Source organism: Miscanthus floridulus, chromosome 19, assembly GCF_019320115.1.
Source record: "Miscanthus floridulus cultivar M001 chromosome 19, ASM1932011v1, whole genome shotgun sequence".
NCBI lineage: Eukaryota > Viridiplantae > Streptophyta > Magnoliopsida > Poales > Poaceae > Miscanthus > Miscanthus floridulus.
In genome coordinates this window covers 50,592,021-50,664,109 of record NC_089598.1, presented here as the reverse complement: position 1 = coordinate 50,664,109, position 72,089 = coordinate 50,592,021, and the positions used below count along the sequence as shown (strand labels likewise).

Here is a 72,089-nt window from a genome sequence, read left to right as displayed (position 1 = left end):
CTTAAGAAGTTTGGCATGAGTGATAGCAAAGCCATTAGCACACCAATAGGGACAAATGGCAACTTAGATAGTGATGCAAGTGGCAATATGGTGGATCAAAAATTATATCGGTCTATGATTGGAAGCCTACTCTATGTGACCGCATCAAGGCTGGATGTCATGTTTAGTATAGGCATATGTGCAAGATTTCAAGCCGCACCACGAGAAAGTAATTTGAAGGCTACAAAGATAATATTGAGGTACTTGAAGCATACACAAAATGTTGATTTGTGGTATCCCAAAGGAGCAAAGTTTGAGCTAGTTGGTTACTCTGATTCGGATTATGCGGGATGCAAGGTTAAAAGGAAGAGCACTTCGGGCACATGTCAATTGTTGGGAAGATCATTAGTCTCATGGTCATCAAAGAAGCAAAATAGTGTTGCATTATCAACCGCCGAAGCTGAATACATATCTGCTGGTAGTTGTTGTGCATAAATACTTTGGATGAAGGCCACCTTGAATGACTTTGGAATCAAGTTCGAGAAAGTGCCATTGCTATGTGACAATGAGAGTGCAATCAAGTTAACCAACAATCTAGTTTAATTAACATGTAAGAACAAAGCACATTGATGTTCGCCACCATTTCATAAAAGATCACCAACAAAAAGGGAACATTTGCATTGAGAGTATAGGCACCGAAGATCAACTTGCTGATATATTCACCAAGCCATTGGATGAGAAAAGTTTCGCAAGCTAAGGAATGAGTTGAACATATTGGATTTCTCAAATATGTGTTGATGCACCCCCCACTTATATGACATGCCTCTCTTTCTAGCAATCCAAGGTAAAAGTTGATTGACATGGCATACATCCTTGCTTAGGACATGTTTAGTGCATCTAGTCATCTTTCACATTTAATAGGCTCATTCATGAAAATCAAATAAATTTGATGTTTGTATGGTACCACTATTGCTTCTATGCTTGACTTGATCTAGTGGTAGCATATGACACGTTTATGGGCTTGTAAACCTAGTGTTTGATCTAGAAAATAATCTCTAAGTGATTAACTCAACATGGTACAAGATAACCCTTATTTGGAGGTGTGAAGAAGCTTATCCTTGGATCAAACCGAGTTAAATATCTTTGGCAAATGATCTAGATTGGACCAAATTTGGGAAAATGGTCCTCACCCCATTGATTGCATTGATAATCTCAACCTATCTACATTTTAAACCTTTATGATCATTGATGACAAAGGGGGAGAAATAGTGTACAAAGATAGTGAAAAGATAACAAAGGGGGAGAAATTGACATAGGGGGAGAGATATGACAAAGTAAGGGATCAATTAAAATTTTGAGCACACAAGTAGGGGGAGCAAGCTCATAAACTTGGTGAATGCATTTAAATGTGCATTTTATTTGTTGGCTTGCATGGCACAAGTTTTAAATTTCAATATCCATGCTTGCGTGGTGTATGCTAGTTGTAGGTTTGAATGATGAAATGAAAAACTAGCATGCATAGGTTAAGAAACTAGACTTATGTTCATTTTATGAAAAGTAGACCCTTGCTTCTAATGTTGATCTCATGGGGTATTCTAGTTTTTGTGTATGTCTAGTTACTCATGGTGCTAAGGATGGTATATTGGTGCACTCCGATTGGTATCACGCTTCAAAGGTCCATCATTTATACCTTAGCATCATTTGATAGACATTGTCTCCTATATTTCCTATTTAAGCATATGTGCAAGCTACAATCCAAACTCTTAGCACATATGTAGGGGGAGTAATTGCTACCATTAGGGGTTCATGAAACTTGTCCATATCCTTTTACACATGGTAAATATGCTTGGGCAAGAAACATGGATTCAATTAAATTTCAATTCATATCTTTGTGTAAGGTTTGTCATCAATTACCAAAAAGGGGGAGATTGAAAGCTCTAGTTTGGTTTTGGTGAATTGATGAAACCCTAAGTGCTAACCTAGTTTATCAAAGTGATTATGAGATAGGTAGCACTACTCCATGTGGTGAAGAAAATGAAGATCATGACATGATGATGGTGATGCCATGGTGATGATCAAGTGCTTGGACTTGAAAAAGAAGAAAGAGAAAAACAAAAAGCTCAAGGCAAAGGTGAAATTGATAAGAGCTTTTTTATTTAAGTGATCGAGACACTTAGTGAGTGTGATCACATTTAGGATCGATAGCCGTACTATTAAGAGGAGTGAAACTCGTATCGAAAAGCGATTATCAAAGTGCCACTAGATGCTCTAACTCATTGCATATACATTTAGGATCTAGTGGAGTGCTGACACCCTTGAAAACATTTTTGAAAATATGATAACACATGTGCACAAGGTGATACAATTGGTGGTTGGCACATTTGATCAAGGGTGGTGAAGTTTAGGGCCAAAAGGAGAAGTTTTGTATTGACCAGACTCTGCCTTGGGCAGTGACCGGACTCTGACCCCATGTCCAGTCAGTGGCGCGCAGTGAAGGCCACCCTCGGTCCCTTGACCGGACGCTGAAGAGAAAGAGGGACCGGACACGAAGGGGTGCATCCAGTCACCTAGTGACGTACGCTGACGTAAGCTACAGAGAGAGGCTAAGTTGACCGGACACTGGCCTGGGTCCGGTCTTGAGCCGCCGGATGCGTCCGGTCGTGAAAAACCATCTCGGGAACCTTACTAGAAATGACCGGACTTCAGTGATGGAGCGTCTGGTCACTTTGAGCAGTGCGTCCGTTCACAACTTATCATGTGGTGCGAAGCAGACTAGCCATTAAGATCGGGCGTTCAACATTTGAAGCTAATGACACATAGCGAGCATCGGGCGACTGGACACAGGGGTCCAGCGTCCAGTCAACCTGACTGGTGCGTTCGGTCAGCTCGTGTTTCGCTGGACAGAGGAGCCAATGACTCTATTTCATTGGGGACTCTATTTAAAGGCATGTGGCTGGCTCTAACTCACTCTCTTGGCTATTTGCATTGACATAGCAACCTTGTGAGCTTAGCCAAAGCCCTCCCACTCATCTCCATCATCGATTCATCATCTTTGTGAGATGGGGAGTGAATCCAAGTGCATTGCTTGAGTGTTCGCATCTAGAGACACTTGGTGTTTGTGTTTTGCTGTGGGATTCTCTTGTTACTCTTGGTGGTTGCTTCCACCTAGATGGCTTGGAGCAGCGAGGATCATCGAGCGGAGGTTGGTGATTGTCTCCAGCTTCGATCGTGGTGATTGTGAGGGGTTCTTGACTTTTCCCCGACGGAGAGTAAAAAGGTACTCTAGTAAATTGCCCGTAGCTTGTGTGATCCTCATCTTATGTTGGTTGTACGGCACCCTATTGAGGGTTTGCCATGTGATGCCAATTAGCACGTGAACCTCCAAGTGAGTTAATCGCCACAATGAGGACTAGCTTGTCGGCAAGCAAGTGAACCTCGGTAAAAAATCATTGTGTCATCATTTGATTCTGAGGTGATTGGTCTTCATTGGTATTCATTCTTATGATTGATTGGTTCATTCCTCGACTCAGCGATATAACCATCTTGCTCTCTCTCTTTACATTACCGCAAACTAGTTGTCAAGCTCTTTAGTGTAGCTATTCATGAGAGCTTGTTAGTTTGGTTAGTGTGGCTCTTTAGTTAGCCTTTGAGAGCACACTAACTTAGTGTAGTGACATAGCCATTGTGTGAATGGAGACTATAAAAACTAAAATCATGGTAGGTGGCTTGTATTTTTAGTAGGCTAGCGCAACACTCGCTTCGCCTCATATTTGTCTAACAGGTTTGCTAAGTGTTGTTATAGAAAATTTTAATTGGCTATTCACCCCCCCCTCTAGTCATTAGGATCTTTCAGAGGTTCCTCGAGTTGTCTAACTGCAGCTAGGTGCTTCTCCTTAGCCTTCATTGATGGGAGGGTTGGGGGTGGAACCCACCTCTCGAAGTGCTCACGTGGATGACTCCCTCTACATTAATCATTGAAAAGGAGGTACCTTGAGTCAAACTTGTCTGCACCGTCGATCCACTGAAAGAAAAACACCTCTCATGGGCCTACACAACAAGATTCCAATAAAATATTAGTAGCCTACTTACATAAATGAAGAAAAAAAGATAGTGAAAATAATTACTTACATTAAAACGACTGCATGTGTAGAAGCAACGTGTCGCTGTGTCTGGATGTCTCAATTGAAACACATCGGCCAGTAAACCACAGTCATAGTAGGGGGACAGGGAGGTCAGGAGGGACGGGGGCATCGTTGCTAGATGCGTCGGAGTATAATTCTCTAGGATGACTCCGTTTTTGCCAAAACTCTTCCCAATACATGTCTTGCATCTAACAAAATAGTTGTAATTTAACAAACAAAAATCAAAACATCACAAATTAATGTCAATGAGAACCATTTGCATTACAACAAATAAAATATAACCTACACTTTGGTGCAAACTCTATCTTAGATGTAAACATGCAAACTATATAAAAACTATACTTTGGTCACTAAAAAAATTTGGTACATCAATAGTATGTCCATATATTTATTCACATATAAAAGTTGAGATGCAAACTCAAACAAGCAAAATTCATATAAAAATTGAACTTAGAATACATGATAATCATAATTCTAACTAACCAATTAACCTTAACATTGGCAATCCTAATCCTAATCCTTCAATCTAACGTTCTAACGAACTCATATTTTCCTCCATACCCTAACTACTCATTCAAATCCTTCGATCCACCGTGGAGGCCGAGGAGGAGCTTCATTACCTTGACAAGACCGAGGAGGAGCTTCGGGGAAGGTAGGGAGGGAGCCGGCAAGGGAGGGAAAGTCGGCAGTCGACCGTGGGGGAGCCAGGAGGCAATAGCGCGGGCGCCGTGAGCGGCCTCACCTTGAGTCGGGCAGACAGACAGAGGGAGGGAGGCAGCGCCGCAATGGGAAGTAAAGCCTCGCCGCGCCATGATGCACGGCGCGTCGGCCCCGCCATGTCAGCGATCGTCGCGGCCGTTGATCGCCCCATGCCGCACCGCCATGCATGGCGCGACAGCGTGAACTTGCTGCGCCATGCAAACAGACGCGTCTAAAAGTGTTACTTTTGAAAAAAACAGTGTTAGAATTAAAAATGGTTTTAAAAAGTGTTAAAAATAAAAAAATTTGATGAGCTTTACAATTTCTAGAATTTAGTTTTTATTTGCCATTCTCATCACTGAGTTAGTCAATGCTTTAACTCTAACTTGAACTAAACAACTTAGGCATTGTTTAGTTTTTCTCCTTCAAGTTTACTCCCTATCTCATTGAATGTTTGGACACATGTATGGAGTATTGAATATAAACTAAAAAATAACTAATTACACAATTTGCGACTAATTTGCGAGACGAATCTTTTAAGCATAATTAGTCCATGGTTTGACAATGTGGTGCTACAGTACATATGTGCTAATGATATATTAATTAGGCTTAATAAATTTGTCTCGCGGATTACTGACGGATTCTATAATTTGTTTTTTATTAGTATTCGAACACACTATGCGACACCCTCATATGACACCCGATATGACACTCTAAAACTTTACACCCTGAATTTAAACAAAGCCTTAGTTTTCAAATGTAAGAAATTCAAACTTAGTTTTCTTTGACAAGATGATTTTAAATCAAAAAGTTGTCAACTATAAAGTTGTACCACTTTTTGAGCTCTACAACTTTCATTTTGGTTGCTCCTCCATCCGAGGTCATTTGAAAAATTCAAAATTCAAAATTGATAAATTCAAACGTTGTTTTCCTTGACAAAATAATTTCAAATGAAAAAGTTATCAATTACAAAGTTCTATAACTTTTGCAGATCTACAACTTTTATTTTGGTTGTTTCTCCATCTGAGGTCGTTTAAAAATTTCAAATTTCAAATTTGAGAAATTCAAACATAGTTTGACTTGATAAAATGATCTCAAATGAAAAAGTTGTCAACTACAAACTTCTATAGCATTTCTAGATCTACACCTTTTATTTTGGTCATCTTTTCATGTAATTTTGTTTGAACAATTCAAAATTTAAATTTTAAAAATGACTACTTCAAACAAAATTTTGAAAAAGTAAATGATTTCATCTGAAAAAGTAATCAACAACAGAGTTGTAGAAGTCATCAAGATCTATAACTTTTATTTTGGTCATTTGTTCATCTGGCAAAGTTACAGTAATATTGTTCATAAATTTTACATATCTCTCATATGGTTTCATAAACGATAAGAGAGATATGTAAATTTTGTGAACAATGTTACTATCACTTTGCTAGATGAACAAATGACCAAAACAAAAGTTATAGATCTTGATCACTTCTACATCTTTTATGTTCATTACTTTTTTAGCTAAATCATTTATTACTTGAAAATATTGTTTGAAGTTACCATTTTTTAAAATTTAAAATTTCAATTAATAAAACAAAGTCACATGAAAGTTTAACGAAAATAATAGCTGCAAGAACACAATAAATTGATAGAGCATGATTTTAGAAAAAAGAATCATCTCATTTAGAGTTAGCATTAGAGAGAAAAACTTGTTATAAATTTTGACTACAGATTAAAAAGAGAAAAGCTTGTGTTCATGTTCTTGATTTTCTAGTATTTATGCAATTTATTTTTCTACGGAAAACTCATATGAAAAGGTCATGTCCGAATGACATGTAGGGTCCAAGCATCAGTATATAGGTATGTATTGGTGTTTTTTTTTTTAAGTTTACGCTTATGATGTCATCCTGACTTTGTTTCTACGTGACTGAACTCTACGTGAGGAACATGTACGTTTATATATATACTAAAGGAGTCAGGAAACTAGTTTGGACATGAAGCCCAGCAGCTGCAGTTGAAAGTTTTGTTTTTCTCCATTGCAAGGTCTAGAGTTCGAACCCGAACTGAAGCATAACTCTTGCTATTTTCATATTTCATATTAATTTAGAGAAACCATGAATAAAAAAATTAAATAACCAAGGATAGCACAATAGCAGGGCTGGTGCAGCGTTAAGACGTGTTCCTTTTTTGTGAGGTTCTAGGTTCAATCCTGTTTATTTCATATTTTTCCTTTTTCAATTTACTTTTAATTTTATTTAGAGAAACCAGGAATAAAATGTTGAAATAGCTAAACGTAAATGAAGACACAGGTGGCGCTATTCTCAGTTCAATTCCAACCAACAACATTTTTTGTATTTTCTATTTAGACACACCAGCAATCAAAACGGTAAAAAGTTAGTTCTCAAATTTGGCGCTCTTCTCAGATGCGTAGTTCAGTTCATGTTTGTATGAGCTAATGGTTTTAATTCCTATTTCGTTCAATATTTTTGGAACTTTTATTTAATTTTTCCATTCACATTTGTTTAAATTTTCCTTCAAACGAACTGTTTTGGATTTTTTGGTTCGATCTAGGAAAACTTACTCGTACATATACACAAGAAAAGGAACACAGAATCCTACAAAACACAACTGAATAACTAGCGCATTGTTAAGTCTATGTATTTGGCGCAATTTTTTCTGTTTATTTACAACGTGGATTAATAGTAGCTCCCGCACACATTAGTCACAAAAAAAAAGCACACGTGAGCAGAAAACAAATAAAAGTATTCAATTGCACATTTAGTCATATAGAACAAATAGCTCAGTGGTAAGACATGTCCATGGTCTGCAGTAGGTGCCAGGTTTACATCCTGTGTGCTGTGGATTTTTTATGTTCCCAAGTATTTTCCCCTTCCGCACCATATATGCAGAGTATTTTTAGTTTTGCCATATGCACCATATACATACAACAAAGTATCAAAATTATAGTTCAAATAATTTAACAAATCATCGTTAAGGTTTGATTCTTTTTGTAATCACATTTTTTTATTTTTCTTTGCACTAAATATTAATAGTGGGCCTATTGTTTTGGGCTAACTAGAGTATGACGAATTTAAAATCATACATTGTGACGATCCGGATAAAACCATCATGAGTTAGTAGGCCGGGAATATCCATTGGTGTACATCCATGAAGGAAAAAAAATTATCGTCATGGATTGCATTTGTCAGTGACGTTTTGTAAATCCGTCACGGATTAGCAAGTTTCTTGTAGTGTAGGCCAAAGCAATTTGTGCTCAGGAGGGCAGCATGCTCCCCATCTCCTCCATGCAAAGCTTAGCAACACAAAAGTCTCTCTCGAGGAGATTACTTCAGACAAGCTCCAACAAACCAATGCCAAAGATGATGACCAAAATGCCTTCTGATCCACTACGGTACCTGCCAGGTAGGTTTATGTTTTTGTGTCTATCTTTTGCCAGCACATGGTTTCTGCTGTTATCACGAGACTCTATTTCCTTTTATTTTCCTAAACTGGCTCGAGTGAAAGTTGTACAACCTCTGAACTTTGGTATAATAAGATTTTCATAAGAGATCGGCAAAATGGCTTAAACAACCTCTGAACTTGATTGAACTTTTCTGACGATCAAAACAGGACAACAAACTCATAAAATTCATAACTGGAGATACACTCATTGAAAAATTGTGTTCTTACCAATGTGGAAATCTTAAGAAAAAACCTACAACTTTTGTTCATATCAAATGTTCAAATTCTTCCAATATGATAGCCAAAAATTGATTAGATCTAAAACTGTTCAAATTCTCATCACTAAAAAAAGTGCCTTTTAAAATGATCATATCTCCCAAAATACAAGGGATATAAGGGTGATCTTGGTATCAAAAGAAAGGTAATGAAGTCCTCTTCAACTTTGTGAACACTGGAAAGATTTATTGACACCATTAACATGCCCTAAAATGACGATCAAAAGGAACTGTATAGTCTAACGGGATTTTAGAATGTTCCTGAGATTAAATTTGGGAATTACTCCAACTAAACTCATTATAAACAAATGATTTATCAAAAAAACTTCATCTAAAGAAGTGGATTAGGATTTGTCATCACACATAGGGCAACCACACCAAGCATAACGACAAACCTCCGGCGATCAACTCCTTCCTCTTCTCCACCTCACAGTGATCCTCGTACCTACAATCAGGTTGATAGTATTTTCAAAGTGTAAAACTATGGCATTTTCACCGTCAACACCAACCATGTGGACTAATGGCTTCAATGAGTTTGTTTAGCTAGGATCCACTTGATGGTGATGAGCAAGTCTTAGGAGATGGTGCAGATGGAATTCATGACCATATCAAGCTAAGTGCTCAACCATCGAGAGAAGATAGTGTGGAAAGCAAGCCCAAAGGCAAAGGTAAATTGATAAGGGTTTTTCTTTTGCCGACCAAGGTGCAATAGAGTGCACTAGCAAATTAAGGATAGATAGTCATACTAAAGAGGGGATCTCTATGAGATTGTGGTTGTTTAAGTGCCACTAGGTTAGTATTAACAATGCATGTGCATTAGGACTAGTGATGTGGTGAGAAGCAAGTGAAAATGCTTTGAAAATGTTTTTGAAAAGCTAACTAAGTGCCTAAGGTGGTAGTGTTCCTTGTTGAACACATTTGAAGTTAGCATGAGTTGAAAAAGCATTTGAAACTTAGCTATATGCAGGGTTTTTCTAGTCACCAGAAATACCGGGGCTAGGCCCATAGGGTTAGGCTCCAGCGCTGTTAAACTAATTGTGTAGCTATTAGTTAGTCACCGAGTAAGTCCGGTGCTGGCATGACCGTAGCACCAGAGAAAGAAGTCGCGGTGTGCGGGGAAGTTGAAGCAGTTACCGAAAAACAAGGTGCTAGGCACCAGACTTTGCCGGTGCGAAGAAAACCTCTCCGGTCATGGACCAGAAAGCTATCAGACCACTGGATTTCTCCATTGATGTCCCTAGTTGTGGGGCTAAGGCCCCTGATATCCTCAAGACAAGACATGGGCCGCACCATCAGAGGTGACCCGGCCCACAAGATCAAGGCGTGCACGGCGCTGCTCGGCGTGCACCGCAAGACATTGTATAGTATCAAATAGGCTACTTTACTTGTAACTCTGTCCCTCCATACTATATAAGGAGAGGCAGGGGTCCCCTAGCGGACAAGATACAAATATCTATCTACTCATACTCAATACAATACACCAAAGACACAGGACATAGGGTATTACGTCGATCAGACGGCCCGAACCTGTCTAAATCGTTGTCTCTGCGCCTTGTGTCACCATCCGGTTCCTAATTACGCGCACCCCCACCGACAAATCTACCATCGCGGGATACCCCTCGGTGGACTGCCGATGATATTCTGTCGACAGTTGGCGCGCCAGGTAGGGGTGTGTGCTTGATCCATGGCAAACCAGATGGACCTCAAATCAACAGCGCGTTCTCATCATCAATCTCGTGGAGATCCATGCCGGTCCACGACGACGATTCATCACTGGCTACATCAACCCACACGACAGCAGATCCGATCTCGGAACCACCTCCGAGGTCGTCTTCACCAACAACTCACCGCCTGTCAGGTCCTCGACGTCAACGCCGACCAGATAACGTCATACATCGCCAACCAGACGCTCCGTCTAAAGCTAAGTCACGCTTTAATATTCTTCTAAATATTCTTCAATCTCCGTATATCGCCATAATGTTTCTCCGAACTGTTTTCTCCATGTTTGCTCTCCAAACGATTTTTTGAACCTCCGAACAGTCGCGTTGATGCTCGGACGCCTCCAGAGACGGCCCTGTCTCTGGCTCCTCCCTACACGTGCTACGGGCTCCGCGCTCTGCGTTATGGGTGGTCGGCAGCGGCTCCTTGGTCACGCCTGTTCCTCCTACACGTGCACGAGCTCCGCGCTCTGCGTTATGGTTAACAGGCTAGCTAGGGCTAGAGACTCAGCTACACACTAACTATTCGGGCGGTTTATATTAAATATAAATATATCTTCACACCAACTGATTGCTGAACTGCATACGTCGTTTTATCACCATTGCTTATTTTTCTCTAGAGTTCATTTATTTTTACATCATGTACTATCCGTTCTACATGTTTGTATTGCAGGATCATCGTCCAGGTGATCGGACCACCTGGTGCTCGGACTTCTCCACCGATCAACTGGTCGGACCGCTTGGTTCATAGACTCCCTCGCCGACCAGTTGATCGGACTGTTCGCCGGTCGCTTCTACTCAATGCTCACTTCGCCGCCGACCAGTTGACCAGACTGTTCGTCGCTCATGCTTCATCGCCAGCTACGCCGGTTACTCCTCGGCGCACGAATACTTCGTGCTCGAGGACTAAGTGGGCCAACTTCACCACATGGGCGTCGTCAGCTACATCGGTGCTCGGACCTCGCCGCCTATGCCGAGGACTCCTCGGAGCTCGGACATTGCCAGCTTCGCCGGGAACTCCTCGGTGCTCGGACATCGCCGCCTATGCCGGGGACTCCTCGATGCTCGGTCATCGCCGGTGACGCCGGGGACTCCTCACTCCTCGGTGCTTGGTCATCGCCGACGACGCCGGGGACTCCTCGCTCCTCGGTGCTCGGTCCTCGCCAGCGACACCGGAGACTCCTCGCTCCTCGGTGCTCGGACATCGCCAGCGACGCCGGGGACTCCTCGCTCCTCGGTGCTCGGTCATCGCCGGCGGCGCCAGGGACTCCTCGCTCCTCGGCGCTCGGACATCGCTAGCTTGGCCGGGGACTCCTCGGTGCTCGGGCATCGCCGCCTACGTCCGGGACTCCTCGGTGCTCGGTCATCGCCAGCGACGTCAGGGACTCCTCGCTCCTCGGTGCTCGGTCATTGCCAGCGGCGCCAGGGACTCCTCGCTCCTCGGCACTCGGACATCGCCAGCTTCGTCGGGGATTCCTCGGTGCTCGGACATCGCCGCTTACATCGAGGACTCCTCGGTGCTCGGTCATCGCCAGCGATGTCGGGGACTCCTCGCTCCTCGGTGCTTGGACATCGCCAGCGACGCCGAGGACTCCTCACTCCTCGGTGCTCGGACATCGCCACCTACGCTGAGGACTCCTCGCTCCTCGGTGCTCGAACATCACCAGCGACGCCGGGGACTCCTCGCTCCTCGGTGCTCGGTCATCGCCAGCGACGCCAGGGACTCCTCGCTCCTTGGAGCTCGGTCATCGCCAGCAACGCCGGGGACTCCTCGCTCCTCGGTGCTCGGCCATCGCCAGCGACGCCGAGGACTCCTCGCTCCTCGGTGCTCGGACATCACCGCCTACTCTGGGGACTCCTCGCTCCTTGGTGCTCGGTCATCGCCAGCGACGTTGGGGACTTCTCGCTTCTCGGTGCTCGGTCATCGCCAGCGACGCTGGGGACTCCTCGGTGCTCTCTTGGTGGTCGGATCTTGCTACGTTTCGTCGGTGCGCTATCAAGCTGCTCCATGCTGTTCGGATCAGGGTGCTGATTTTGGGCAGCACGTCTAGCGTCTTGATACGCGCATATCAGATGACGTCAGCAAGCTTTCAGACTTCTTTTTCTTTGGCCTTGCTATAAGATTCATTCTTCATCTTCCAGTAGGCTTGGGGACTAAGTGGGCACACTTCACCTTGCGGTGAATGTGCTTGTTCTCATCTCGAGGCTACGTCCGAGGACTGGCTGCCTGCTCGGCTAGTCTTCTACTTTCTGACCCTGGTACCACGTGACTACGTCACCTACTGTCAGGCTCGGGGACTAGCTATGGGGGTACGGCCCCCGGTATCCTCAAGACAAGACATGGTCCGCACCATCAGAGGTGACCCGGCCCACAAGATCAAAGCGTGCACGGCGCTGCTCGGCGTGCACCGCAAGACATTGTATAGTACCAAATAGGCTACTTTACTTGTAACCCTGTCCCTCCAGACTATATAAGGAGAGGCAGGGGTCCCCTAGCGAACAAGATACAAAGATCTATCTACTCATACTCAATACAATACACCAAAGACACAGGACGCAGGGTATTACGTCGATCAGATGGCCCGAACCTGTCTAAATCGCTGTCTCTGCGCCTTGTGTCACCATCCGGTTTCTGATTACGCGCACCCCCACTGACAAATCTACCATCGCGAGATACCCCTCGATGGACTGCCGATAATATTCTGTCGACACTGGTAGAGGCACCGGAAGAATCATTTTTAACCCTCCAACGAGAGGTCGATCCTTCAACAAATTTATCCGGTGCAGTGCACCGGAAAGGCAACAAAGAAAAGCGTGATCCAACAACTACTTTGATTGTTTGAAATTGACCTATATATACAGTGTCTGATTGGTTGGTTGTATTAACTTGTATTGAGGTTTGTGTAGTACAGTTTGCTCGTGTTTAGTCTGCATAGGCTCTTTACGTAGGCTTGCACAGTTATCAAAGTAGGTCTAATGTTGTATTGGCTATAGTGCACTACATTTGGTCATTTTTTAGACAATATAGATCCAGACAAGTCCGTGTGCATACAAAAAGGAAATGTTCTCATCCCCATACCTCTTCTAAAAATTGGAGTCTTCAACTAGAACATGGAGAAAACCTGAGTTCTCAACGAGGACATGGAGATGACTACATGTAATAAAATGTAAACCAAACATAATTTTATTAAATGCGGTTTTTCTGTGCGCAATAACCAAACACAAAAACACTGCATATATTTATAATGGCTTGGATTATACTACATAATAAGGTCTGTCTAATGCAGGCTAAGCCTAATGCAAACAAGCAATGAGACTCATGCATGCTCAAGATAATAGGATGTCTAGCACACGAATTTTATGTATCCTGATTAAGAAGGAATCTACGTGAGATTCATTCATGCCACCACAATTAGGTGAAGGATAAAACATATAATTACAGCATTAACGAGGTCCACCCAACATCTTAACTCTAAATCTTGTCTGAACTACACCGAAAAAACTTAAAAGTACTAGTAGTAACAAAGAGACCATGCGATGCGACACATATCGATTTGGAACCATTTTATTAGAAGCAGCAGGACAAGAAGACGACGGCAGCACCAAGCAAGACCGGAAGCAGGCTGCCAACGGCGGAAGACATCGATGCGGACGTGGCGGCGTTAATCTCCGAGGAGCCGACGGCCACAGGCAGCTCATCGTCGGCGGGGAGCGAGCAGGTGGCCGGGTGGCCCGCGCCGGCCTCGTCGGCCGCCATGAGCGCCTGGATGACCGTCGTGGCCGCCTCGCGGTGCCGTGTGGCGTTCCGATTCAGCAGCCACGTCAGGCCCATGAGCTGGCAGTCCTCGCGCTGCGCCTGCTTGGCCTTCGCCGACGCCGACGACGTGGCGTTACTCCTCCCACCCAGCTGCAGCCCAGGAAGCCAAGTACAACGAATCAGTAAGAAATTCACAGCGACTTTTTTTTTCCTTTAAATTTACATTACGAAAGGACAGAGATTCCTGTGGAGGTAAAAGGACACGAGAGTGGACGGGCCACAGCAATGGCGGTCTTCGTGCCCTCGCTCTCGGAACAGTTGGCGCACGCGGCATGATGTCACTGGCATCACACACTGCTTCTTTCTTGGGAACTCTGAAACCTCATGTGACCACGCATGCTGATGGTGCGTCCATGCCGCAACAACACAGTTAAAAAACAAGGCAGCAGATCATTTCGCATGAGATGGGCTTGACATCTTTGCCGTCCTTCACGGTCGTAAAGCTCACGGTCAGATTAGTAGCAAAGCAGATGATTCGGTCCAGTCCCGAGGGGTTAATGGAGGCTCCGTGACCGTGATGCTTTTTAGGTGAAAAAAAAGCAGTCGAAAGGAAAGGAGCATATCTCGAGTCCAGACGCTGAATGGTAAAGGCAACGGCCAAAGTGAAACTGAGAATAAAGGTCCCGGCATGGTGTTCTGGAGCAGATTATGCTCCAGGCCCTACACATCCTTGGGCCCCGGATTTCTCGCTACAAATCTCATCATTCGAGGGCACTTCAGTTAGGCAATTCACGTGCAACTGCTACTGTGATCTACTCTGTGAACATACTCTAGTAACTACTACCATGCAGTTAATCTTTATCTATTCCGTTTCACACAGTGCAAGTCTGCCGATTATATACTAGTAGTATAAAGTAACAGGCATCTGTCGTGGGTAAAGCTTATTCTTTGATGCCAAAACCCCTCTATTCCAAATTATAAGAGAGATATATATATGTTTTTGTTATGTACTTAGATATACACTATATCCAAATAAATAGTAGAAATAATATATATAGAAAAGTCAAATCGTCATGTAATTCAGAATGACAGAGTATATAAGATTTTGCTTGAAGCTTTCATCGCTAAAACTTTTCCTTTCTTTCTTATAGAGGCTCTACTGCAATGGGCCTGTTCGGCTGGTATTAAAGCCGGCTGAAGCTGTTTTATTGTAAGAAAAAAATACTATAGATTCTAACTGATAAGCCGGCTAATAAGTTCTGGCGAACATGCCCTAGAGTCTACTAGGCACACCTGAACTTTCTCTTACTCTTTCGTGTTCTTCTGTAGTAGCATGTATGCGGTGGAGGAAAACAACATTCGAGTGTTTCTATGGTCTCTGCCACCTTAGCCTTTGTTCATATGTACCACTAGTATAATCACCTTATACAAGATTTAAATTGTAGTCGTGATACTTAGAGTTATATCTCCCGATTTATGGGTGTAATTTCTATGTACAGATGGTGTAACTAAAATTCTAGATATCGAACCCCCTAAAATATTTTTAAATTTTTGCAACACTTTATTGGTCCTGTTTGGATTTTATGGTCTAAACTTTACCAGTTTAATTCCTAGTGATCCAAACAAGAGATTTAATGTGTTATACAAAGTTTAGCCAACCTCACAAAAACTTTAGACCACACAAGTAAACTAAGTGTTCTCTAGCATGCATGCAGAGAAAATTTCAGGTGCTAGGCAAAATAAAAAAAACCCAAATATTGATGAGTGCACAGCTAAAGGACAATATAAGGCAATTAAAACTGTTAGAGCAGCTAGAACATTCCCCTGCTAGCTAATACATGAGAAGCATCAGCTGCTCACAATGAAATTTTTTTCATAATGTTCAATCGTACTTGGTTTAGAAACACAATAAACTCTTTCTGACTTCCAGCAACAAATTCTCCTGGAGACTTACAGTACACAGCTTACTAGGGGAGCGATCTACGTGGGGTACTCTGTTTTATTACTTACCATTCTACTAATAAGTTCGTACTAGAGATCTTGTGAACTCTTCAAGGCATTTTCCCCATATTTTGTTTGGTATCAGTAAATACTGGGACCGCCTGTTTGTCGATTGTCACGGATATACATTCCACACAACTTTTTATATCTTCCAAGATATTGAAAGCTACAGGTTTGTCATGCTTGTCAAGTAGGGATTCATACAACATGTCATACAAAAATACCTGGATCTACCAAGTTACATGGTCACATCTATTTTCCTCAACATTCCTCTGAATGTGGGGCACACACGGTTGATGAAACAGATGCTATGATATACAAAGATGTCTGATAGGAGAATGCAATATACTGAATCCTGCACCCAAACCGCGGGCACCCGAGAAGCCACTTCTGATAGTTTAGTTTAGGATAGTACATAAGCATTCCATGAACAGAAGATACCATCAAAATATCTTTTAAAACATATTGGATGCGATACTATACTATTTTTTGCCGTTTTATATAGAGCTTAAAACAGTAGTTAAAAGGTTCACACATTGACAGCTAAAGACCATAAAAACATATTCTTCATGAGCAATTCCATTGATTTACAATTCAACATTTTAAGGCCCCGTTTAGTTCCTAAAAAATTTTGCATAGTACCCGTCACATCAAATCTTGCGGCACATGCATGGAGTACTAAATGTAGACAAAAAAAAAACTAATTACACAGTTGGATGAGAAATCGCGAGACGAAACTTTTAAACCTAATTAGTCCATAATTAGACACTAATTACCAAATAAAAACGAAAGCGCTACAGTACCCAAAACCCAAAAATTTTTGGATCTAAACACACCCTAAGTAGAAGCAAATTCAATGAGCAATTCCAATTCAACATATTCCCCATTAGAAAAAGATGGTAAGTTGGCAAGTGCACATTCCAATGCAGCAGACAAGAAGCATCAAAGGAAAAAGAAAAGAAAGCTCGTGTGTGTCTCACCTTGTTGAGCGCCCGGAGGCACCTCGAGCAGCCGGCGAGCCCCGGCAGCGCGCAGTCCCTCTCCAATCTCCTCGCCATCCTGCCCTGCGGCGCCGCGCACGCAGGCCGCCGCAGCCTCACCCCGCAGTAGCAGAACGCCACGTCGCACGCCGCCGTCCCGTTGCCAGTGCTGGTGCTCCCGCCCCCATGCGGCCGCGGGAGCGCCGCCCCGGCCGCCCGCAGCGCACGGTCCGCCGCGCCCGCGCACTCCTCCGCGTCGTCCGGCAGCACTGGCATGTCCACCACGGCGGCGGCCTCCGCCGACGCGGCCACTGACGCTTCTCCGACACCGCGGCCCGAGAGCGCGGTGGGCGCGTACGCGGCGTACAGCCACGCGGCCAGCGCCGGGCAGCATCTTAGCCGCGGCGGGAGCGCCCCCTTGCTCCCGCCGGCATTGGCGTTGCAGGACGCTAGGACAGCGGGAAGGAGCGGAGGCGACGGGGTGAGCTGGCAGACGGAGGTGGCAGCGGCCGCGGCGGCCTCTGACTGCTCCGGGAAGGCCGGGATTGTGGAGGCGCCCCCGGCTGACTGGGTCTGCGTTGGCGAGGTGGCGCCCGCGGACGGGAAAAGCAGCGACGGCTCGAGCGACGCTGGGTCGGGCAATGCCGGCCACGCCGCGGTCAGCAGCAGGAGGCGGGTGCTGATGGTGAGCAGCACCAGCACGGCGGTGTAGCGGTGGATGCCCGCCATCGCTGGTTCCTGACTTGCAGGCGTAGGAGAGAAGGTTCGGCTGCTCAGGTGACTGAGAATGGAGACAGAATCTAGCACTCCAAGACTGAGATGAAACGTTCGAGTCGAATACGTTTGGGGACTTTTTGTGCGGTGTAGTGCTGCTTGGCCTCAGAAGAGAAGCAGCTTGCTGCTTGCTTACACGCCAAACAAGATGTCTGACAGTCTTCGCTATTTTCCTGAGCTAGCTTAACAGCTCAAGTGAATGCCCGAAATGCCCTTGCCTGTTAATCATCCATGAACTGAAACATGAACATCATCCTGGTTCCAATGATAACTGCACTAAAAGTCCCTAATTTTTTTTTTGTTATGAACCATTCTGGTTCATAATTTTTAAATGTATATCTATTAAATTTTACCCTTTGTTCGCTTGAACTTATCAGCCGTGTTTTTCCTCTCACAGTAAATCAGCGAACAGTATTTTTCAGCCTAGCTTTTCAGCGAAACGAACGGGGATGTCTAAATTTCTCTACCTAAGTAGTGTATATGCAAGTATTGTACTATTGTTAGAGTAAATAGGCTTGGCCCATACAAGTATTCCAGTTATTCTAAATAAATAATAAAAACTCATTTATATGTAGTGTTATTCTAAACATTAATTCATAAATAGCCGGTCACAAGGAGAGGGCGAATGGGGAATGGGGAATTCTTGACAGCCCGTCATCAACTTCCTACAGTACGAAATCTTGCCCCTGATCATGATGAGGCCGATAAAGTGCCCAGGAAGGCGATATCCTATGTCAAGGTGGACGATGAAATACACCACAAGAGCACAATTGGGATCCTTCAGCGGTGTATACCCATCGAAGGCGGGATAAAAATCTTATAAGATATCCATTCGGGAGCATGGAGACATCACGCGGCACCAAATACTTTGGTGGGAAAGGCCTTTCGTAAGGATTTTACTGGACGACTGCAGTCAAAGACACCCAACAAATTGTTTGAACCTGTGACCGATCCCAATCACATGACCCTTCACCATATAGTGCCAACTTTTTGCCAAACAGAAGTATGTCCCATCTCAAGAACTGCAGACAATCCCAATCACATGACCCTTCACCATATAGGGACTCGATTTAGTTGGAAAACTCCCGAACGCGCCAGGAAACTTTGACCATCTATTCGTGGCCATCGAAAAATTCACCAATTGGATCAAAGCCAAGCCCGTAACGACGGTTACGGCCGGTATGGCCACTAAATTTATTCGGGAGATCATAAACCGTTACGGGGTCATGAATACAATCATCACTAACAATGCTATCTGGACTGTCACTCTTTTGAGCACTCCGGTCCTCACAAATGTTTCCCACACGTTTCTAGAATCACTACTGAACGGTCGTTTTAGCTTTATGCAGGCGGCATTCCAACCACCTCGATCAAAAGATCTGCAAAAATCAAAAACTTCCCAGACAGTCAAATAGTCTGCCTGGGTAAATGCTACTACTGAGACGGGCACGGTGCAACGCTTGCCTGCATAAATGCCTACTACCGAGGCGGGCATGATACAACGCCCGCTCGCATAAATCAATTAAAAAATAAAAAGGTCCAGGTCCTGGAGCCAACTCCAGCTTCTGGAGCCAGCTCCAGCTTCTGGAGTCGCCATCGCCAGGGTTGTCCGTCCACCGTCCGTGCTAGCTCCCATCACCATCGCCAAGGCTAGCCGGCCGTGTGCCACCTTCCGCCGGCTCACCGTTGCCGTCATCCGTGCTGGCTCCAGATCTGCAAAGGGGGAGACGAAAGAGTGAGGGAGATGAAGAGGGGAAGAGAAAGGGAGATGGGAGAGCTGTACCTACCCCACCGGTGCCGCCGCCGATAACCTCCACTGGATCCGACCACCCTGCACCAGATCCGACCGCTGTCCACCAGATCTGGCCACGTCCTCCACTGAATTGGGCACATGGCCACCGGATCTGTGCGTAGGCATCCGTCTCCTCGCCTCTACACTGGAGAGGGAGGCATGTCCATGGTCCTTGTTGCCTCCACGTGTCACCATCGAGTGAAAGCTCTAGTTAGGTTTTGGTGAATTGATGAAACCCTAAGTGCTAACCTATTTGCTCTAGTGATCATGAGATAGGGAAACACATTCCAAGTGGTGGAGCAAATGGTGAAGATCATGATGATAGTGGTGATAGTCATTGTGATGATCAAGTGCTCAGACTTGGAAAAGAAGAAAGAGAAAAACAAAATGGGCTCAAGGGAAAGATGAATTTGATAGGGCCATTTTATTTTGGTGATCAAGACACCTAGTGGGTGTGATCACATTTAGGATAGATAGCCGTACTATTAAGAGGGGTGAAACTCGTATCGAAATGCGGTTATCAAAGTGCACTAGATGTTCTACCTCATTGCATATACATTTAGATTCTAGTGAGTGCTAACACCCTTGAAAATGTTTATGAAAATATGCTAACACACATGCACAAGGTGAAACACTTGGTGGTTAGCACATTTGATCAAGGGTGGCAGATTTGGAGATCAAAAGGAGGTGTTTTTGATCGACCAAACTCTGGCTGCATAGTGACCGGACGCTGGCCTTGTGAGTCCGGTCATCACGGCAGAGAAGGTGTAGTATCGGTCTTCTACCGAACTCTGGTGCGAGGAGAGGACAAACCATGTAGGGCCTACGTTCGGTCAAGGCTGATGTACGCTAACATAAGCATTTCTGTGAGGTTGGAAGGAGTGAACGCAGGGGCACGTCCGGTCATTGTTTCGGTCGTGTTTGGGCGGCTCTGAAACCTCTCTAGAAGTGACCTGACGCCACGTTGAAGTGAGTCAGGTTAGTGGAGTAGCGCGTGGTCGCTGGTCTATGTGATTTGGGCATGCGGGAACCTGACGCTGGCATGGCGTGTCCGGTCGCCGTACATGCGTGTTCGGTCATCACTTGGGCGCTGGCATAGGCGAATCTGACCGTTGGAGATCTACGGAGGAGGTTGAACACGAGGGACACGTGGATGGAGATTCGTGACCAGACGCTGCGTGACTTGTGTCCGGTCAGCGCTACCTGCACGTCCGGTCACCCCATGTTTGTTGGCAGTGGGAAGCCAACAACTCTATTTCATGGGGGCTTCTTATTTAAGCCCCATGGCCGGCACTTGCTCACTCTCTTAGCCATTTTCATTAATATAGCAACCTAGTGAGCTGAGCTAAAGCCCTCCCACTCATCTCCATCATTGATTCATCATCTTTGTGAGATTGGAAGTGAATCCACGTGCATTGCTTGAGTGATTGCATCTAGAGGCACTTGGTGATTGTGTTTCGCTGTGGATTTCTCTTGTTTTTCTTGGTGGTTGCCACCACCTAGATAGCTTGGTGTAGTGATGATCATCGAGCAGAGAAAGGTGATTGCCTCCGGCTTTGATCATGGTTGAAAGCATTTAGGCCCCTAGTTGGGTTTCGGTGATTAATGATGACACAAGATTACTATGACTAACGTGTGTTTTGCAGAGGCAATTTGAGTTAGGTCATGGTAATAGAAATTAATTGGGCAATCATGGTTGTCATGCCCCTGTCGATGGAAATTGTTTTAGTTTTCAAAGGATGGACGACAAGGTTAAGGACGGACTAGTTCTAAGTGTCGTTTGGTGTTGGAGAGACACTTAGAGTAGTTTAGGACTTTGTTTTTCCTTTGGCCATACTATTAAGGGGGGTATGGACTAGTAGCTTGACCTACGTGAGTCTAGTGGGTTAGGTGTGGTGCACACTTGTCAAACCTAGCACTAGGTAGCTCAGCAATAGCCCTAAGATCAATTGGAGTCAACTTCATTCACATAGGATTTCAAGTTGGAAGTGAATGGAGGGTCAAATGACTGACCTAACAGTGGTCTGGTTATGACCGAACACTGGAGGGTGAGTCCGGTTAGTTCATTTGATCAACTGTAGTCATCTGGTACTGACCGGACACTAAATAGTGAAGTGACCGGACTTTGGGTGTAAGCATCCGGTCAACATCAGTAAGGTTCCAGAGAGGTTTCTGATGACCAGACGCGTTCAGTGGGTGCTGACCAGATGCTGGTCAGAATCCGGTGCAGACCGGATGCTGAACAGTGAAGTGACCGGACTTTAGGTGCTAGCGTCTGGTCAACATCAGTAAGGTTCTAGAGAGGGTTTTTCTTGACCAGACGTGTCCGGTTAGTGCTGTTTGGACGCTGGTCAGAGTCCGGTCAGAGCTTAACAGATCTCTTTGACACAGTGGTGGGTATAACTGACCGGAGCAAGGGAGAGCAAGAGCCTAGTGGGGTGATTGAGATTTGATAATCCAAGATTAAGGACCTCATTAGTGCATAGGGAGTAGCAAGTGTGCATCCACCTTTTCTCATTAGGCTTATGTTGGTCAAGTGAGAGTTTGTGCTTGTTACTCTTGGTGATCGCCATCACCTAGATGGCTCAGTGGTAATTGGGAGCTTAGTGATCATTTGGTGGAGCTTGTGGATGACCCAAGTCAAGTTGTGAGCGGTTGTGGGCGATTCACCGCGACAAAGTGTCAAAGAATCAGCCCATAGAGATCACTTGATCCTTGCACGGATCAAGAGGGAGCTACACCCTTGCGTGGATGCTCCAACGAGGACTAGTGGAGAGTGGCGATACTCTATTACCTCAAGAAAACATCACCGTGCTTTCCCTCTCTTTACTTTGAGTATTTACATTTGAGCAATTCATTTCATGTCTTTACATTCCTAGAATTACCTTGCTAGAGTAGGATTGGAACCTAGGGTGCAAAACTTTTATGCAGGAGAACAACAGAAACACACTCTAGGCACAAGGGGTGAAGTGGGCTAAGTGTAGGGCTTAATTATTGCAAAATTTTTGAATTAGCCCAATTCACCCCCCTCTTGGGCATCTTGATCCTTTCAATTGGTATCAGAGCCTCGTGCTCCCTAAATTAGGCTTAACCGCCTAGAGCAAGATGTCCCACGGGGATGGACCCCCTCCTATCTTTGAGGGAGATGATTTTCCTTATTGGAAAATTCGCATGGAGGCATACCTTCAAGACGATGAGGTTAACTATGAGAAGTGAATGAAAAGGCTAGAAACACACTCTTTAGAGGCTTTTGCAAGGATATTTTTAACCGTGTGTGGAACCACAAAGACGCCCATACACTATGGTCGGACATTTGTGTGCTCCATGAGGGAACCAAGAGTGAGCGTGATGAATGCTACCACCTTGTGATGAAAAAGCTTAATTCATTTGAGATGCTTCCTAGAGAAAGTGCCAATGAGATATATTCATGCTTAAATGTTCTTGTAGAGGAAGTCAATGGGCTTGGACTCACACTAATGCAACCCTCCAATGTTGTGAGAAAGATCTTGAGTGTCCTCCCCATTGACAAATATGGGCATATTATGACGGTGCTTCATCAAGGTGATCTTTCCACCGCTACACCAACTCAAATATTGGGGAAGATCAATGCACATGAGATGTATATGCACATCACTCCACAAGATGGCCCTTCTTCCACCAAGAAGAAAGATTTGACATTCAAGGCAAGCCAAGAGAAGAGGGGCAAAGCAAGAGTTGATCATGATAGTTCAAGTGATGATGAGATTGATGATGTAAGTCTTGCTCTCATGGTGAGAAGAACTACCAAGATGCTCAAGAAGCTAAACAAGAATGGTGTCAAGTTTGATGGCAAGAAGAAGAAATTCTTCACTAGTAATAGAAGGAAGCCCATCTCCGAAATGGATTGCTATAATTGTAGAGAACTTGGTCATCTAGCTCATGAATGCCCCAAACCTAAGAAAGACAAGTACAAGAAGAAGTACAAGGAAAAGAAAGATGACTCAAGTGATGAAAATGATGATGAGAAGAAGAAGAACAAGCCATACAAGAAGAATGATGGCAAGAAGAAGGAATTTCATAAGAAGAAGAAGAATGGCAAGGCATACATTGTTGGTGATTGGCTCACAGATATTGAATCATCAAGTGGCTCATCCGATGATGAAAGTGAGAATGAGAATGAGAAGGTGGCCACTCTTGTGATTGATTCTTCACTATCTTCACCGACACTATCACCGTCATCCTCTACACACCTATGCCTTATGGCCAAGGGTGAACAAAAGGTACAAAATGATGATGATAGTAGTGGTGATGATAGGGCTAGCAATGATGAAAGTGGTAGTGATAGTGATGAAGAATTTGAATCACCTTCTTATGATGATCTTGTCAAGTTGCTAAACCAATATACTAAAATTATTAGAAAGACAAGAGCTAAAAATGAAAAGCTAGAACTTGAGAAGGACTCACTCTTAGCAAAGTATGACATAGCCGAAAAAAGCTAGTGTTGAGCTTAGAGAAGAAAATAAAATTGTGTTATCCAAACTCAAGGAGCTCAAATCCTCTAGAAAGGAGCTTAGAGAAAAACATGATAAACTTGAGGGGATACATAATGAGCTCACCACTAGCTATAATTTGCTAAAAGAAGAGTACACCAATCTCAAGATTAATCATGACAATCTTGTTCTTTCTCATGAGTTATTATTCAATGAGCGACATGATGCTACTAACAATGTTGTTAAGATTGATATAGCTACATCATGTGATGACTTGATTGTTGAGAGCATTGAGCAAGGTTCTAGTAGCAAAGGCAAGAAAGTGGTTGAGTCCGACAACTATGATGAGTATGTCAAGCTCAAGAATGAGAATGAAAAGCTCAAGAAAGATCTTGAAAAGCTATCAACCACCAACACAATTTTGATAGAGAATCTTGACAAAGATTATGATATGCCTCTTGAGAATGAGATGCTTAAAGAATAGAACAAGAAACTTAAGATGGAGAAAAATCATGATGAACTTAGAGAAGAAAACAAGAAGCTCAAGTTGGAGAAAGAACATCTCAAGACCGGTTTGAGCAAGTTCACAAGAGGCCAATATCTCTAAAGTGAGCTACTCATGAATATTGTGATGAAGATGGATAGAAGTGGTATTGGGTACTTGGCAAATCAAGAGAAGAAAGCTCAAGCTCAACATCAACAACAATACAAGTCAAAGCCTAAGCCAAAGAGATATTTTGAGTGTGGACAAGAAGGTCACTTTGCTCATGAGTGTCAAACTCCACCACCACAACCCTTGCCCAGGCATGCTAGACCCTTTGCCTTCAATGCTCACTACATGCTTAGAAAGGATCTAGTGGAAAGATGAAAGTCATGTTCTTGGTCCTCCCAATAAGAATAGGCCTAAGCAAATTTGGGTTGCAAAGTCACTAGTTGAGAAAGTCAAGGGCCCCCATCAAGTTTGGGTCCCTAAACAACAAGCTTGATCTCTTGTGTGTAGGTGAACTACAAGATCGGTGGAAGTCATTGGGTTATTGATAGTGGTTGCACTCAACATATGACCGGTGATCCTCATATGTTCACCTCACTAGATGAAGAAGTAGATGGTCAAGAAAGGATTACGTTTGGTGATAATTCAAAGGGCAAAGTTCAAGGATTGGGCAAAGTTGCAATATCAAATGATCATTCATTATCAAATGTGCTATATGTTGCTTCATTGAGTTTCAACTTACTATCTATTGGTCAATTGTGTGATCTTGGCTTTCAATGTTTGTTTATCGAGAAGGAAGTGGTTGTGTCAAAGAAAGATGATGATCAAGTTATATTCAAGGGTTTTAGATACAACAACCTATATCTAGTGGATTTCACCTCCGAAGATGCAAACTTGAAGACATGCTTTCCAAAACATCACTTGGGTGGCTATGGCATAGAAGACTTGCACATGTTGGGATGAGCTCACTCAAGAAGCTAATGAAGAATGAATTGGTGAGAGGCTTGAAGGATGTGAAATTTGATAAGGACAAGTTTTGTAGTGCATGTCAAGCCGACAAGCAAGTTGCAAACACTCATCCAACAAAAGCTTACATGTCAACAACAAGAGTGCTAGAGCTTCTTCACATGGATCTATTTGGACCAACAACTTACAAGAGTTTGGGAGGAAATCTCTATTGTCTTGTGATAGTTGATGACTACTCTAGATATACTTGGGTGTTCTTCCATCATGACAAGACCAAAGTGGCCGCAAGTTTTATGAAGTTTGCCAAGAGAGCACAAAATGAATTTGATGTGAAGCTCAAGAAGTGACAATGGAAAAAGAATTTGATAACACAAATATTGAAGCATATTGTGATGAAGTTGGGATCAAGCATGAAGTCTCCGCAACATACACTCCTCAACAAAATGGTGTAGTAGAGAGAAAGAACCGGACACTTATCACACTTGGAAGAACAATGTTTGATGAGTACAATACACCCGAAGCTCTATGGGCGGAAGCTATCAACACCGCATGTTATGCATCCAATCGCCTATTTCTTCAAAAGTTTCTTGGTAAGACCCCTTATGAGTTGCTCAATGGGAAAAAGTCGGACGTATCATTCTTCTGGGTGTTTAGTTGCAAATGCTACATCTATAAGAAGTGGCAACACCTAGGGAAGTTTCAAAGACATAATATTGGTTTTCTTGTTGGTTACTCATCAAAGTCCAAAGCTTATCGAGTATTTAATCATGTCACCGGCTTGGTTGAAGAAACATATGATGTGGAATTTGATGAATCTAATGGCTCCCAAGGAGCACATGAGAATCTTGATGATGTAGGTGATGAACCATTGAGGGAGGCCATGAAGAACATTCCGGTTGGAGACATCAAGCCCAAAGACGACGAAGATGATGTACAAGTGATTGATCCACCTTCTTCATCAAATGTGCCACAAGATGATGATAAAGATGGGAGAGTAGAAAATGAAGATACTCATGTCTCTCAGATCAAATGGTGGCACAAGCTCAAGATGTTGATGCTCCACAACTTCCCCCTCAAGTGGTTAATAGAAGAAATTCACCCCTACTACAAGCATGTCCACAAGATCTCATCATAGGGAGTCCTTCAAAGGGTGTAATGACTCGCTCTAAAAACTTGCTTTATTTATTGAACATCACTCATTTGTTTCTTGCATTGAACCTAAGAATGTAGAAGAAACTCTTCAAGATTCGGATTGGATAAATGCCATGCATGAAGAGTTGAACAATTTCACCCGCAATGAAGTTTGGACACTTGAAGAGCGACTACAAGGTGCAAGAGTCATTGGAACAAAGTGGGTGTTCCGCAATAAGCAAGATGATCAAGGCATTGTTGTGAGGAACAAGGCAAGACTAGTTGCAAAGGGGTTCTCTCAAGTTGAAGGGTTGGATTTTAGAGAGACCTTTGCACCGGTTGCAAGACTTGAAGCCATTCGTATCCTCCTTGTATATGCATCGCATCATGAAATGAAATTATATCAAATGGATGTTAAAAGTGCATTTTTAAATGGTTTTCATAAATGAACTAGTCTATATTGATCAACCTCCTGGGTTTGAAGACCCTAGATATCTTAATCATGTCTATAGGTTGTCCAAGGCGCTATATGGGCTTAAGCAAGCCCCAAGAGCTTGGTATGAGCGCCTTTAGGATTTCCTCATTGAGAAGGGCTTCACCATTGAGAAGGTCGACACCACACTATTCACCAAGAAGCTTGATGGAGAGATCTTCATTTGTCAACTATATGTTGATGATATCATATTTGGCTCATCAAATGAAGATTATTGCAAAGAGTTTGGTGAATTGATGTTGAAGGAGTTTGAGATGTCAATGATTGGAGAGCTTATATTCTTTCTTGGTTTTCAAGTCAAGCAAATGAGAGAAGAGATTTTTATTTCTCAAGAAAAGTATACCAAGGACCTTCTCAAGAGGTCCAAAATGGATGAATGTAAGCCAATCAAGACACCTATGCCATCCAATGGATATCTCAACCTAGATGAGGGAGGTAAAATGGTTGATCAAACTCTCTACCACTCTATGATTGGTAGCTTGTTATATTTGACCGCATCTAGGCCCGACATCATGTTTAGTGTGTGTGTGTATGTACTAGATTTCAAGCTAATCCTAAGGAAGCTTATTTAGTTGTCATTAAAAGAATCCTTAGTTACCTTAAGCACACACCAAGCATTGGTCTTTGGTATCCCAAAGGAGCTAGATTCCAACTAGTTGGCTATTCCGATTCGGATTATGCCGGTTACAAAATTGATAGAAAGAGCATATTCAGAGGGTGCCATTTGCTTGGTAGATCACTAGTGTCTTGGACCTCTAAGAAGTAAAATAGTGTGGTTTTGTCCACCACCGAGGCAGAATATATTGCCATGGATGCTTGTTGTGCACAAATTCTTTACATGAAGCAAACTTTACTAGACTATGTTGTAGTTCTAGAAAAGGTACCTCTTTTATGTGACAATGAGAGCGTGGTAAAGCTTGCTAATAATCTAGTTCAACACTCTCGCACCAAGCACATAGATATCTGCCATCACTTTCTTAGAGATCATGTTGCTAAAAATGATATATCACTAGAAGGTGTAAGGACCGATGATCAATTGGCGGATATCTTCACTAAACTGCTAGATGAGGCTACATTTTGTCGGTTGAGGAATGAGGTCAATGTGCTTGACTTTAGTAACTTCACTAAAAAATTATCTTGTGTTGTCCCTTGCATTGCATTGTAATATAAAAAATGTTTAATTTTTAGTAATGCACTTAGGGCTTGTCTAACATGGTTAAGATAACCGCCGAAAAGCGTGTGAAGAAGCTTAAGCTTGGATCAAACTTGATAAGCAACTAGACTTACTTTCAAGTATTGCATTGCATGTGCATGTGTGTTGCTTTGTCGTTTCTTTTCGGTTATCTTTTGAGCACCCGTTGTGTTTGTCCACAAATAGGGAGAGCATTTGAAGGTACTATTAGTCATAAAACCCTCTTGTGTGGTCACATGGTGCTCCTCGCCCCTTTTATTGCATATTTTCTTAAAAAGAATTATAGCCTAAGGCAAAATATTTTGAAAAATTTGAGGGCTTGAGAGAGGTCTCCCACATCAGTCCTAATTGGTGTTTATTTGTGTCTTATTAAAGTTGGGACTTGATTGGGAAAAGGCAGTGCGAAGGAACTCTAAAGATTTGCTGAAAAATGGTGACCGAATGCTGCATAGTGTTCCTCTAGCGTCCGGTGTGAAGATGGCCCAGTGCCCAGTCATACAAAGAAGAAGATGTCAGGATCGACCGGACTCTGTTGTGCGCCCAATCATGAGGCACTGGATGCGTCCGGTCGTGACTTGAGGGGTTTTGGACCTCTCTGTTGTTGATCGGACTCCAGGTGGCAGCGTCCGATCATTGCCACCGGTGCATCTGGTCATGGAAGTGCAACTAGAATATATCTCTCTTCTTCTCTGTCACGCGGGGCCACCATTTACCATTCTATTCTCTCTCCCACATCTGCCTCCGCTATCACGTCGCTGCACCTGCTATGCCTATATCTCCGCCGTGCCCATGCCTGCCTCATCATGCCCTCGCCCTTGCCCGTGCCTACCTCGCTCCGCTGCGCCCGCGCCCACGCCTACCTACCACGCCACCACCGTGCCCATGTCCACACCTGCCTCCGCCGTTGCGTCGCCGCACCCGCTATGCCTATATCTCCGCCATGCCCGTGCCTGCCTTGCTGCGCCCGTGCCCGTGCCTGCATTGCGCCGCCGTGCCTTCTCGGCCACCATACTATTTCATGCCACCAAACCCTCACCCTAGGCATAACCTTGCTAATCCCGGTGGTGCCCCGTGATGCTCTCCTTTGCTTGTTGGTCGCCGGATCATCGAATTTCATCAGGTAGCAAGCCATCAACTTCAATTTCTCATCTACTGCTTGCTTCTTAGGGTTTCTTATCTCTAGATGAATATAGTGATTATTTATATTTCCTATCTATTCCATCGTGCAACGAGTCAGTGCTCTTTTGGTTGATATGGTAGTTGTCAGTAAACTCGGGGCCAAGCCCACGAGTACGGATTGAGGCCAAGGCTCACGAGTGTTAGTTGGCAGTTGTTTCATGTCAGTGGCAGTGATTCTCATTAGCTTTAGAGATGGCACGTTGCAAGAATGCCGGAGGTGGTCCCGGTGATGAGGATACAAGGCCTCCGCCTCGTCTGACTGCTCAGCAAAAAGGAAAGGTGAAAAGACTACAAAGAAGAAGCACAAGTTCGATGATGTTGAGGCAGAGAGAGCAGTAGTAGTGGCAGCCACCACAGAGCAAGCCAAGAAAGGTGGATCTAGGAGTGGCATTCGTATAGGCGATCAGTTGTCACTAGCTTAGAGGGCCGCTATCGAGAGGATTGAGACTAGTCTTGGTAGTCCACCCAGGACTATCATGCTTGGAGGATGGCGTGTCTCTTTAGAGGAGAGTCAGACTCAGGGGTGACTGAGCAACAGACAGAGTCACTAGAGCAGATAGAAGACGCTTAGTAGGGAGAGTAGGTTGAGGAGACAGAGCAGGCAACACAACCACAGCTTCGAAGTTCCAATCGCACATGCACTCAGGTGTCACCGAGGCCTCAGACAGAGGCGGGGCTCTCATCCACCTCGCAGACTATAGGGTCCACCTCCCGTGGTTCACCTTGATCTGAGGGCAGCCATATCCAGACAGGTGCAGCAACTATGGTTCATACAGTTTGAGGATTAGTTTCTACCGAGGTGGGATGAGCATGCCTCAGAGCACTTCTACACTGTGTTGTAGGAGGACTTCTATAATGCATATCTCAATAGTGGTGTTGCTTTCAGATCTCAGCGGGTCTACTCCTTAGAGTCTCTAGTTGCAGCTATAGGTGAGTAGATCCATCCTCACCTTTCTTATCTGCCAAGCTTGATAGATCTTCTTGGACGGACTGGTCGCTATGTTCCATCATGGGTTCATGAGTTCTGCTCCTCTATATGGATTGGCCCAAGGCACATATTTATTTACTTTGCTTTTAGAGGCCATGACTACAGGCTCTAGAGCTCGAGGGTCAGAGAGATACTAAGGATTCTAGAGTCACCTATTCGTCTTCACGAGGTATGCTATGGATAGACAAAGCCTCCAAGACGCCCTCATGGTAGACATGTGCCACCTATAGATCTTGTCAGACCTTGCTTCACAAAGCCGTTTGGCGAGGGGTCGAGCAGGACACCATGTGGCCTTACACCTACAGCTCGGCTCCTTGATGCTATTATGAAGAGGACTCTGCTTTTGAGGATGGGCTACTGCGAGGGCCTAACTCAAATTTAGCTATGGCTAGTGTATTACCTAGTGTCTCAGACTGTCTTTGATATTTGGGATGTGATGCTTTCTGAGATGGAGGACACACTAGTAGAGGGCTTCAGAGGTCACTGTCAGCTACCTTATGCTCATTGGATCACTTTCTTACTCTGAAAGGTAGTTTCACACAAGTCCCCAGAGACATTGGTAGAGTGGACATGTGCTACTATTGAGTTTCCATAGTATGACATGAGCCAGATGCTACATCACAGTCATGCGAGGACACCTCGCCATCCGAGTCATCGCCCAAAGGTACCAGAGATAGTAGCTCCGCAGGATGAGATCATCAGGGGCATCACAGAGACAGAGGAAGAGAAGCTTAATGCACAATAGGAGGATGAGGTCGAGAGCGATTCGAGTGATAGCTCAGACGATGACTATCAACCAATTCTGTAGATGGCACCACATCCTCACGATAGAGAGGCTAGTGGCTCTAGCTCAGCTCCACCACAGCCACCGCAGATAGACCCGGCACTCCTAGCTATACTTGAGCGGATGAGGCAGGACTAGGCACGCCAGACATAAGATACCGTAGCTGCACTTTCTCAGGTTCAGGCACGACAGGATGAGTTTCAGCGATAGCAGCAGGCCATGTAGTAGCAGCAGCTAATGATTTAGCAGCAGTTACTCAGCTTCATGCAACATGTATTCACTGCTATCAGGGTTGATCCTCAGCAGCTACATTTTAAATTGGCCAGCCTGCCACCACCACTCTAGTGACTTCAGCTGTACAGCCTAGTGGGCCTTCGAGTCAGAGACAACCTGCTCCTCAGTTTGCCTCACCTCTAGAGTAGGTGTCTCAGTGGTTTGCTTCACCAGGGACAACTCAGGGTCCGCACTTTACTCCTATTGTTATGGGCTTTACTCCGAGTCATACTTCTTCGGCGTTAGTGACAGACACCCTAGTCTCCAGGAGTCTTGGAGCTACCTTCAGTGAGCTTATAGGGCAGCCTACACCTCTAGTGTTCTAAGTCTCTAGTCCTACCATAGCTGCTCCAGTTACCAGGACTACTGAGATGATCTCGTTGTCTGTTGCATCATCCGAGCCACCTCAGACAGTCACTCCTACACTTGAGGCTTTAGCGACAACGATAGAGGCAGATGTGGCTCCACTTCCTACAGTGACACCTCTAGAGTCATAGGCCATGCTAGTTACTAAGCATACCTAGATCGCTTCACCTTCGCTTCTAGCTACAGAGGGTTAGACCGCTCAGAGTTCAGGGTCAGAGGATGATGCAGCTCAGTTTCAGGTCTCTCACCGCACTTCAGTGCCCGACTCGACTGCTCTTGTCCCACCATCCGACCCTTAGGTTTTGGTGCTTGACGCCAAAGGGGGAGAGGGAGCGAGTATGTTAGATCTAGGGGGAGCGTGTGAGATGGTCTCAATTCGTTTCTTTTGGTCTTTTGTGTGTGATACTTTGTGCATTCATGTTTACTCTCATGCATTGTATTATATACATGTGATGGTATGACTTATGTGACATGTGTGCTCTCTACATTGATATATATATGTCATGTCACTTGGTTATGTTCATTTGCTTTGCTTCTGCATTTTTTACTCCGATTCAAATGAGCTTTACTTCATGTACTCATGCTTAATTCATATCCTTTGAGTACACCATGTTGGCTTGGGTCATATAAGCATATCTAACCCCTTTGTTCTTATTGTCAAAAGCTTATATGAACCAAGCATGTTGAAAACCTCACTCATCTCTTTTACATACTCGAGGTTGTGTTGTCATCAATCACCAAAAATGGGGAGATTGAAAGCATCTAGGCCCCTAGTTGGGTTTCGGTGATTAATGACGATACGAGATTACTATGACTAACGTGTGTTTTGTAGAGGCAATTTGAGTTAGGTCATGGTAATGGAAATTGATTGGACAATCATGGTTGTCATTCCCCTGTCGATGGAAATCATTTCAGTTTTCAAAGGATGGACGACAAGGTTAATGACAGACTTGTTCTAAGTGTCATTAGGTGTTGGAGAGACACTTAGAGTAGTTTAGGACTTTATTTTCCCTTTGGCCATACTATTAAGAGGGGTATGGACTTGTAGCTTGACCTAGGTGAGTCTAGTGGGTTAGGTGTGGTGCACACTTGTCAAACCTAGCACTAGGTAGCTCAGGAATAGCCCTAAGATCAATTGGAGTCAACTTCATTCACATAGGATTTTGAGTTGGAAGTGAATGGAGGGTCAAATGACTGACCGAACGCTGGTCTAGTTATGACCGGACGCTGGAGGGTGAGTTCGATTAGTTTATTTGATCAACTGCAGTCGTCTGGTACTGACCGGACGTTGAACAGTGAAGTGACCAAACTCTGGGTGCCAGCATCCGGTCAACATCAGTAAGGTTCCAGAGAGGTTTTTGATGACCGAACGCGTCCGGTGGGTGCTGACTAGACGCTGGTCAGAATCTGGTACCAGACTAGACGCTAAACAGTGAAGTGACCGGACTCTAGGTGCTAGCGTCCGGTCAACATCAGTTAGGTTCCAGAGAGGGGTTTTCTTGACTGGACACGTCCGATCAGTGCTGACCGGATGCTGGTCAGAGTTCGATTAGAGCTTAATGGCTCTCTCTGACACAGTGGCGGGTATAACTGACCAGAGCGTTCAGTCACCCTGACCGGAGCGTCCTACCAACCCGTAGAATGCTGACTTAGCCTCTAAACGTTATGTTTTCAATGAGGGGGTATAAATACTTACTCCACTCAAACATGGGAGGTCTCTTGCCCATTTGTTCAGCTGAGAAACACCTTTGGAGTGAAGGGAGAGCAAGAGCCTAGTGGGGTGATTGAGATTTGATAATCCAAGATTAAGGACCTCATTAGTGCATAGGGAGTAGCAAGTGTGCATCCACCTTTCTCATTTGGCTTGTCTTGGTCAAGTGAGAGTTTGTGCTTGTTACTCTTGGTGATCGCCATCACCTACATGGCTTGGTGGTGATTGAGTGCTTGATGATCATCCGGCAGAGCTTGTGGATTACCCAAGTCAAGTTGTGAGTGGTTGTGGGTGATTCACCGTGACGGAGTGTCAAAGAATCAGCTCGTAGAGAGCACTTGATCCTTGCGTGATTTAGGGGGAGCTACACCCTTGCCCGGGTGCTCCAATGAGGACTAGTGGAGAGTGGTGACTCTCCGATACCTCGGAAAAACATCACCGTGTTCCTTTCCCTCTCTTTACTTTGAGCCTTTACATTTGAGCAATTCATTTCATGTCTTTATATTCCTAGAATTGCCATGCTAGAGTAGGATTGGAACCTAGGGTGCAAAACTTTTATGCGGGAGAACAATAGAAACACACTCTAGGCACAAAGGGTGAAGTGGGCTAAGTGTAGGGCTTAATTATTACAAAATTTTTGAATTAGCCCAATTCACCCCTCTCTTGGGCATCATGATCCTTTCAGTGGTGATTGTGAGGGATTCTTGACCTTTCTCCGGTGGAGAGCCAAAAGGTACTCTAGTGGATTGTTCGTGGCTTGTGGATCCTTATCTTGTGTTGGTTGTGCGGCACTCGATTGCGGGAAAGGCGTGTGATGCCTATTAGTGCGTGAACCTCCAAGTGAGTGAATCGCCACAACGGGACTAGCTTGCCGGCAATCAAGTGAACCTTGGTGAAAAATCATTGTGTCATCATTGTCTCCAAGGATTTCATTGGTATTCAATGTGGTTGATTGATTGTCTCTTGCCACAGTGGTATATCTTCACTACCTCACCCTTATACTTACATTCCTAGTGTAGCTAAGCTCTTTAGTGTAATTAGTTTTGAGAGCTAGCTTGTGTCTTGTCTAGTGGTTAATGAGGCTCTTTAGTTAGTCTTTAAGAGCTCACTAACTTAGTGGTAGTTACATAGCCTCTTGTGTGATTTAGAGATCATAGATAACTAGAATTGTGGATAGGAGGCTTGCATTTTGAGAAGACTAGCGCAACACTCACTTCGCTTCATAATTGTCTAATCACTTGGCTTAAGTGTGGTTGTAGAAATTTTTATAGGCTATTCACCCCCCTCCAGCCATTAGGACCTTTCACCGGGGAGGAACCCTATGCCGCTAGCTCATGCTTCTCTAGGATCTACCCCACGTCGCTGGCCCATGCTCCGTCAGCCCGTGCTCTGCCAAGATTCATACCGCTAGGACAAGCCGCTCGTGCGCCTGCTCCTCCATGTCGGCTCCTGTGCTACTGCATGTGATGAGATAGAGGGAGGCATGAGAGAGAGAGGGGCATGTGCGGTGCTACTACTCCTATGTGGTGAGAGAGAGAGGCATGCGGTGCTGCTGCTCCTATGTTAGTGAGAGAGAGGGAGGCATGCGGCTGAGCAGAGGGAGAGTTGACTGCCAGTTCAAAACCCTAGCTCTGTTTTATATATGTGTCTGTCATATTGGGCCTGGTGGTGAGCTTCAGGTCTGTTTCAAGAGGCGGGCCTCTTAAGAGGTGTGCCTCCGAAAATGGGCTAATTTTTGGAGGCGGGCCTAGGAGGCCTACCTCGTGAATGGATTGTATTTGACCTCCTTCATAAATCAACTTACCCAGATGGACATTTTTTACTGCCTCTGTAAATCGATTTACCGAGGCGGACATTTCTGACCACCTCCGTAAATAAAATGTCCACCTAGGTAAATGCATTTTGCAAGACAGTCAACAGTGATCGCCTCCATAAATCCTCAGGTATTTTGCGAGGTGGTTGGATTTTGTGACTGCCTCGGTTAAGGTTTCGGTAGTGCCTCGCAAAATCATTTGTGTATTAGTGACTAATGTGCGAAACCTTTAGTGCATGCACTCTAGTGCACACCGAAAGGTAACATGTAAGTGTTGAAAACTCATCTAACAACCGCGCACTGTTCCTACTCACCGGTGGCAACTCTGGTGTCACCACAGGACAATTCCCATGCACTAAAAATAGCTCTATGAGCTTCGTTCAAAAATCTATTTCAACCAAACTCCCAAATGTTGTCCAACGTGACATCACCTTCAGCACTGAGTTAGCATTTTCAAAACCATTTCACAAAGGTTTTTCACTTCCTCCTTTCCATGCCACCCCATCTAAATGCAACATGAGTTAGATCTCACCTAGTGGCACTAGATAACTATTTAGCTCACAAGAAAGCAGCTCCTAATACTATGACTATCTGTACTAAACCCGATGAAGCACTTTTGTACTCAACCTTGAACCGATGAAATGAAATGCCATACAAATATACCTTTGCCTTGAACATTCAATTTCATCTCCTCCGATGGTGATGTCACACAAGCATCCAACTTCCATCAAGCCACTTGTAATCAACACAAGTATTCACATATGTCTTGATCTTCCATGAATGATATGGTCCACTCCATAGCTTCACAATGCTTTGTTGGTTTATCGATCACAGCCTCGCTGGCTCTTCACCGTTGCACTTGGTCCATCAGCATCAAGCCTTCTACTCGTGCTTCAATGCCTCGATGGTCCATCACACCCGAGTCTTTAGCTTGCCCTTCACACTTGCAACCCAATCGTTCAAAGCCAAGCCTTGCCTCTTGATCTTCTCCGCCTAGCCACACTACACCATGTCATGTCTCATGCAATGAGCTCCTTCATCTCACTAGTTGAGCACTTGCAACATGCACAAGCCAACTCTCTACCATGGCTCTATGTATTGCTCACATTAGTGTACCTATAGACTAAATACCTATTCATCTCATATCAAACATTAGTCCACCTAAGGTTGTGACTCAATTACCAAAACCAAACTGGGACTTTCAACCGCTACATACAAATGATAGGGTACATGTTGCAAATATTGTCATATGAAAGCAATATTAGTTTTTTTTATATTTTGGATAAAGAATAATATTGTATTTATATTTTGTTTAGAAAAACTATAACATTATCATTTGTGAAATATCAACATAAGCTAGCTAAACATTGACCAATAGAAACCTTCCTCTTGAGTGATTTTTGTGACATGGAACATGATGTGTGAGGTAATGACCCATCTAAAGAAGTAGATTAGATAACCCATGAAGTCATATAGCTTTTAGAGCATAGGAAGAACTTTGTATTGGTAGAGAATGTGTGCTCCTATATGTGTCAAATTATAAAGTTACCTTTTTGTTTAAAACAAAATGTATTCACTTGCATGGAAAGTTATCTACCACTAGTACAAATGTGCACATTTATGATGAATGAAATTTTGTCATGGAATATTGATTTCTATGACATTTTTTTTTGCATTCGTCATGGATCATTGGTGACGGTCCTCTAATCCTGCCTATTTATGACAAAATCAAATATCATCACAAAAATTCATCATTGAACGACAAAGGTTTCATCACAGATCACATGAGCAACTGTTCCAACTCATCTGTGATGCTCCACTTTTGAACTGTGACGACTAGTACGTCGTCATTGAACTAATTGCCCATTTGTGACGAACAATTTTTGAACTTTAACAAATGGCACTTCATCATAAATCTCTGCATGGTCCTTTCTCCATCCGACATGTACTTGTGGGACACGCAATCACTCATTTGTAACAAATGGTTTTACAAAACATGAAATACTTTTAGAAACAAGACATGGAATTACATGTTTGTACACCAATTTGTACAATCTTCTGATTGCCACTTTAGACTAACATGGCCTGATGGAGTGCAAACAAACCTAAAAGACTCTTCCTTGCACCCTAAGTTGCAATTTAGCACCTAATGAATTCAATTTTTTCTTGTGTCATGTTTCTTTCCCATTTGAAATTCGTTGTTTGATACAAAAAAAAACATGCCATCAATTTAAAACTTTCCACTTGCATAAATTGTTCCTCTTATAGTTACCTGATGTTTAGCTACTTAAATTCTTCTAATTTGACAAAGCTTGTGAAAATTAATGAAGATTATTTTGTATTTATTTGAGGATGATTCAAAATTTGGGATACATATTGCATATATAACTAAGAATGACTATTTGACACACAAATGGTTACGTCGTCTAAAATACTAGTATTAGTGACAAATGCATGACATCTTTCTAACATCTATTTGTCACTAATGCTTTCTTTTCACATGTCTAGCTTCATTACACAATCATAGATATGAAATATTAGAGTTAATCTTGTAATTGTTTTGTCTTTAGTAGCATCCTGTCGGTGCGAAAAGTGACCAACAAGTAAATATTTGTAGTTTTGCCGTACATTGTGATCGGATGTGGCCTAGCATGCAATGACACAGGGTTTATACTGGTTCAGGCAATGTGCCCTACATCCAGTTTGAGTCGGTCGGTGATTTTATAACTGAGCCTAGGTGCTCGAAGTTTGCAGTGGGGTTACAAACAAGAAGGAGAAAGATGGGGGGTGCAAGAGGTCCGGTCAAACTCCGGATCGAAGGGCCGAGAGTGACGGGAGCTCCTACGTGTGCTAAGTATTCGAGCGTGTGATCTGTGTAGCTTTAGAGTGTCTAAAGCTAGCAGGGAGTGAATCGATCGTTGGTTGTTCGAATCGTCTCAATCCTCCCCCTGTTGAGAGAGAGAGAGAGAGAGAGTATCCCCTTTTATAGATGAAGGAGACGGCCTTACAAGAGAGAGAGAGAGAGAGAGTACGTATGCTACTAAGTCTTGTTGCCCACGCCGTCGGGTATAAGATAATTGTAGGTGCCCACAATACTGTTGATGTCAGACACATGTGGGAGGTTTTACCATGTTTATCATGTATGGCAAATGACGGCGCCCACAACACTGTTGATGCCTAGAAGCATGTGGGGGGTTTTACCGTGTTTGCCTGATATGGGAATTGATGGCGCCCACAACACTATAGGGCAAACGTCAACGCCCACAACACTTCTTGGGTTCCGACATGCTTGGAAGGTTGCAGGGCACCCCTCTGATATGTTATGTCGGTACTGTCCTGTAGGTGTATAGGGTATGATCCTTGGTATTGCGGTTTGACTTGAGCGTCCTGCCTTACTTGTTCCGCTCGTTTCCTGGGTCCTCACCGAGCGAGCGTCCCCGGTCGGTTGGTCCCAGTCAGCTCCGACTGCGCTAGTCGGAGAAGAGCTGTAAGCAGAGATTCGGTGTATCCCCGGTCGGAGACACGGGTCGGAGTCAGAAGCGGTGTTTGGCCAGGCCTTTTGGTCGGAGACGTGGGTCGGAGTCGAAAGCGAGCGTTGTTCCTTCTTGGCCAGGCCTTCCGGTTGGAGGAGCGGGTCGGAGTTGGAAGCGAGCGCTGTTCCTTCTTGGCCAGGCTTTCCGGTCAAAGAAGCGGGTCGGAGTCAGAAGCGAGTGTTGTTCCTCCTGGGCCAGGCCTTCCGGTCGGAGAGGTGGGCCGAAGTCAAAAGCGAGCGTTTTTGGATCGCCCTTCTGGCCTGTCGTCAGGTTTTTGGGTCGACCCAGGAGTTGCGCGTCGTTCGTAACGTCGTCTGCTAGGCCGAGCTTTTGCTGGGAAGCAGGTCCGTGAGGGACCCCAGGTTTATGAACCTGACACATCCTTTAACAACTTACAACATTTCTTTCATAAAGATATTAAAGACGGGTACATGGGTTTTGCATGCCACAAATACATTGAGTAGGACATCTAAACATTTCGCCCTTAAATATTGGCTTTAGCTTGTCCACAACCTTAATAATCAATATAAAGAGCAGCCTACATGCTACAATCATTCCACATGGCGCTGCAAAGTCCACCCATTTTGAGTGGCCCATTTCTGTTTCAAATAAGGTACGGAACACTTGCTCGCCAGTTATTGTTTTATCTCCTACTCCTGGGTTGTTTTGGAGAACCAAACCCAAGAACTCATTCTTGTAAAATCCCTGGAGCGCATACTTGTGGAAAGAGATGTAGAACATTGGGTACTTCCAAACTATCTTTGGCAGTTTACTAGGTATTTGGAAAAATCCACAATTAAGCATCATGACACCTTGTATTCCAGCACCAGTGATGATACCCATTAGAAAATCTGGCACGATAGCAGCTACAATCATCATAAGGCCTTCAACTAGCATCGTGCACGAACAAAGGACAAGCGTAAAATATATACGAAATGGTCTACTCCTCTCTTAAGACCAGACAGATAGTAAGCAATTGCACCAGGTAGTACAGCAATAAGGACAAGATATGGTGTGGCTGATAGCCAATTGGAGATCACAAATGCTGACACACCATAATGTCCATTTAGCCTCTCTCTCCTGAATATCTAGGCACCATAAACAAAGTTACAAGTCAGAGGAGCACAATTGAGTCTTTGTGTACGTCTATAAATTCATCAATTCTTCACCTAATGTAGTGAGACCTAAGAAATTTATAAAACAGGCTACTTGCAAAAAACTATAATTATTCTATTGTAAATGGTATACCAACTCATGTTGATATAAACTGTTTTTGCCATTGCATTGTTTTGTTACACATGGACATGTTTGACCTTTTACTATTAAAAGGTCAAAAATACTAGATAGAAAATGAGACAAGGATAATATTCTAGTGAACTCTACTCCCTAAGTTCCAAATTATAAAACATTTTAACTTTTGTAAATTTGTAGCTTTTGCTGCGAGTGAGCTCTACTCCCTCCGTTTTAAATTATAAGACATTTTAGCTTTTGTAAATTTGTAGCTTTGCTACGCACCTAGATATATGTTATGTCTAGATATATAGTAAAAATTATAAATCTAGAAATGCCAAAATGTCCGAGGAAGTAGTTAATAAGGCTATATTTTACTAGATCTCCTAGTAACACATCATGGTCTCATTATCATAAATGTCTTCTCATTAAGTTTTTCCCGAAGTAGTACGATATGTATATAATAAAAGGGTGATACCTTCATTTCCTCTACAAATGATGTGAATCCTCCAATTGCCATCAATGTTAGAAGGCCACCGGTGAACATTAGCATTGATGATCTAGACTGAAACAATAGGATCAATAACATTAACTACATTTACAACTAGCCTACTTATTAATTCATATCATAGACTACTAACACAAGATCTAATCAACTTACACGAATAGAATCATATCCATAGCCAAAATTGCAATATATGGTACCAAGGCATAGACTTATGGAAACATATATGCCAAGTCTCAACCAGTAGTATCCGACATCTCTGTACATGTTTACAAAGGATCTTTTGGTGAGTACAAACACCTTGGTCAGGAAACTGGCTTGGTTTCTTCTGATCATCAATCCACCGTAGTTTATCAAGCCAAACAATATCTTATGTCATCTCCATGCAAGCTTACACAATAGTCAGAAGACGTGAGTATACTAACCATTTCATTTATGTCGTGCATTTGCTTTTTTGCATTTTCTGATATACTGGAGGATTTACGGGCATTCGTCAAAATGGTTATTGCTTCGTCTGCTGCAGATGGCTTGAATACTGTTCTTTCTTCATTTTCCTGTAAGTTATTACTATGTTAAAAAGGATGCTTCCATGAAATGAATTGATCTCTCTGTAATCTACTCGACATAGCTACAGTAAGAACCTACATTGACAAGTATTTGAATATAATCTAAATGTCTTTCCCTGTTTGCTTTCATTAACTATTGTGAATAAGGGCTTGATGAGATAAATCTTATGTACCGATTCAAAATCTCTGTTGATTGTCCTCAAGAAATGATCGGAAGGATTTCTCATTGGTGGGCAAGCGGGGTAGCCATTTGATGTGAAGAACTGCAAATATAATGTATTTGTAAATGAAAATTGTTAGCAAACTAATAAGTGAATAAATATTTGTCTCATTGTTGGAAAGTAAAGAATGATGTACCTCAGCGGCCGGGCCAAAGTAGATGGTCTGTCCGGAGGCGAGCAAGCAGAGGCCATGGAAGAGCTCGAACACCTCGCCACATGGCTGGTGCACGACGGCGACGATGGTCATGCCGTCCCGACGGCGAGGTCGGCGATGCGGTTCATCACGTGGAACGAGGCGGCGCTGTCGAGCCCGCTAGTGGGCTCGTCCAGGAATAGCAGCCGCGACCGCGTGAGGATCTCCATGCAGATGCTCAGCCGCTTCCGCGCTGCCCGCCGCTGATGCCCTTGGTTTCGTGGCCGCCGATGCGCGTGTCCAGCGCGCTGGTCAGCCCCATCTCCTGGATAGTCTCGTCGGCGAGGGCGAGCTTCTTGGCAAGCGGTATGCTGTCCGGCAGTTGGATTTGAGACGAGTAGTAGATAGCCTCTCGCACCGTGAGCGTGGCCATCAGCACGTTCTCTTGCGTCACGTACGCCTGCAAGAATCGTTTATTTGGTACTTACTCTACCTACTTAAATCCACATGCATGAACATTGAATCTGTACAACCTAAAGCATTCTGAAAGTTGCAAGTGCTTTTGAATCATTGAAATAAATAATGTCTGAATCTTCATTAAAATTTGTGGTGGTGATGCTTTTAGTATTTCCGTTCTCAGTCAAGATCAAGATCTTACTAAGGTTCCGAAGGCGAGCTTCTGTCTCCGGCCATTGATGAGAATATATCTCCTTCCCTCCTCATGTTCGTGTCCAGTCTCCCTGTGTTTATATATATTGATCAATACAGCTTGGATTATTTAAGCAGAATATCCGTAATAGTATAACACATTAGCCCATTAGTAACATGTAGCAGCCGTGAAGTTGGCCCACGTGGCCCAAGTGGCTTGTGTGGTTGTGGTTAGTGGGTTTAGTACCACATTTGAAGTTTAGAAGGGTGAGAACAAGCTTATAAGCCTTGTCGTTCCAAACATAGCACATCTAGGTTAACCTTTTTACACGAAGCGAGAACAATGAGAGAGGTGCTACGCATAAGCAAGGTTGTTCCATGTGCGGATCAGTTTTGGACACAGGATGTTACAAATAGTTCTACCAATAGCATGTTTTTAAATAGCTTGGCCATAATATGCTAAGAAGTTTTTCCGAGAGCTACAAATGAAGGTCACTTGTCACTGAGTTTTTAGAATCAATGTTTCAGTTTTGAAGTTCTCCATTTCTATAAGTTATAAAATTCTGATGTCGAAATATGAAATTCGTATATACGGATTTATTTCAGGATTATAATTTAGTGATTCTGATGTCAAATAAGTTATTCATATAAATTGATTTATTTTGGCATTATAATTAAGTGATGGCAAGGATAATTTTTATAACTTATGAATAATAGAGCACCTATTTACTATCATACAAACTTGGGCACGATATGCTAAGCCATCTTCCATGTAAACAAAGAGTTTTGGATGCGGGGTGTTACAAATAGTTCTACCAATAGTATATTTTTAAATAGCTTGGCCATAATATGTTAAGAAGTTTTTCTGAGAGCTACAAATGAAGGTCACTTGTCAGTGAGTTTTCAAAATCAATCAGAACATCATAATAACATTTTCTGCTCGCAAGATAACATTTTCTGTTTCAGTTTTGAAGTTCTCCATTTCTATAAGTTATAAAATTCTAATGTCGAAATATGCAATTCGTATATATGGAAAATCCAGCATTATAATTTAGTGATTCTGATGTCAAATATGTAATTCTTATATATTGATTTATTTTGGCATTATAATTAAGTGACCGCAAGATTAATTTTTATAACTTATCAATAATAGAGCACCTATTTACTATCATACAAACTTGGGCACGATATGCTAAGCCATCTTCCATGTAAACAAAAACCAGTGTCCTTCCTAGACGACTTCTTATCTGGTGTTACATGGAATGAGCTAGTTCAATCAAACAACCATGCTTTAAAGACAACACACTAGTGTTGTTAAGCTTATGCCAGTGTAATGTTATCATTTTTATTTGCCTTTCACACTAGCGGTTCACAAAATCGTCTGAAAAAAATATGAAAACTATCGTAAAAACATTTTTTTTGGCATTATAATTAAGTATTCTTATATTATTAAAATAGAGGATGAATGGCCTCATATTTAGGACGCCCTTGGTACAGAGTTCTAATTTATTAAACTGTATTATAAAACTTAATACAATTCGAAGTCCTTTGGTAACCAAATTATAAACACATTTGATGCTTGCGCAAAAAAAAAAACATATTTGAGTTGTATTATTGCTTCTGCAACAATCATTTGCTGGCTACGGTAAATTCATTAGTTTATTCAAGTACTGTGGGTCACCCATATTGTGACAAGACATTAGAAGTCATTATGTTATTAATTAGTACAAGGAATACACTATTTTATATTGCCTTGTATAATTTTATTGATGCCAAAATATTGTATCTGATTTTAATTATAGTTCACTTTCACTTAAGTAAAAAATTTAAACTTTAAACTAGTTCTATAACATCAAAATTATTTCAGTAAATTGTCCATGAAATGTTTTTGATAGAACATTTATTTGAATTTAAATGTTAATATTTTTTCAAATAACTTAGTAAATTAGAAAATTTTGACTTAAGATAAATCCAAAGTAGACTATGATTACAAACGGATGGAGTATGCAATAAGCTTTTTCATATGAAAGTGAAAGACTTGAAACTCTTACGTTGACGTCTACTCCCTTCAGTTTCCTAAAAGATGTCGTTTTAGAGAAGGTTTAGGTCAATCATTAGAAATATAAATTATGAATAACTTTTAAATTATTGAGTTTGGAAATATGAAAACCATATGAGTAGATTTGTCTTGAAATATACTTTCAAAAAATATACGTATATCATTTTTCAATAAATATTTTTTATAAAAAAGAAGTCAAAGTTATGCTTTGGAGACCGTGTCTCTATCCAAAACGACATCTTTTAGAAAACTAGAGGGAGTACTAACCCACATTAATTAATAGTATCATGGTCCACACAATTATCTCCCAACTTGAAGTTGGACAAGAATTCAGCTGCATTTATGGATCATAATATTTGCCCACATTATGCGACGCACCATATGGATCCACGTATATGGTATACGGTCCTATTTGGCAGGGCTTGCAACACCCTTGGTGTTGCACCCTAAATCAATTATTAAAACTTGTCATGAGCATCATGTTTATGTGTTAATGCATGTGATAAAGTGTGTAGACCAATTTCTGTAACTCAAAATAATCAATAAAAATGCTAAATGAAAGTTGATTCGATAGTTCATGCATTTCAAGTAGAGTTTAAAACCAATTTTTATTAAGCAAAAATACTATAGAATATGTGTGTGATACTTAAATAAAGTTGAAAGTGCAAACTTTGTAGATGACAATGAAATGCTTGCTGTTGAAAAATAATATTGCTTAGTAATATTTTCAGTAGCTTAGAAATACAATTTGAAATAGAGTTCAACTCAAAAAAACTTAGAAAAATTTCAAGCTTGTGTACAACTAGATATTGCTATGTTTAGCAAACTATTTTGAGAGATCGGGTTAAAGGGTGGTGTAGTGTTATAGCTTGATTTGTAGTCTCATATGCCATCTTGAGCATGGTGAAGAGCTCCTAGAGCAACCATTTAGTCATTTGGGGTACTTTAAATTTCGTGTGCGTCACATGTCTTGGGATGGTTGGCGCCGTGCATGCGATCACCGCGCGGTCAGCTCGTGCCGCCACGCTGTGTCGGTCAGGCCGCCTGGGCTTGGCCGAGGCCGGCCGATGCGAGCTGCTAGCCTCGCGCCCTACTGCCCTGCCTCGTGCTGCAGCCATTGGTGCCGCCATGGCCGCACTGCGCTGCTATCGCATCGCCGCACTGCCGACCAGCCTCGCGTCGCGACGCTGCCGCTGCCATCACATCGTCATCGCGTCCGCACCTGTCCGCTATAACCCTACGCCGCTGTCAGCCCAGTTCGAGGCCGCCACTGCCACGCGCACGTGGCCGACCGCCGTCGCCTTGTCATTTAAGACACTACGGCCGCGCAGGCCACGCCGGTCGGATGCGCGCACGCCTTGTCCATAGCGCCTACGCGTGGTTGTCCTGATCATGCCGACCACGTTCTGCCAAGGCAAGGACGAGCTGAGCCCACCTGCCGCGCCCCTTCTCTCTTTCTCTGCTACCGCCATCGAGCCGCGCCATTAAATTCATCAGGGAGAGATCACCTCAAGTCGATTCATCATGTTGTTGGCTCCATCACATAGCTGCCTAGCTACCCGTCCCCACCCCGCCTTGAATGGCGCCCAATCGATCTCTAATTTTGGAGTTTCCCCGCCGCTGTGCCGATAAGGCCACGTCCAGTCGCGGGTGTGGGCAGCTCTCCCATCGTCCCTCCCGAGGCAATTCACCTGCACCACTAGCATCGCCTTGACTCCCTCTCCACCTTGCGTGCCTTAATCGAATCACTACCTCCTCCCCTTCATCGTTGACACAACCGTGCCGCCGTGGTGCGCCACCGAACGGCTAGGCCACACATGGCCAGCCTTCCTCTACCATCTTCCGCCCCAACTATCACCTCGGCCTGGTCTATGGTAGCGTCCTGACTCTCATGCGCTAATCAATTAGGCTTGTAGCTACCATAGCCCACCGGAACAGTGGCACTGCCGTCGCGGGTGGCCACGCACCGCTGCAGCCTTCCCTAGCTAGTCATGTCACCCTACACCATCGCTTAGCGTAGCTGCTTAGGTCAGAGATGGTGATCGACCCATTTGGTGGGCTCGCGCAGGTCCCAGGTGGCCGGCGTAGGCGCTCAGTGCTGCCGCTCGCCGTGCCGCTGTGCACTGAGTCGCTGGGTGTGCGCGTTGGTGAATTAGGGAAAGGCTAGGGGGTTAAGTGAGAAGTTATGAGAGAGGGGCAAATAGTGTTAGTACTTAGTTGTAATTCGAGAGAAGTGCGAGATCTATTTTACAAAAACGTCAGCATGCGCAGGTTTCCCCTTCGCAGGCTGGGGCCGCGTGGGCCGCACCGCGGGCCGCCGTGCGCTCTGGTGCGTGCGCTGCGTCACATGGGCCGCGCAGGAGAATTTGTTTTTCTTTTTCATAAGGAATTAGAAATAGTTTTCTAATATCGTTTTTGAGCTGATCTTTGGTAAATCATATAAAATCATGTAGGTGTCCAAAAATTGTGAAACAAATTTTTGTTAAGTTCCTAAAATTGTGCTCTATCTGTTAGTGTACTTAGTTCATATATACATGTTGATACCAGGAGCTATTAAATCATTTGAAAATGTTTAATATTGTTAGGAGAATTATTGTAGGAATTTTGGTGGTAAATTGGTGATAGCTTTAGCCCTAAAAATTTTATAGCAGCATCGTGGTATTATTATGTGCTCACTGTAATTTTTGTAGCTTTAGAATAGACTAAACATAAGGGTAGTTAAATGCTCTTTGTTTCAAATATACATTAAATAATTAGTAGAAATAAAGATATATTCTTCATTTGTAAAGCTAGGTGTTTGTTAGTTGAACCCAACACTTTGCTTGGTAAAGATGATAGTTAGCTTAGTGCCTTAGTCATTAGAGCTAGCTTAGTATGCGTATTCTTATTTTAAGAGTTGTTGTTGCATAAATACTAAGTGTTGCATAATCATTGCATGCATGTAGAGAACGTATTGGTGGAGTTCATGACTGCCAGAGAGCAGGAGTACGAGGAGGGGATCGAGGAGTGCGAGGAGGAGGTCTTCATATAGGAGGAAGCCCCACAGCCACTGACAACTGACATAGCTGATAATCCGCCTGCCCAAGGCAAGCCCCGGTGCATAACCCTTATTTTGAATAATCACTGGATATATATATGTGATGTGCATTTATGTTATAGGGTTTATTTTGAAACTATATGCAAAGATAAACGTACCTATGAGTCCTACTAGCATAGGTCATGTAGCTGCTATGCTTAGGCTATCGGTAGCGTGAGTAACCTGCCGTTACTCATAATAGGTGATTATTAATCATGATAAAATGGTGAAAGGAAATGGAGATCAGGCAAGGATATGGTACGGGTATAGGTGAGTGTAATAGGTTGTGTCCCGTGGCCAACGGGGCATAGCTTGGTTACACTGTTTTCCCTGTTCATGTCGGTTAAGGACCGTCCGTTGCTGTGGATGGTAGTCAGGTCACAGACTTATTATCCTGAGCACATACTTGCTTATGAGAGTGGAAAGGCTCATTGCTCTCTTGTCGTGGGTTCCGACTCTTTTCGGACCGACTGATTGCAGACGGGGATGGTGGAGGTCTAAGCACCACATTGAGTCTGGGACTCAGGAGTGGGGGCTTGGAGTCCAAGTTTGGATGGGGAGTAGGACCCTTGACAAGAGAGTGGTGGGTTGGTTTTGTTTGTGCCTAGGGTATAAGCGGGTCATGTGTTTTGGTGTACCTTGCTGGGATACATTGGTTCATGAATCGCCGTGTTATACGGTACGACTTGGCTATGGTTTAGCACCATACTAAGAACTAGAAGATGAAAGGGGATGAATGGATCTAATTGCTCAACTCTTGCTTGAAAGTAGAATAGGTGCTTACGTAGAATGGTTAGCTAATGAACTAATCATGACTGCTAATAAAACACATACATAAAGATTCACTACTAGTAATGCTTTTCACAAAAAGGAATCCTAACAAACCATAAAGCTTATCATATCCTTTGGAGTCAGGAAATTATTCCCACTAGTCGGGTAAGTCTTGCGAGTACATAGTGTACTCGGAGTTTATTTACCACTGTTGTAGGTGTAGCTTAAGGAGTGGCTATTGTGTGGAGGATATTCTTTTGGTGGGCATAGATGGATCCTTGTATCTTATCGTTAGATGTTTATTTCAATTCCGTTATTTAAATTCCGCACTCTGAACTTGGTATTGTAATAATGCATTTCTGAGAACTCTTGTTGTATGAAATGGACTAAGTATTGTAAACTCATTCTCATTATTGGATTCTAGATGAAAAACATGGATTGTTTGAGTTCTCTCGTGGGGTGTGCTCGACGGAACTGCCGGTGTAGCTCCCTTTCAAGGTGCTCAGTGTCTAGTGGAAGATGAGTGCCTTCGGAAGCATGTTATTTTGGGCGGTTCTGCCATAGGTGGTATCAGAGCCAATAATGAGTTACGAGTTTCATAACTCTTTTCAAAACCTAAAATTTGACCAACAAAAGTTTTGCGAAAAGTAGGATGCGATAAAATTATGTAAATAAGTATAAGCCCTAGCAATATGGTCTATCTAGGATAGCAGTACTAGATTTATCTAATCAATTTTCTACAGGTACACTAACTTACGCTGCGTAAGAATCGTTTAGCAAGCGGAGAGTGAGTGTGCGATGTGCCGAATTTTTTTGCGAATGCTGCTATATTTCGGCTTGAGTGAACGGGTAGGCCGATGCATGCATCATAAAAAGAGAATCTTGCTTAAACTAAACTTTCCCCACACGTATAATTTGGATTAGTGAAATGATAGGAATAACCTAAAAGAATGCTTTAATGAAAGCCTTATCATTTCTCTAAGTCTCTTGTTCCTAATCTAGAGGGTTGTCCCTAATGGTTGGTTCTTATCTGTTTATAGATGAACCTAAGGTCTGGTCGGGGGAGTACCAGCGCTGGGGAAGGCTAGGGTGATAACAGTCATGGTGAGCACAATGGCAACACCAATGGTTACAGCCACGAGGCCCCACTTCTGGCTCCTCCTCCACCACCACCACCTCCGATGACCCATGCAGAGATGATGGCGGAGATGCTGGCTGCTCAGTGTGAGTCAACCATGCCTTGGAGATGTTTGCCCAGGCTATTGGTGGCTTCGCCCGTGGAGGCCCCGGTGGCAATGACGGGAACGGGGGATGTGCCCATGCTCCTATGATGTCCTGTTCCTACCAGGACTTCCTGAAGACACACCAGCCCATGTTCACACCAACTGCTGAGCCTCTAGATGTGGAGCATTGGCTTCCTTTTCTGTAGCAGAAGTTTTAGCTGCTTACTATGATAGAAGAGCAGAAGGTGCACTTTGCTGCACAGTAGCTTCTGGTATCTACCAATGTGTGGTGGGATACTTTCAATGCCAAGCAGCCGGCGGACCACCATGTGACTTGGCAAGAGTTTACCACTGCTTTCCATGAGTACTATATTCCCGCTGGTTTGCTAAACACAAAGTTGACTGAGTTCCTGGATCTAAAGCAAGGGAGTATGACTGTGATGGATTATGTGAAGAAGTTCAACCATCTTGCACAGTATGCTAGGACCCATGTAGACACTGATAAGAAGAAGAGGGACCATTTCTACCATGGCCTCTCTTGCATCTTGCAAAAGGAGCTGTACACTGGGGGATATCAGACTTTTTGTGCTTTGATGAATGCAACCATTGCTATGGAGGGACTTCAGCGTGATTCTCAGGCGGAGTGGAAGTGCAAGCGGGTGATCACTAGATCTTCTAGTCACCCATAGGCCCAGAAGGTGCAGGTTGTTAGGAGGATGCCCTATCACTCTCTGGGTGGACAGTCATTCCGTCAGTCTTAGTAGGCTTACCAGGCACCTCCCACCCAGTATCATGCACCAACTTAGCAGGTGCAATAGTAGCCTTAGGGACAGCAGGTTCTGCCTCGTCAAGGATAGGGGAACAAGTCTAGTGCTTGTTTCAAGTGTGGCAAGGAGGGCCACTATGCTCAGGAGTGTCCACAGAACTAGCCTACGCAGTCTTCCCAGTCTTCAGCCAACTCCCGTCTGGTCAAGAGGACGATTATCAAGAAGAAGGTGTCCATAAGTCGCTCTGGACAAGTCAACTTCACTGAGGCTAAGGAGATTTTGTAGAATGAACCTATGATGGCTGGTAAGTTTACCATTGATTCCCACCCAACATATGTATTGTTTGATTCTGGTGCATCACATTCATTCATGAGCATGGGGTTTGCACAGAGGCACAATATATCTCTTATGGCTATTCCTATTACCTATATAATCAGTACTTTAGGTGCATAGTTGTGCGTTAATACTCAGACGGACACAGTCAAATTAGTGCTAGCCACTCACAGTTACCTCCTCCAGTTCATGGTGCTGCCTGGGCAAGGCATAGATGCAATTCTGGGCATGAACTAGTTGTGAGTTTATGGGGTAGTCTTGAACCTTAAGTAGAGAGTTGTTGAGTTATGGCTTCCTTCTTCCAAGGATAGGATGTCTCTCCTTATGTCCTCAGATCCATCCCTACCAGCTGTTGCTCATGTTGAAGCTTCTCTTGATCTTGCTTCTATTCCTATAGTCTGTGAGTTTCCGGATGTCTTTCCTAAAGATCTACCTAGGTTGCCACTGGATAGGGACGTGGAGTTTACTATTGAGTTAGAACCTAGCACTGGTCCTATTTCACAACGTCCCTACCGCATGGCTCCTAAAGAACTAGAAAAAATGAAGAAGCAGTTAGAGAAATTATTGAAGAAGGGCTTTATCCATCCTAGTTCTTCATGATGGGGTTGCCCAACTATTTTTGTTAAGAAGAAGGACGACACTCTTCGGATGTGTGTGGATTATCACCCTCTCAATGCGGTAACCATTAAGAACAAGTATCCTTTACCTCGTATTGATACTTTGTTCGAGCAGTTGGCTGGTGCAAAGGTGTTTTCTAAGATTGATCTTCGTTTGGGTTATCACCAAATTAAAATCCAGCCACAAGATATACCAAAAACAACTTTCTCTACTAGGTATGGGCTGTATTAATATCTAGTCATGTCCTTTGGTCTCACCAATGCTCCTGCATTCTTCATGTATCTCATGAATTCAGTCTTCTTGCCGGAGTTGGATAAGTTTGTAGTGGTGTTCATTGATGACATTTTGATATACTCCAAGAACAAAGAAGAGCATGCACAACATCTTTGGATAGTACTAACTCTATTAAGGGAACACAAGTTGTATGCCAAATTCAGCAAGTGTGAGTTTTGGTTATATCGAGTGTAGTTTTTGGGACATGTTCTGACACCTGAGGGTATCTCTGTGGACCCAAGCAAGGTGCAAGATGTGTTAAATTGGAAGTCTCCAAAGTCAGTGCATCAGATCCGTCAGTTCCTTGGTCTTGCTGGTTATTATCAGTGCTTCATTCCCAACTTCTCCAAAATAGCCCAACCAATTACCAAGTTGCTCTAGAAAGATGTCAAGTTTGTATGGAGTCTGGCTTGTGAAGAAGCTTTCCAAGCTCTGAAGCATTTTCTTATCACTGCTCCTGTTCTCGCCCAACCAGATATTGATAGGCCATTTGATGTGTATTATGATGCCTTAAGGACTGGATTGGGATGCGTGCTTATGCAGGATGGACGTGTGATAGCTTATGCTTTACGCCAACTGAAAAAGCACGAGGTGAATTATCCCACCCATGATTTAGAGCTGGCTACTGTGGTGCACTCTCTAAAAATTTGGAGGCATTATTTGTTGGGAAATAAAGTACATATTTATACGGACACAAGAGCCTCAAATATATTTTCACTTAGTCCGAGCTGAACATGAGGCAATGGAGATGGCTGGAGCTAATCAAGAATTATAATTTGGAGTTTCATTACCATCCTAGAAAAGCTAATGTGGTAGCTGATGCTTTGAACTAGAAGTCGTATCAAGTTGAAGAAGCACCTTTGTCTCTCAACCATGCTGAGGTGCTAGCTCACATTGCTCTAGTCTCGGATCTACTTGAGCAAATTATTATCGAGCAAAGGCAAGATACTTTAGGAATTCCTCACATTAAGAAGTTAATCATCGAAGAGCATGGTCCATATTTTAGTATTGATGATCAAGGTGTAGTAAGGTTCAAGAATAGATTGGTTGTTCCATCAAGTGAGGAGCTTAGGAGAAAGATTTTGTATGAAGCTCATAACTCCAAGTTATTCATTCATCCAGGAAGTAACAAGATGTATCATGATTTGCATCACTTGTATTGGTGGCCAAATATGAAACAGGATATTACCAAGCACGTCTTAGAGTGTGACACTTGTGGAAGAGTTAAGGCGGACCATATGCATACTCATAGATTTCTACAGCCCTTACCTATCTCTGTTTGGAAATGAGAAGATATTTCCATAGATTTTATTATGGGTTTACCCCGCACGTCCAAGGGCTACGACTCTATTTGGGTCATTGTGGATCGTCTTACCAAGTCTACTCATTTTCTTCCGGTGGATACCAGATATTCAGCCAAGAAGTATGCCAAGTGGTATTTTTGACCAGATTGTGACCCTGCATGGAGTTCCTCTTACTATCATCTCTGATAGAGGGTCAGTCTTTGTCTCTCATTTCTGGGAGCAACTCCAAAAAGCATTGGTACCCATCTTCTCTGAAGTTCAACTTATCATCCGCAAACTGACAGTCAGACAGAAAGAGTCAATCAGGTACTTGAGGATATGGTGAGGGCTTGTGTCATCTCTTTTCTAGAAAAGTGGGATGAATGCTTGACTCTAGCTGAGTTTTCTTATAACAATAGCTATCAAGAAAGCATTCGTATGGCACCTTTTGAGGCCATGTATGGCAAGAAATATAGAACACCTCTTAACTGGGTTGAAGCGGGTGATCGTGGTTATTTTGGACCTAATTTTATCAAAGAAGCTCGAGGGCAAGTTAGTGTTATTCAGAGTCATTTGAAGGCAACTCAGAATCGTTAGAAAACTTATGCGGACAAGCGAAGAAGGCCCTTGCAGTTTGAAGTTGGTGACCATGTGTACCTAAAGGTATCCCCGATGAGAGGTGTGCATCAATTCGGAGTCTGTGGAAAGTTAGCTCCTTGTTGTGTTGGACCTTATAAGATTTTGGAGCGATGTGGTGTGGTTGCTTATCGTCTCCAACTTCCGGATATTTTGTCAGCAGTACATAATGTCTTTCATGTTTCTCAATTAAAGAAGTGTTTATGAGTTCCTAAGGAAGTGGTGGAAATGGAAGGACTCCCTCACCAACCTGATCTTTCTTATATTGAGCATCCTGTCAAAATATTGGATGAAAAAGAGAGAGTTACTAGAAACAAAGTGGTGAAATTTTACAAAGTCTAGTGGCAAAATCACTCGGAGGACGAAGCAACATGGGAGCAAGAAAGCTATATCTTGAAGCATTATCCCCACCTTCTTTATATTTCACTGAGGTAATTGTTTAAATCAAAATTTATTCTTATCTCTTTTTCCGACACTAGGCACCCACATGAAATCTCGATATGAGATTTTTTTAAGGGGAGACAGTTGTAACACCCTCGGAGTTACACCCTCAATCAATTATTAAAACATGTCATGAGCATCATGTTTATGTGTTAATGCATGTGATAAAGTGTGTAGACCAATTTCTGTAACTCAAAGTGATCAATAAAAATGCTAAAGAAAGTTAATTTGATAATTCATGCATATCAAGTAGGGTTTAAAACCAATTTTTATTAAGCAAAAATACTATCGAACATGTGTGTGATACTTAAATAAAGTTGGAAGTGCAAACTTTATAGATGACAATGAAATGCTTGCTATTGAAAAACAATATTGCTTAGTAATGTTTTCAATAGCTTAGAAGTGAAATTTGAAATAGAGTTCAACTAAAAAAACTTAGAAAAATTTCAAGCTTGTGTACACCTAGACATTGCTATGTTTAGCAAACTATTTTGAGAGATCGAGTTAAAGGGTGGTGTAGTGTTATAGCTCAATTTGTAGTCTCATATGCCATCTTAAGCATGGTACAGATGGTTTTGCTCCTGGAGCATCCGTTTAGTCGTTTGGGGCGCTTTAAAATTTGTGCGCGTCACATGTCTTGGGATGGTTGGCGCCCTATGTGCGGTCACTGCTTGGCCACCCCGCACCGTGCCCATGACTGCGTCCCACGTGGTCAGCCCATGCCACCAAGCTGGGTCGGTCGGGCCGCCTGGGCTTGGCCGAGGCTGGCCACTGTGAGCCGCTAGCCGTGCGCCCTACTACCCTACCTCGTGCTGCCACCATTGCTGCCGCCATGGCCACACTGTGCTACTATCGCATCGCCGTACTACCGACCAGCCTCACGACGTGACACTGCTGTTGTCGTCACATCATCATCGCGTCCGTGCCTGTCCACTGTAACCCTACGCCGCTTCTAGCCTAGTTCGACACCGCCACCGCCGCGCGCACGTGGCTGAGTCACCGTCGCCTTGTTATTTAAGACACTACGGCCACGCGGGCCACACTAGTTGGATGCACGCACGCCTTGTCCGTAGCACCTATGCGTGGGTGTCCTGATCGCACCGACCGTGTTCTGCTAAGGCGAGGACGAGCTGAGCCCACCTGCCGTACCCCATCTCTCTCTCTGCTGCTGCTGTTGAGCCACACCATTAAATTCATCAGTGAGAGATCACCTCAAGTCGATTCATCGCGTTGTTGACTCTTTCACACAGCTACCTAGCTACCCGTCCCCACCCCGCCTTGAATGGTGCCCGGTCGAGCTCTAATTTTGGAGTTTCCCCGTCGCCGTGCTGATAAGGCCATGTCTGGCTGCGGGTGTGGGCAGCTCTCCTATCGTCCCTCCTGAGCCAATTGACCTGCACCATTAGCATCGCCTTGACTCCCTCTCCACCTTGTGCGCCTTAGTCGAATCGCTACTGCCTCCCCTTCATTGCTGACGCGATCGTGTCGCCATGGTGCGCCGCCGCACGGCTTGGCTGCACGTTGCCAGCCTTCCTCTATCATCTTTCGCCCCAACTGTCACCTTGGCCTGCTCCATGGTAGTCTCCTAACGCTCCCGCGCTAATCAATTAGGCCTATAGCTACCCCAGCCCACCGAAACAGTGGCGCCGTCGTCGTGGATGGCCGCGCACCGCTGCAGCCTTCCCCAGCCAGTCATGTCACCCTGCACCGCCGCTTAGCGTAGCCGCTTGGGTCAGAGATGGTGATCGACTTGTTAGGTGGGCCCGCGTAGGTCCTTGGTGGCCGGCGTAGGCGCTCAGTGTCGCTGTGCACTAAGTCGCCAGGTGTGCGCGTGGGTGAATTAGGGAAAGGTCAGGGGGTTAAGTGAGAAGTTATGAGAGAGGGGGAAATAGTGTTAGTACTTAGTTATAATTTGGGAGAAGTGCGAGGTCTATTTTGCAAAAATATCAGCGCGCACGGGGTTTCCCCATCACGGGCCATCTCTGCGTGGGCCGCCGCGCACTTGCGCGCACATGCTGCGTCGTGTGGGCCGCGCGGGAGAATTCATTTTTCTTTTTCATAAGGAATTAGAAATAGTTTTCTAATATAGTTTTTGAGCTGATCTTTGGTAAATCATATAAAATCATGTAGGTGTCTAAAAATTGGGAAACAAATTTTGTTAAGTTCCTAAAATTATGCTCTATTTGTTAGTGTACTTAGTTCATATATATACATGTTGATACCAGGAGCTATTAAATTGTTTGAAAATGTTTAATATTGTTAGGAGAATTATTGTAGGAATTTTGGTGGTAAATTAGTGATAGCTTTAGCCCTAAAAATTTTATAGCAGCATCGTGGTATTATTATGTGCCCACTGTAATTTTTGTAGCTTTAGAATAGACTAAACATAAGGGTAGTTAAATGTTCTTTGTTTCAAATATACATTAAATAATTAGTAGAAATAAAGATATATCCTTCATTTGTAAAGCTAGGTGTTTGTTAGTTGAACCCAACACTTTGCTTGGTAAAGATGATAGTTAGCTTAGTGCCTTAGTCATTAGAGCTAGCTAAGTGTTGCATCATCATTGCATGCATGTAGAGAACAAGTTGGTGGAGTTCATGACCGCCGGAGAGCAGAAGTACGAGGAGGTGATCGAGGAGTATGAGGAGAAGGTCCTCGTAAAGGAGGAAGCCCCACAGCCACTAACGCCTGACATAGCTAACAATCCGCCTATCCATGGCAAGCCCCGGTGCATAACCCTTATTTTGAATAATCACTGGATATATATATGTGATGTGCATTTACGTTATATGATTTCTATTGAAACTACATGCATAGATAAACCTACCTATGAGTCCTACTTGCATAGGTCGAGTAGCTACTATGCTTAGGCTATCGGTAGCGTGAGTAACCTGCCGTTACTCACAATAGATGATGATTATTATTATTACTCTCATGATAAAATGGTGAAAGGAAATGGATATCGAGCAGGAATATGGTACAGGTATTGGTCGGTGTAATAGGTTGTGTTCCACAGCCAATGGAGCATAGCTTGGTTACACTGTTTTCCCTGTCTATGTCGGTTAAGAACCGTCCGTTGCTGTGGATGGTAGTTAGGTGACAGATTTATTATCCTGAGCACATACTTGCTTATGGGAGCGGGAAGGCTCGTTGCTCTCTTGTCATGGGTTCTGGCTCTTTCTGAACTGACTGATTGGAAGTGGGGATGGTGGAGGTCTAAGCACCACACTAAGTCCGGGACTCAGGAGTGGGGGCTTGAAGTCCAAGTTTGGACAGGGACCTGGACCCCTTGACAGGAGAGTGGTGGCTTGGTCTTGCTTGTGCCTCGGGTACAAGCGGGGCGTGTGTTTTGGGGTACCCAGCTAGGATACATTGGTTCATGAATTGCCGTGTGATACGGTATGACTTGGCTATGGTCTAGCACCATAGTAAGAACTGGAAGATGAACGGGGATGAATGGATCTGATTGCTCAACTCTTGCTTGAAAGTAGAATAGGTGCTTACATAGAATGGTTAGCTAATGAACTAATCATGAATGTTAATAGAACACATACATAAGGATTCACTACTAGTAATGCTTTTCGCAAAAAGAAAACCCAGCAAACCATAAAGCTTATCATATCCTTTGGAGGCGGGAAATTATTCCCACTAGTCAGGTAAGTCTTGCGAGTACATTGTGTACTCAGGGTTTATTTACCCCTGTTGCAGGTGCAGCTTGAGGAGTGGCTGTTGTGTGGAGGATTCTTCTAGTGGACACAAACGGATCCTTGTATCTTATCGTTAGATGTTTATTTTAATTCCGCTGTTTAAATTCCGCACTCTGAACTTGGTATTGTAATAATGCATTTCCGAGAACTCTTGTTGTATGAAATAGACCAGGTATTGTAAACTCGTTCTCATTATTGGATTCTGGATGAAAAATATAGATTGTTTGAGTTCTCCCATGGGGTGTGCTCAACGGAACTGCGGTGTAGCTCCCTTTTGAGGTGCTTAGTGTCTAGTAGAAGACGAGCGCCTCCGGAAGCGTGTTATTTTGGGCGGTTATGCCTCAGGGCTCATGCTCCATATTGTTGCGGCTCCTTACAAAGAGTCCACCAATAATCTCGCAAGGAACTAGGAGGAGCCAGAGCCATTTTTTATAGTGGAGCCGAAGCCCAAAAACAAAGTGACTTCTCTCAGTTTCTCCTCACAAACCTAATACAAATTACTACAGAACTACCACCAGAGCCGTTTTCTCCAAACATTTTCCACATAAAGGAGCCAGAGCCGGAGCCCTTTTAGGAGGAGCCCGAGCCCTACCAAATGCGACCATAGCCATCCAATTCTAGGCACATGGTTGACACGATTCACAATCAACATTAAATAGCTAGCCCATGTTTTTTGGATGCTTCATTATGAACAGTTCCTAATTGAAAAGTCTTTGATAAAGACACCACGGGTCATTTTTGTTTGCAAATTAAAACCCTATATGATTCCTGATGTACCACAAGTAAAATCTGTCCCCTTTGGCCAATACTCACTTCATTCCAAATTACAAGGCGTCCTCTCTTTCCTAGATACAATGCTTGTCTAAATATATATAGAGTGTAACCATGTATTTAGAAAAATCAAAATGTCTTATAATTTTTATTGGAGGGAGTAGTTCTTTGACTTTTCCTTTGGCTAATAGTTCTTTTAGTGAATAAATTTCAGTCTCCCACCTGTCTCACAGGCATTCAAAAAAAATATTTAATTAAAGTAATAAAATGCATTTCAACCAAACAGAAAGAGATAATAGAGTAAAATTGCAATTTCATCGAGGTGATATATTGGCAGGTTTGTTAGGTAAAAAGCAACCGTTACCTTTTGGGTGAGTATGTTGATCGACTGCAATTCGTTCTCGCTGTTGCTACAGGGTGATGCATGGAACAAGAGAGACGTACGGTTCATTCTAGCATAGTTTTATAGATTATCTCGTTCTGGACATACAATTTGTCAAGAGAATCGTTGGAGAAGCAATAGTCTTTACTTATAGTTATTTCCTTTCATTTTTTTTAATTTGATGAGCTCTTGAGCGGGAAAGGTTGTAAGGACTTGGCCATGTCAAGTCACAGAGGCCCAAAATTTTTCATTCAACAAAAGGTAAAGCCAACAGTTGTGGTTTTGTAATCCAAATCGAATCGGAAACGCCTCTGTGACACATGTAGCTAGGTTTCTACTCCTATGGTCGTTAACCTTTTCTTTAGTAGGAAATCATCTTTTGAAGAGTATATATATACTGAATATGCGTAACATATACACATGGTCCAATAAAGCACTATGGATATCAGAGCACTCGTACCCTCATACATCCATGTGGATGCGTCTTAGCACATATATATAATATCAAACAAGATTTGAGGCCTAAGCAACGTAGCATGCACAAGTATGCCTTTTGACAGTATTTAGCGCATCTATGTGTGTGCGCGTACTATTGCTCTTGAAACAAATGTAAGAGAGTACTGTTACCCATGACCCTTGTTAAGATTAATTAAGTATAGGGCCTGCGCTGGCTGGCTGAATGGAGGTTCGATGTTCCTTGAATGTAAAATAGTCACACGGAGTCAGGAGGCCTGGTAGTAATAGGACAATGCTACTGAGAGCCCTCGTGGTTGTTAGAACATAGAAACACCCAGACGGTCGATGGCAGATGAAGGTTTCGTCCATGGATTATCTGTGCAGTTTTTTATTGTCCACACCAAAACAACACCTTAAATAAAAAGAAACAATCATTTGTTCCAAATTCTTGTCTAGGGTGATCTGAGAAGCCAAAGATACGCATGGGAGCAATGAGCAGTTTTTTTGTGAATTAAATTACCGGCCAAGGTGTCGAGCAGTGTGGTCTTGCCACACCCGGACGGTCCCATGATGGCCAGCACCTCGCCAGGGCGCGCGCTGCCGCTGACGCCGTGCAGAATGGTGGCGGCCTGCCCCCTGCCGTCGACCGCCGTCACTCAGACGTCCTCCCACGTTATGAACACGCCACCGTCGTGACGGACGATGCCATCTATGCCATCAAACCTAGAACGAAGGCCACCCACGGCCACTACGTAAAAAACGATTTTTAGCAATGAGACAAATTTTTTTTGTAGGGGCGGCCGGTGATGGAGCCGCCCCTACAGTGGCGTGCTTGGGAGCCCAGACACCAGTCACCCCTACAAATAAAACAGCAGGGGCGGCTGGTGATACGAGCTGCCCCTACAAATGGGTCTGATTTGTAGGGACGGCTCATTCACCAGCCGCCCCCGGCGTTGCTATTTGTAGGGGCGGCTGGTGATTGAGCCGACCCTACAAATGCCCCCGTATAAAATACCTCCGATTTGTAGGGGCGGCTCAATCACCAGCCGCCCCTACAAATGACCCACATATAATACAACTGCAGCATCTTCTTTCTCCTTGGGTCACTCACTCCAATCCGTGAAAGAAAGGTGGGGAGGCCTTGGGCACCTCCCAAAAATTGCTCTACTAAGGGGGGAAGGTTTTGGTCTCAAATCCTTGGATTGAGAGGTTGTAGAAGGTAAGAAAATACTATTCTACACTTTGTTTTAAGTTTTAATGGTTGGTTAGTGAGTAATTAAAGTTTTGTTTTTCTCTCTCTTCTATGGTGCTTGAGCTACTTATGAAGCAAATTAGACTTAAGTTTTAAATGTACTAGGGTAAATTAGGAAGGGGAACAAGATCATACCCTTATTTGGTCCATGTTTTTTTATTTTAGTGAACAATTAGTTAGTTTTATGCATGTTTCATGTGCATGTAGATCTAGATCTAGGGTTTATTTTTTTATTAAAACCGTTATGTAAATTTATGTTTGATAAAATTGGACTAGGGTTTGTATGAAAGATATTGGGTAAAGTATAATTGTTGCTAATTATTGTCTTTGAAATTATTTATTGTAATCAATAAATATGTATTTTAATTATTTATGGATAAATGGGCTATTAATTAATTTTTCTCTACCATGGTGTGTTTGTATGCTTCATGTAATTATATTAGATTTATATTCATATATATCTGAAGTATATACAATTATTCTCAAGTAATTATTAATTTGATTCATTTTTATATATATCTGAATAAGTAGTCATTTAATGTTTGTTTTGTTGTTGTTGTAAAAGATGGAGTACAAGAACTCTTGGATGTATGGTTCGTTAAGGTTCAAGGCAGGTTTCCATGAAGAGGTGGACAAATTTATTGAAGCCGCAAAGAAGCATGCAACGACATTGAAAGAGAATAAGGATACAATTATTTGTCCCTATAAAGATTGCAAGAACCGTATGGCATGGACAGATGTGACTATCATCAGATCATATTTGATTATGCGAGGATTTGTTGAGGACTACACAGTGTGGATTTATCATGGTTGAAAGGATCAAGATGCCCAAGAGAGGGGGTTAATTGGGCTAATTCTAAATTTCTTTGCAATAATTAAGTCATATGGTTAGCCCAATTAACCCCTTATACCTAGAAAGTGTTTCTATTGATCTACCGCACAAAAGTTTAGCAACCTATATTCCAATCCTACTCTAGCATGACAGTTCTATGAATGTAAAAGACAAGAATTGAATTGCTCAAAGTAAATGCTCAAAGTAAAGAGAGAAGGAGGAACGCGGCGAAGTTTTGCTGAGGTATCGGAGAGTCGCCACTCCCCACTAGTCCTCGTTGGAGCACCCGCGCAAGGGTGTAGCTTCCCCTTGATCCGTGAAAGGATCAAGTACTCTCTATGGGTTGATTCTTTGACACTCCGTCACGGTGAATCATCCACAACCGCTCACAACTTGAGTTTGATCATCCACAAGCTCCACCGAATGATCACCAAGCTCCCAATCACCACCAAGCCGTCTAGGTGATGGCGATCACCAAGAGTAACAAGTATGAACTCTCACTTGACCACGACAAGCCTAATGAGAAGGGTGGATGCACACTTTGCTACCCTTGCTTTCACTAATGAGGGCACTCTTTGGGATTCTCAAATCTCAATAACCTCACTAGGACCTTGCTCTTCTTGGCACTCTCAAAGGTGTTTCTCAGCTGTTGGAATGAGCAAAAGTACCCCCACATACGAATGGAGGAAGTATTTATAACTATGGATGAAAAACGAACAGTTATGTGCCTCTACGGGGTGACCGGATGCTCCGGTCATATTGACCAGACGCTCCGGTCATGTTGACCGGACACTCCGGTTAGTCCTCCCCGAACTCCAGTGTTTAAGTTATGACCGGACGATGGACATCATCCGGTCAACACTGATCGGACGCGTCTGGTCGTGATTTTCCCTCTCTGGTACCTTACTAGAGTCGACCGAATGCTGGGACTCAGCGTCCGGTCACTTCACCTCTCAGCGTCCGGTCGCACCAGACGATTTCACCTTGATCAAATGAACTGTCCGGACTCTGCGCCAGTGTCCGGTCAGTATTTGACCCTCCATCCACTTCCAACTCTCGATCATATATGAATGAAGTTTGCTCCATTGGATCTAAGGGCCTCTTAGGAGCTACCTAGTGCTAGATTTAGCAAGTGTGCACCACACCTAACTCACTAGCCTCACTTAGGTCAAGCTACCCATCCATACCCCCCTTAATAGTACGGCCAAAGGAAAAACAAAGTCCTAAACTACTCTAAGTGTCTCTTCCACTCCAATCCACACTTAGAACTAGTCCATTCTTAACCTTGTCGTTCATCCTTTGAAAACCAAAATGATTTCCATCATAGGGGCATGACCATAATGATAGCCCAATCGATCTCTATTACCATGACCTAACTTAATTGCCTCTACAAAACACATGTTAGTCATTGTAATCACGTATTGTAATTAATCACCGAAACCCAACTAGGGGCCTAGATGCTTTCAATCTCCCCCTTTTTGGTGATTGATGACAATACCACCTCGAGTATGTGAAAGAGTTGAGGCTTTTAACATGCTTGGTTCATATAAGTTTTTGACAATAAGAACAAAGGAGTTAGGCAAGCTTATATGACCCAAGCCAACATGATATACTCAAAAGATATGAGATAAGCATGAGTACAAGTAATAAAGCTCATTTGCATCGGAGTAAAATGTGGAAGTAAAGCAAATGAGCATAACACTAGTGATATGACATATAAAAGATTCAAAGTAGAGAGCACACATGTCAAATATCACGATCACGTAGATATCACTATCACATAAATATAGTTTGATGCATGAAAGTAAACACACACGAATGCATAATAGTGTATCACACTTAAAAACCAAATATAATAGAATACTAAGCTCCCCCTAAGTCGCTTCCCCTGAGTCTAACATACTCGATTCCTCTCCCCCTTTGGCGTCAAACACCAAAACCTAAGGGTCGGTCGGCGGGGCCAGCAGCGGACGAGTCGGGCGCTGAGGTACGAGGAGTGAGCTAGAACTGTGTGCCATCATCATCTGACCCTGAGCTCTGAGCTGTCTGACCCTGTGTAGCTGGAAGTGATGCTGAAGAGGTCTTGGTCAGATAAGGGACTAGAGCGGCCGTAGACTGTGCAGGTATCACTGAAGCAGGTGGCTCTGATGATGCAACAGAAGAAGGGAGCGTCTCTGTAGTCCCAGTAATAGGTGCAACTGTAGAAGGACCTAGGACATGTAAATAGGGTAGAGTAGGCTACCCTATCAACTCACTGAAAGTCGCTCCAAGGCTCCTAGAGACTGAGGTATCTAGCACTAGCAGTGAAGAAATCTGAGCCGGTGTGAAGCCCGTCTAAAAAGGTGTGAACTATGGGGCTAGCACTGGTGAGGCAAACCACTGGGACACCTGCTCTGTAGGTGAAGCAAACTATGCTGGTGACTGTCCCTGACTCTGAAGCCCACTAGGTTGTAATGCTAGAGTCATAGAAGTGGTGGCAGGCTGATCAAGCTAGGGTGAAGGCTATGGCGGTGGAGCCCCAATAGCTATCACAACATGCTGCATAAACCCCAGTAGCTACTGCTGCATGAGAAGCTGCTGCTGATGCATGGCCTGCTGCTACTGCTGTATAGCCTGCTGCTATCGCTGGATCGCCTGCTGCTGTCGCTGGAACTCATCCTGCCTAGTCTGAAACTGTGCAATAGTGGCAGCTGTCTCCTAAGCCTAGCGAGCCTAATCCTGCCTCATCCGCTCAAGTATGGCAAGTAGAGCGGGGTCTATCTGTGGTGCAGGTGGAGCTGAACTGGAGCTACCGACCTCATGGTCATGTCATCGTGGAGGCATCTAAGGAATAGACTGGTAGTCATCATCTGAGCTATCAATGGGGTCGCTCACGACAATCTCCTCCTACTGAGCATCAAGCTGCTCCTCCTCTATAGCTGCTATACCCCTAATGGTCTCATCCTACTGAGCTATAGTCTCTGGCACCTCTGGATGTTGGCTCGGCTGGCTGGGTGTCCTCACTGCACTATGACGGATCATCTGAGTCATGTTGTATGCAGAGAATTCTATAGTAGCACCACTATACTCTGCCAGCATCTCTGGTGGCCTCATAGTAACTGCCCTGTGGATTAGGAATGTAATCCAGTGAGCATATGGCAGCTGCCTATGACCCCTGAACCCCTCTGCAATAGTATCCTCCATCTCTGATAGAAGGAGATCCCAAATGTCAAATACTGTTTGCTACATCAGAGAGTTCAGTAACCATAACTGTATGCGAGTCAAGCCATCGCGATACCCCATCCTCAGAAGCAGTGTCCTCCTCATAATAGCATCCAGCACTCTAGCTATAGGAGTGAGATCACTAGGTGTCCTGCTCGACCCCTCACCGAATGGCTCTATAAAGCAATGGCGGACTAGATCTGTAGGGGGCACAAGACCATCGTGAGGGCATCTGGGAGGCTCTGTCTATCCATAGCAAACCTCATGTAGCCGGATGGGCTGCTCCTGAAGTCTGAGTATCTCTCTAACCCTAGTGCTCATCAGCCTGTAATCTCTGCCTCTGAAAGCAAAGTGAATGAATCTGTGCTGCGGGTCAATCCAAAGTGTAGCATAGAACTGATGGACCCAAGATGGAACATATAAGCCTATCCGTCCAAGTAAATCTGTCAGCTCTGGTAGGTAAGATAGGTAAGGGCGAATATGCTCTCCAGCTACTGCTACAATGGTCTCAATGTTGCACACCCTCTAAAATTTGAATACTGCCCCACTGTTAAGATATGTATTATAAAAATCTTCCTGTAGAGGTGTGTAGAAACCCTCTAAAGCACGCTCATCCCGCCTTGGCGGGAACCACTGCTCAAAGTCCACAAATCTGAGCTGCTGAACCTGCTTGGCTGTGGCTGCCCTCAAATCCAAGTGAGTCACTAGAGGTGGACCATGTGGTCCAGGTGGTGGACGTGAACCCCTCCGCTGTGTTTCTGACCTCAGTGTGACTGGAGCATGGGTACGACTAGAGCAGCGAAGCTATGGCTGAGGTGCCTGCTCTATCTCCTCGGCCTGCTCTCCGTCCTGAGTCTGCTCTGCTGGCTGTGGTTGCTGCTGAGGCTCCCCCTGAGACTGACTCTCATCAATAGTGACACACCGTCCTCCAACCATGAGAGTCCTAGCTGGACCACCATGACGGTGCTCAACCTGCTCAAGTGCAGCCCTCGTAGATGGGAGAAAGCTGATCTGCAATAACAACACCACTTTGAGCACCTCCTCTCTACGCACTCTGTGGCCTCTGCAACTGTGGCTGCTCTCGCTGTATCTGCATCAGGGTACTTGCGCTTCCTCATTGCTAGCTTCTTTGTTGTCTTGCCTTTTGCATCTATAGGCTGGCGAGGCGGGGGCCTCGGATCCTCATCGCCGGGACCACCTCCGACATTCTTGACATGAGCCATATGACGAAGTTGAGAAGAACAACTACCGCTGACAAGGATCAACTGTCACTTCTGAGGCTTGGCCTCGATCTATACTCATGAGCTTGGCCCCGAGTTAACTGACAACTGCCAATGGGACCACAACGGCACTGACTCGCTGCATGATAGAATAGATAGGATATACAAATAAATACAATATATCTAGAGATACAAAACCCTAAGAAAGCAACCAATGGATATGAATTTGGAAACAAGGGCTTGCTACCTTATGAACTAGCGAATCGATGAGAAGAGGAACGAATCAGGGAACCACCGGGTTGGCAATGCGAGGCTAGGGTTAGGGTTGCGGCAAAGTTTGACGGCCGAGCAATGCAATCAGGGCACTAGATGTGATGCTGAAGTAGGGTAGGGCCAAGGCAGTGCTAGGGCATGGCGTGGGCGGTGACGTAGGAGCACAACACGGGAGCAGAGAGCACGGCGGCGGCGCTGGTGCACGGGGAGCCATGGCGCTGGGGCTTGTGGCACGACGGTGCCAAAGGAGCAGCGGCGCATGGGCGCGGGGAGAAGCAGCGCTGCTGTGGCGGTGTGGAGCTAGGGCACGGGCAGGAGCAGCTGTGCGGTGGGCGCTCAGTGCGAGCAGGGCGCGGGCGTCGACGGTGTAGGCGTGGCTGTGCAGAGGCGTAGCAGCGTGGATGTGGTGGTGCGCGGTGAGCGGGTGGTGGCTTGGGTATGGCAAAGTTGGCACAGCGGATGGATGCAGGAGAGGTCATGGTGCGTACAGTTATAAGGGGTCCTGGACAGAACAGAAAAGGAAACAGAGAATAATCTAGATGTCGCACGATTTCTACTGACCGGACGATTTGGTGGCAGCGACCGGACGCTGCCACCCAGCGTCCGATCGATTCTAGAGAGGTCCAAAATCCCTGGAATCATGACCGAATGCGTCCGATCACCAGTGACCGGACGCAGCCAGAGTTCGGTCGATCCTGACTTCATCTTCTTCGCTTGACCGGACGCTGGTTCACCATCTGACCGAACGTTGGGAAAGCACTATTTCAGCGTCCGGTCACTCCTTCTCAGTAGCAGTTCACCTCCTGTGAACTGACCGGACGCTGGACTTCAGAGTCCGGTGCAGTGTCCGGTCACTCTTTTCCAGCAAATCTTCAAAGTCCTTCGTGCTACCTGATCCCAATCAAGTCCCAACTTCAGTAAAATCCAAATAAACACTAATTGGGACTGATGTGAGTGACCTCTCTCAAACCCTCAAATTTTTCAAAATATTTTGCCTTAGGCTATAATGCTTTTTAAGAAAATAGACAATAAGAGGGCAATTGAAGATAAATGACAAAGCAACATTCATGCATATGCAATGCAATACATGAAAATAAATCTAGTTGCTTGTCAAGTTTGATTTAAGGTTAAGCTTCTTCACACGCTTTTCAGCGGTTATCTTAACAATGTTAGACAAGCCCTATATGCATTACCATAAAAAGTAAAACATGTTGTATATTACAATGCAATGCAAGGGACAACACAACCTCATTTTTTAGTGAAGTTACTAAAATCAAGCACATTGAGCTCATTTCGCAATCGACAAAAAGTTGCCTCATCTAGCGGTTTAGTGAAGATATCCACAAATTGATCCTCGGTCCTTACACCTTCTAATGAAATATCATTCTTTGCAACATGATCTCTAAGAAAGTGACGATGGATATCTATGTGCTTGGTGCAAGAGTGTTGAACCAGATTATTTGCAAGTTTTACCGCACTTTCATTGTCGCACAAAAGTGGTACTTTATCTAGAACCACCCCATAGTCTAGCAAAGTTTGTTTCATGTAAAGTATTTGTGCACAACAAGCACCCGCGGCAATGTATTCCGCTTCGGCGGTGGACAAAGCCACGCTATTTTGTTTCTTGGAGGACCAAGACACAAGTGATCTACCAAGCAAAAGGCACCCTCCGGATGTGCTTTTTCTATCCACTTTGCAACCGGCATAATCCGAATCGGAATAGCCAACTAATTCAAATATAGCTCCTTTGGGATACCAAAGGCCAATGCTTGGTGTGTGCTTAAGATACCTAAGGATTCTTTTAACGGCAATCAAATGAGTTTCCTTAGGATTAGCTTGAAATCTAGCACACATACACACACTAAACATGATGTTGGGCCTAGATGCGGTTAAATATAACAAGCTACCAATCATAGAGCGGTAGAGAGTTTGATCAACCGTGTTACCTCCCTCATCTTGGTCGAGATGTCCATTAGTTGGCATTGGTGTCTTGATTGGCTTACATTCATCCAACTTGAATCTCTTAAGAAGATCATTTGTATATTTCTTTTGAGAGATGAAAATCCCTTCTCTCATTTGCTTGACTTGAAAACCAAGAAAGAATGTAAGCTCTCCAATCATTGACATCTCAAACTCTTTCGACATCAATTCACCAAACTCTTTGCAAGAATCTTCATTTGATGATCCAAAGATGATATCATCAACATACTCTTCACAAATGAAGATATGCCCATCAAGCTTCTTGGTGAATAGTGTGGTGTTGACCTTCCCAATGGTGAAGCCCTTCTCAATGAGGAAGTCCTGAAGGCGCTCATACCAAGCTCTTGGGGCTTGCTTAAGCCCATATAACGCCTTGGACAACCTATAAACATGATTAGGATATCTAGGGTCTTCAAACCCGGGAGGTTGATCAACACAGACTAGTTCACTAATAAAGCCATTTAAAAATGCACTTTTCACATCCATTTGATATAGTTTCATGTCATGATGTGATGCATATGTAAGGAGGATACGAATGCTTCTAGTCTTGCAACCGGTGCAAAGATCTCTCCAAAATCCAATCCTTCAACTTGAGAGAACCCCTTTGCAACTAGTCTTGCCTTGTTCCTCACAACTACGCCTTGATCATCTTGCTTGTTGCGGAACACCCACTTTGTTCCAATGACTCTTGCACCTTTTGGCCGCTCTTCAAGAGTCCAAACTTCATTGCGGGTGAAGTTGTTCAACTCTTCATGCATGGCATTTATCCAATCCGGATCTTGAAGAGTTTCTTCTACCTTAGTAGGCTCAAAGCAAGAGACAAACGAGTGATGTGCAATAAATGAAGCAAGTTTTTGTGAGCGAGTCATTACACCCTTTGATGGACTCCCTATGATGAGATCTTGTGGATGATCTTGTAGTAGAGATGTGTTTCTTCTATTGACCACTTGAGGAGACGGTTGTGGAGCATCAACATCTTGTGCTTGTACCACCATTTGATCATGGGAAACATGAGTGTCTTCATTTTCTACTCTCCCATCTTTATCACCATCTTGTGGCACATTTGATGAAGAAGGTGGATCAATCACTTGTACATCATCTTCATCATCTTTAGGCTTGATGTCTCCAACCGGAATGTTCTTCATAGACTCCCTCAATGGTTCATCACCTACATCATCAAGATTCTCATGTGCTCCTTGGGAGCCGTTAGATTCATCAAATTCCACATCATATGTTTCATCAACCAAGCCGGTGGCATAATTAAATACTCTATATGCTTTGGACTTTGATGAGTAACCAACAAGAAAACCAATATCACAACATCTTTGAAACTTCCCTAGGTGTTGCCGTTTCTTATAGATGTAGCATTTGCAACCAAACACCCTAAAGAAGGAGACGTCCGGCTTCTTCCCATTGAGCAACTCATAAGGTGTCTTGCCAAGAAACTTTTGAAGGAATAGGCGGTTTGATGCATAGCATGCGGTGTTGATAGCTTCCACCCATAGAGCTTCGGGGGTGTTGTACTCATCTAGCATTGTTCTTGCAAGAGTGATCAATGTCCGGTTCTTTCTCTCAACTACACCATTTTGTTGAGGAGTATATGTTGCGAAGACCTCATGCTTGATCCCAACTTCATCACAATAGGCTTCTATGTTTGTGTTCTCAAATTTCTTCCCATTGTCACTTCTAATCTTCTTGAGCTTCACTTCAAATTCATTTTGTGCTCTCTTGGCAAACTTTTTGAAGCAAGATGCAACTTTGGATTTGTCATGAAGGAAGAATACCCATGTGTATCTTGAATAGTCATCAACAATCACAAGACAATAAAGATTTCCTCCCAAACTCTTGTTTGTTGTTGGTCCAAATAAGTCCATGTGAAGGACTTCTAGTACTCTTGTGGTTGACATGAAAGCTTTTGTTGGATGAGTATTTGCAACTTGCTTGCCGGCTTGACATGCACTACAAAGCTTGTCCTTCTCAAACTTCACATCCTTCAACCCTCTCACCAAATCATTCTTCATTAGCTTCTTGAGTGAGCTCATCCCAATATGAGCAAGTCTTCTATGTTATAGCCACCCAAGTGTTGTTTTGGTGAATAGGCATGTCTTCAAGTTAGCATCTTCGGAGGTGAAGTCCACTAGATATAGGTTGTTGTATCTAAATCCTTTGAATATCACTTGATCATCATCCTTCTTAGATACAACAACTTCCTTCTCGGTAAACAAGCATTGGAAGCCAAGATCACACAATTATCCAACGGATAGCAAGTTAAAGCTAAATGAAGCAACATAGAGCACATTTGAGATAGAATGATCATTTGATATTACCACTTTACCCAATCCTTTAACCTTGCCCTTTGAATTATCTCCAAATGTGATTTTTTCTTGTCCATCTACTTCTTCATCTAGTGAGATGAACATACGAGAATCACCGGTCATATGTTGTGTGTAACCACTATCAATAACCCAATGACTTCCACCGGTCTTGTAGTTCACCTACACACAAGAGATCAAGCTTTAGGAACCCAAACTTGTTGAGGGCCCTTCACCTTCTCAACAAGTGACTTTGCAACCCAAATTTTCTTAGGCCTATTCTTGTTTGGAGGTCCTAAGAACATGACTTTCACTTTCCACTAGAATCCTTTCTAAGCATGTAATGAGCATTGAAGGCAAAAGGTCTAGCATGCTTGGGCAAGGGTTGTGGTGGTGTAGTTCAGCACTCATGGGCAAAGTGGCCTTCTTGTCCACACTCAAAACATATCTTTGGCTTTGGCTTTGACTTGTGTTGTTGTTGAGCTTGAGCCTTCTTCTCTTGGTTTACCAAATATCCAATGCTACTTCTATCCATCTTCATGACGGTGTTCATTAGTAGCTCACTTTGAAGATGCTTGCCTCTTGTGAACTTGCTTAATCCAATCTTGAGATGCTCTTTCTCCAACTTGAGCTTCTTGTTTTCTTCCTTAAGAGCATCATTATTTTTCTCTTCCTTGATCTTCTTGTTCTCTTCTTTGAGCTTCTTATTCTCAAGAGTCAAATCACTATCATGATCAAGAGTTTCTAGCACAATAGTGTTGTGGCTTTTGATCTCTTCAAGATCTTTCTTGAGCTTTTCATTGTCATTCTTGAGCTTGACAAACTCATCATAATCGTCGGCCTCAACCACTTGCTTGCCCTTTCTACTAGAACTTTGCTCAATGCTCTCAATGATCAAATCATCACATGATGTAGCTATATCAATCTTAACAACATTGTTAGTAGCATCATCTGGCTCATTGGATAGAAATTCTTGAGCAATGACAAGATTATCATGATTAATCATAAGAGTAGTATATTCTTCTTTTAGCTTGTTGTGGCTAGTGATGAGCTCATTGTGTATCCTCTCAAGTTTATCATGTTTATCTTTAAGCTCTTTCTTAGAAGATTTGAGCTCCTTGAGTTTGGATGATATAGCATCATTTGCTTCTCTAAGCTCAACACTAGCCTTTTCGGCTACATCACATTTAGCTAAAAGAGAATCATTCTTAGCTTCTAGTTTTTCATTTTTAGCTCTACTCTTTCTAATGATCTTAGTGTGTTGATTTAGCAATTTAACAAGATCATCATAAAAAGGTGATTCATATTCATCATCATCACTATCGCTATCATCATTGCTACCATGTTCATCACCACTACTATCATCATTTGATACCTTGCGATCACCCTTGGCATAAGGCATAGGTGTGTAGAGGATGATGGTGGTGGTGGCGGTGAAGATGATGAAGAGTCAATAACAATGGCAGCCACCTTCTCGTTGTCACTATCATCATCGGATGAGCCACTAGATGAATCAATGTCCATGAGCCAATCACCGACGATGTATGCCTTTCCACTTTTCTTCTTCTTGTGGAAGTCCTTCTTCTTGCCATCTCTCTTCTTGTATGGCTTGTTTTTCTTCTTCTCATCTTCTTCTTCATTGCTTGAGTCATCTTTCTTGCCCTTGTACTTGTTCTTGTACTTGTCTTTCTTGGGCTTTGTGCATTGATGTGCTAGATGACCAAGTTCTCCACAATTATAGCAATCCATCTCCGAGATTGGCTTCCTTCTAGAGCTCATGAAGAACTTCTTCTTGCCATCGAACTTGATGCCACTCTTGTTGAGCTTCTTTAGCATCTTGGCGGTTCTTTTCACCATGAGAGCAAGGCTTGCATCATCAACTTCATCATCACTTGAGCTCTCATACTCAAGCCTTGCTTTGCCCTTCTCTTGGCTAGGTTTGAATGCTAAGTCCTTTTCTT

The 72,089-nt window shown here is 43.7% G+C and overlaps 1 protein-coding gene and 1 pseudogene across 1 annotated transcript; both read right to left on the bottom strand.

The window, feature by feature from the left end:
- Positions 1-13,542: 13,542 nt before the first annotated feature.
- Positions 13,543-17,963, bottom strand: LOC136529001 (uncharacterized GPI-anchored protein At4g28100-like). The gene is made up of 2 exons (XM_066522020.1): positions 17,005-17,963; positions 13,543-14,173 (listed from the first exon to the last, which is right to left on the bottom strand). The coding sequence occupies exons 1-2, from the start codon at positions 17,731-17,733 to the stop codon at positions 13,835-13,837; spliced, it is 1,068 nt and encodes a 355-aa protein (XP_066378117.1). The 5' UTR covers positions 17,734-17,963; the 3' UTR covers positions 13,543-13,834.
- Positions 17,964-39,375: 21,412 nt separating this feature from the next.
- Positions 39,376-59,762, bottom strand: LOC136526018 (ABC transporter G family member 1-like; annotated as a pseudogene).
- Positions 59,763-72,089: the final 12,327 nt, after the last annotated feature.

What these genes read in the sequence shown, in the direction of transcription:
- LOC136529001 (XM_066522020.1), bottom strand. Translation starts at nt 17,733, where the DNA reads ATGGCGGGCATCCACCGCTACACCGCCGTGCTGGTGCTGCTCACCATC. An exon ending in GCCTCCGGGCGCTCAACAAG is followed by an intron (nt 14,174 to 17,004) that starts GTGAGACACACA and finishes CCTGGGCTGCAG; the next exon opens with CTGGGTGGGAGGAGTAACGC.